Below are 70,496 nucleotides of genomic sequence, written 5' to 3'. Positions count from 1 at the left end.
ATTAAGAAACAGAAAAATTAGCCGGGCGGTGGTGGCGCACGCCTTTAGTCCCAGCACTTGGGAGGCAGAGGCAGGAGGATTTCTGAGTTCGAGGCCAGCCTGGTCTACAGAGTGAGTTCCAGGACAGCCAGGGCTATACAAAGAAACCCTGTCTCAAAAAAACAAAAACAAAACAAAGCAGAAATAGAAAAATTAAAAAGTGGTAAGTCACTGCTCTTCTTTTGAACAAAGACCCCTGTGGGGAAATCCTGTTAATTAAGGTCAGAATTTACCATGACAGGACAGCTTTTCTGGGCTTGGCACAAAATAGAGGACTCCCTTTCCCAGCAGGACTTCCCCTTCTCTGCCCTTGTCTGGGGATTCTGAACCCCCATACCCTCTATGTGGGGAAGGTTGAGTAGGCGACCTTGGTTGAAAGGCCTAAAAGTTGAATTTCCTCTATTCCCTCTCTAATCCCAGCAAGTACCTGGGATTCCTGGAATGCCTCTCCGTGCATTGAGGTATTCACAGAACTTAAACTCTAAACTCTAGCCAGTGATTTTCATTTGCCCTGAAAGCTCCTTCCCACTCTCCAAAGTGTGTGTGTGTGTGTGTGTGTGTGTGTGTGTGTGTGTGTATATATATATATATATATATATATATATATATATATATATATCCCTGGTTCACCCCAATAAAGTGTATGTGTAGAAGCCCAACCCAAATAAAGATATTTGCACAAGGTAAGGTCTTCTCAGATAGTTGATTCATTGAAGATGCCTTTGTCTAAAAGAGATGTAACACTTAAGATCCTTAGAGAAGCCCCCCCCCACATGCCCAAACACGATCACTCCCAGATGACCTGGATCCTTCAGAACCCCACCCATTCTGGACTCTGCTTCATCTTTCCAGCCCAGTGTGCAGCTCATCTGGACACACTGAGAGGAAAGAAGCAGAGGAATCTGAACCTTAGCTGGACCCGCAAAAATACCTAGCACAAACTCCCATTGCTACAGAACTTATTAGATGACCATTCCAGAGAATCCTCAACAACAGGGCCTTCCATAGCATCAACAAGGATCAGCTCTGTCTCCTTAACATTAAAATGATTCTTAATTTTTGTATGTTTTGTGATTGTAGTGTCCCGGTTTGGTTTGGTTTGGTTTGGTTTGGTTTGGTTTGGTTTGGTTTGGTTTAAAGCAAATGAAAAATGATTTACATATTATAGAGCTTTTTCCACTTTGGAACCAAACTCTTAATTTTATAACTTTGTCTAGCCTTTCTTTAAAAAATAAATGTAGTGTCAAAACTGACAATTTAATACATAAACATGTTTTTAAATTTCATTAAAGTATATGCTTAGGTAGAATCATTGGTGAATTCTTCATAGAAGAACTAATACTAACGTTTTTCAAAAAACTCCATAAATAAGGAAAACCAGAATGCTAAAATAGTCTTTTTGCGAACCCTAATTATCTAATCCTAAAACACAATGAAGACATAACAGAAAAGGAAAATTACACACCAAATCTTCCTGATGGATATCGATGCAATTATTCCCAATAAAGCACTCAGAAATCTATAGTATTGTCACATAAAGTAGGAAGGACAAACTCCTGCTGCCGTTCACCCACGAGCATGGGTCTCTCTCACTCTAACTATAGGCTAATAGAAAAGAAATGAATCCTAAGAGTCCCAATCTAAAAGAAGCCTGGAGACATCACGAACAATGGCATCCTCCTCTGCTTGAGCCGCACAGCGACTATGGGAACAAGGGGGAGTAGGGAGTCTTTGCCTTAATCCATCTGGCACTGGGATCTCACAGGGAGAACATTGTTTCTCTGGCCTGCTGACTCAGAACAGCACAGAAAGACTGGAGTGGGTATTATCAACCTAAAGCCACATTTGCTTTCAACATGTGTTGTTATGGGGGTGTAGTTTCCAATGCCTTGCTGTCTCTGGCATATGGTTTTAGACCTGAAGACCACATAGTGCACATGCATATTATTCTGGGTCATGGTTGTCATAAAGGACAAATAGGGAACATAGTCTGGCCAGAGCTGCACATTGAGGGAGGCTTGTAGGACTGGATAACACTGGAAGTCCAGGATAGAGTAAGGTTCCAATGTTTTCTTGAGAAGCCAGTTAATTCTGAGCAGGTTGAGCACATGGTATGTAAGCAGAATGAGCACACAGCTGTACAAGATTCCAAGCGCATTAGTTACTTGATTATTTACTTGATTACACGTTGGGTAAAAGATTGACTTTTACCAGGAAAAAAAAAAAGCATTCCCACACAAACTGAATTCAAGAACATTTCAAAAACGTGCTACATGCTGCACATGATGATGCCTGATTTTCCCAGAACTCAAGAGGAACAAGCAGGTAGATCTCTGTGAGTCTGAGGTCAGCCTGGTCTACATGGTAAGTTCCAGGCCAACCAAAGTTACACAGTGAGATTTTTTATCAACCACCAACCAACCCCAAACAAACAAGAATTAAATCACCCCAAATCATTCTCCATGATCAAATTTGTTTTATTCAAAGCATGCAGGCATAGCTTAATGTATGCATAAATGAGTTAATGTATCTCACATCACATAAACGGACTAAAGAACAAAAGTCACATGTTTATCTGATTTTTTTTGAAAAGCTTGACAAGGTTCAGCATTCCTTCATAGCAAAAACCCTAAAGAAATTCAGAATAAAAGGAACATATTTCAACATAATTATATTAGTTATTTTCCATTGCTGTAATAAAGAACCATAATCAATGCAACTTACAGAAGGAGAGCTTTAATTTGGCTCAGTTTCAGAGAGTTAGAGTTCATGATAGTGTATTGTAGCAGGCTGAGGGCTCACATCTCAAACAGTAAACAAGAGGCAGAGAGAGCTAGCTCAAAATGGTGAGGTTTTGAAACCTCAAAGCCCTTCCCAGGAAGAGACTTCTTCCAGTAAGGCCACACTTCTTAATGGGGGGGCCAACAGCCACCACCTGGGGATCAAGTATTCAAATATCTGAGCCTCTAGGGGCCATTCTCATTCAAAATCACCACAATAATAAGAGCCATCTATCACAAATATACAGCCAAGATTGTGCTAAATGGAGAAAACTCAAAGCATTTCCATTAAAAACAGGAACAATCTCCTCAAAAGACCTCCATGGTCCATGATTCTGCCAGAGGCCATGTTGGTGTTCATGGTCCATGCTGCCACCTGAAAACATGTGGATGTCTGTGGCTTTGACTGATACCTGAGTCTATGCTGATGTCCATGGTTACCACCAGGGGCCATAATGATGTCTGTGGTCTGTGCTGCTGCCTAGGGCCATGTTGGTGTCCATGTGCCATACTGCCACTGGAAAAATGTTGGAATAAGCTAACCAAGGAGCTGAAAAGCCACTACAGTGACACTTTAAGATCGAGTGGCAAGAAGGACGTGTGGCTTTAATTTTTTCAAGCCTTATCTTTAGTGATGGTTCTTAAACATTTTAACCTCCCTTGTAGCCCACCACCCACCAGAGGTAGTGGGAAAGAAAGGATACGGGGAAGTAGACCCATTTAGAAACATTCTTTGGAGCAACTCCCTTCTGTGTTTGAAAATCAGCAGATCAGTTCACAGGTCAGCAGCAGCAGCTCGATCCATTCGCAAACACTTCATGGATACACCAGCAGTCCAGTTCAGTAGAGTCGGGATGGCAAACACAAATCAGCAGTGGTGGCACTACCTAGCAGAGACAGCTAGGCCTCAGCCTCAGCGCAAGTCAGCAAGAGAACCAGGGCCAACAGGGATGGTAGGAGTTCTTGGCTGTGCCTTTCTCAATGAAACAAAGATCAGTGAAGACGAAACCCACAAGAGTTGCACAGCCAACTCTATGTCTTAGTCAGGGTTTACTGCTGTGAACATATGCCATGACCAAGGCAACTCTTATAAGGACAACATTTAATTGGGGATGGCTTACAGGATCAGAGCTTCAGTCCATTATCATCAATGTGGGAGAATGGCAGCATCCAAGCAGACATGATGCAGGAGGAGCTGAGAGTTCTACATCTTCATCTGAAGATTGCTAGCAGAATACTGGCTTCCAAGCAGCTAGAATGAGGGTCTTAAAGCCCACACCCACAGTGACACACCTACTCCAACAAGGCCACACCTACTCCAACAAGGCCATACCTCCCAACAGTGCCACTCCCTGGGCCAAGCATATACAAACCATCATACTCTATAAGCAAGTCAAGCTCAGCCTCTGCCACTGTCCATCGAGTCCTATTTATACTATTTCCAAACATTATCTGTCCTCCATGTGTCTTGCTTTAGCACATGCTTCTGTCTCAGCTGATATCGCTCTGCCAATCAGCCCAAGTCTGTGGAAGTGACAAGAAACTGCAGCACACCACCAGAAGTTTTTTTTGTGTGTGTGCATTTCTTTCTATGGAGTCCTGAAAAACTACTCAACAACCAACCCCAAGCCTCAGTGCAGGAACCAAAGGAGCAAATAATCACAAATATTCTTATTGCCTGTGCTGAGGATAATCCCCCTGGCTTGGCATAGTACAACTGACCTCAGGGGCCATGCCCATCTGAGTACCCCATTACCTTGGTGGCTAGAGAAGGGATCAGGAACCACATCAGACACCTCATGAAGCAAGCCACCTCATGCCATTCAGTCCGGAACACCCTGTTATTAATAGTTCAGAAACATGGAACCCAAGATCACATATCAGAGCAGGGTTTAAGGGAGGTGAAAGAGTGGGAAGAAGATACCAACTTCCACAAATCTGTATTCTCTATTCTCTGCTCAGCACACTACCACCTGAGTGTAAGGCTCATTCTCTGCTGGATCTAAAAGGTGCCATCTTCTCCAATTTCTTGTCAAAACCAAGTCAGCTCATCTTTATGTTTAAAGATGAGCTGGTCTTGAACCAGGACTAATGGGACAACTGAGAAGGATTTCACAACCACAGTGATTCAAGAAATCCCCTACCATTGTCAATGAGGCCCTTAACCAGGACTTAAGCTGTCTCCTCAGTGAGTAAACAAAAGTCACCTTACTCCAATATGCAGATGACTTATTAACTACTAAGAGTAAGGAGAACTGTTTAGAGACTACTCAAAGACTCTTAAGAACTCTGGCTCACTAGGCAGTGGTGGCGCACGCCTTTAATCTCAGCACATGGGAGGCAGAGGCAGGTGGATTTCTGAGTTAGAGGCCAGCCTGGTCTACAGAGTGAGTTCCAGGACAGTCAGAGATACACTGAGAAACCCTGTCTCAAAAAAAAAAAAAAAAAAAAAGCCCACATAAAGGCCAAAATGAGAATCCTTACTCCAACCACAAAGAAGCAGATTAGAGAATTCTTGGGGACCATAGAATTTTGCAGCCTCTGGATACTGCAAAAAAAAAAAAAAAAAAAATGGCCAGAATCCTTTTCTTGGCCATAGCAGGAGGCATCTTGAAATGGGCTGAGGAACACAAAAAGCTTTTTAAAACTTAAAAGAGGCTCTCTTACACAGGCCCTGCCTTAACTCTCCCTGACTACCAAGCCTTTCTGTCTGTATCTCTCATGTTCATGTACAAGGATGTTAACAGAGATGCCTTTTAATATCAGAAGGAAAAGTCTCAAAGCCCCTTGGAGAGAAGAGTACAATCTGGACTGAGACTAACCAAAAGGTGTTTAAGGTTTTGAATTCCATGCTAACCTCAGAATTTCCAGATGTTTCAAAACATTTTCATCTGTTTGTCCATGAAACAGAAGATATAAGGGGTTTTGACCCAAACTTTGTGGCCACGGAAATGCCCTGTGACATATCTATCCAAATGACTGGCCCCTGTAGCCACAGGATGGCCCATCTATCTAAGAGCTATGGTGGCTACTGCTAGTTTAATGAAGGAAAGCAAACAAGTTAACTCTGGGTCATGATCTTAGACTCTTAGCACTCCACAATGCAGTTAAGAATCTCCTCCAGGGCTGGAGAGATGGCTCAGTGGTTAAGAGCACTGACTGCACTGCCAGAGGTCCTGAGTTCAATTCCCAGCAACCACATGGTGGCTCAGAACCATCAGTAATATGATCTGATGCACTCTTCTAGTGTGTATCTGAAGATAGCTGCAGTGTGTACTCATATAAATGAAAAATAAATAAATCTTAAAAAAAAAAAAAAGAATCTCCTCCAAAAAGCACCAGATCATTAACTGTCTAAATGACTGTGTGATCCAGGCCCTGCTCCTGGCACACCCTCCAGTCCAGTTTGAGAAACCCACCGTCATCAATTAGGCTAGTGTCTTGCCTGATGATGCACATGCTCACCCATGACTGTCAGGTTGTTACTTTAATAGAAATGATTTGGGCCCAAGCCAGGTACCTCAGCCTAGAGAGCAGAACTGACTGACCTGACCCAGGCTCTCAGACAGGAAAGTGGAAAGTCCACCACCACATACACAGATCTTCAGCCAGGATGCTTTTACTACCAAGCATGTCTATAGTATGATCTATAGAGAAAGAGGGCTTCCTACCATGTGATTAGTCATCACGTCTCACAAGATCTTCTGGGATGGGAAGATTTGAAGTCTTTACTTCCTTGGTAACCTTGAGAGTTTCATAGAATCCTTGTGTACCAAGTTGCATTTACTTATATTTTCTTCATAATTAGACTGGAGGTGTGTTTAAGAGAGATCACTTAGAAGCAATATCCTCTATCACACAGAATCAAGAGCACAAACTATTAATGAAGTCATCACTCTATGGGAATGCCATTAATTGTCCTCTGAGCATTCATGACACTTCTCCACACACAGCACCCTTCGGAAGGACGTTTTACTTTGCACTGCTCTAGACTGGGAGGAATGGTCGTTCTTTACCTCCTATAAGATGGCAAAATTACTTTACATATTTGGGTTCTTCTGCATTATATCTGTTTCATCTCCTTCATATTTGTACATGTGTCTACAACATGTGTATTTTCAATAAATAATGGAAATCACTAAAGTGGTATGAATAAAAAGTCTTGGTCCTCTACAAGCTATCTGTCTTCCCCTACAAATTGCTGTCCTCTACTGCTGGCCTTCTGACCTGGTTGCCCTACAAACAGCCTAAGACCAGTGGGATATATTGATATTCTGATGATATACCATGACCCAGTAGGGCCTGAGAATCCACAGTAAAGAATAAATGGGCAGCTCAAACCCATAGGTTGATGGAGGATACCAGAAGGAAAATCATTCTCCCAGAAGCAACAGCCAGGATTCTGGTAACTAATCTTTACCAGGCTACTCAGCTGGGTCCACAAAACCTTCTGAGTTGCTCAGACTGGACAGCCTAGTGCAGGATACCTTAGATAGATGTCAGGTTTGTGCTCAAGTGGATACAAAACAGATAGTCCTTACACAGGAAAGGGTCCCCACGAACTCTAGGAAAACTGACTTCACCAAGAAGCAGCCTGCTGGGAAAGGACAAAAGTATTTCCTTTGTTTTTATAAGATACCTTCTCAGAGTAGGTAAAAGTACTCCCTACCCAGACTAAAACTGATCAGATAGATACTTTAAAAGTTCCTCCAAAAAAAGCCAGGCGGTGGTGGCGCACGCCTTTAATCCCAGCACTTGGGAGGCAGAGGCAGGCAGATTTCTGAGTTTGAGGCCAGCCTGGTCTACAGCGTGAGTTCCAGGACAGCCCGGGCTACACAGAGAAACCCTGTCTCAAAAAACCAAAAAAAAAAAAAAAAAAAAAAAGTTCCTCCAGGAACTGGTCCCCTGGTTTGGCCTCCCCTAGCAATAAGGTCTGACAATGGCTTGCCTTTCATAGCCAAAATCTTCCAATTAATAGCTAAAGCTTTGGACATAGATTGAAAACTTCATTTCAGGGCTCTGGGCAGCTAGAAAGAATAAATAGGACATTCAAGAAACCTCTAACAAAACTCTCCCTAGAGAGTTAGGCAGGACGGATAGGCCTCCTTCCCTTGCCTTGCTTTGGCTCACTTCACCCCATATAGGGAGGGATTTACTCCACTGTGAGACAATGTTTGGAAGACCTCCCCCACTGCTTCTTAGGCTCAGAGACCAACAATGGACAGAACTCTCTAACCATTCCTTTCTCAGGCCACTGGGGCCCTCCAGTCCTCCATAAAGACTATCCATTGGACTATCCAAGAGACCCAGCTGACACCTGGGTCCACTACCAATTTCCTCTGTTCCAGACCAGGAACTGTCTATGTCAGGCAGATAATGAAATAGACACTAAAACCAACTTGGAAAGGACTCTATGCAGCGATTTTTCTCACTTCTGTGGCTGTGAAGGTAGCTGCTGGCATTGCACCTTGGATCCTCTTCACCCAGGTCAGGAAAGCAGAAGCCATGGGTGCTGCCAAATGATCTATCTCCAGACTATGAACCTGTTGAAATTAAGGTTTCATTGGGTCCCCAGGCCCTGCCACTCCCTGCCCACTATCTACTCCTGAGTTGTGTTTTGCCCTATGGGTATGAATGTATGTTTTGCCCTGTGGTCATGGTCCAACCCCCATGGCCCTCAGGCCTGGACTAGAAACTGAGGAAAGTAGATACAGGAAGGTGGTATTAGCTGGCATGACTACAGACCAGCAATCCATATTCCATCTTGACCTTTACTTGCTAGTGCCCACTTTAAGTGTCTTGTTGTGCTGGGCAGTGGTGACGCACACCTTTAATCCCAGCACTTGGGAGGCAGAGGCAGGCAGATTTCTGAGTCCAGCCTGGTCTACAGAGTGAGTTCCAGGACAGCCCAGGCTATACATAGAAACCCTGTCTCAAAAAACAAACAACAAAAAAGAAAGAAAGAAAGAAAGAAAGAAAGAAAGAAAGAAAGAAAGAAAGAAAGAAAGAAAGGAAGGAAGGAAGGAAGGAAGGAAGGAAGGAAGGAAGGAAGAAAGAAAGAAGGAAAGATATGGGAGTTTATCATTTGACATAAAATACAGAGTTTACAGTTCTATGCATGCATCTGTGGCCCTTAGTTCCAGAAACAAGGGAGTTTCTTGTATAAAAACTGAGGTTTCCTGGAAAAAAACTTTTAAAAATTCTGGCTTTTGGGAAACAGAAAAAACAAACAAACAAACAAACAACCTGGGGAAACAGACTCTACACCACAGGAAGTGACCCTGGAAATAGAGTTAATTCCCAGGCCAGAAATCAGCCAGGTTATACAACAACCAGCTCCTGTACTACATAGGGATAGCAACTAACCACACTATCAGCCCATTGACTGACAAAACTCACTGTGACTGTGGGCAGCCCAAACCAAACTCAGAGGACTAATAAGGGGGCTTAATCTTGTCTAATATCCAAAAGTTTTAACCTAGGCACTTCCTATTATTCTGACGCCTGCTATTCTGCTTCATGGGTTAACTCATCTGGATAACAGCAGTATTACTGAGCCCCTGAGACTTCTTGGTGGATATGTACCAAGGGTTTGACTAAATGTGCCTTTTCTGATGCTTCCCAAACTAAGTAGACAGGTTGACCATGACCTAGAGGTATTACAAGTTTCCATTTCTGAATTAAAACAACAATTAGACTTCCTTGCAATTTGGAGAGGCTTAGACTTCATATGAGATAAAGGAAACAATGTATGGCTTTGGGGAAAACCTGCTGTTTCTGTGTTAATTGATTAGGAGTAATTAGAGAAAAATCTTGTCATGGTTGGGGAAATAATTGCTACCAGTCTCTGTTCTCGTGGACCCCCTAACTAACTACTCTGCTATCAACACTGCCCAGGCCTCTAACTCTCATTCTGGTTGAAATAACAGTGAGGCCCTGCATCTTAAACTAAATCGGGATGAATCCATGATTTGATTCGTTCACTAAGACCAGCAGGGAATGTAACAGGGCTCCAGACCTTACTCCTTGACTCCAAGTTGGAAGGGCCATTTGGGCTGTAAAATTCAGCATGTAGATAGCACCACCTTGCCAGAAAATAAAAACAAAAACCTACCTAATCCATCAAAGTCTACAGTTCTGGGAAATTCTCTGTATGTGCTACCTTGCTTTATCTTGCTTTTTGTCTTCAGTAGTTCTGCTTCTGGCTAAGTGTTCTTGTTAACTGAAGTATGTCAACCCAAGACATGGGTTTTGTGCTTAAAAGTTCACCCTGAAAAAGTCTCAGGGCTACGCTGGGATCCTGAACACCCACAGTAGTCACTGGCAGGCTATAAAAGACCTTCTATTGGCTTAACCATGTCTGAACAGTCTTCTCTGGTGAATACCCCATAACAAAACCATGTGACCAGTGCACACCACTGCAGTGTTATCCAAAAGCCTCCTAATAATTACATTGTGGAGATGAATACACATTGTTCCCTGCACAGCTGTTCATCATAACTAAGTTATGGGACCAATCTCAGTGAACCAAAAGATGTATAAAGAAAATGTGGTACGTAGTGCTGGGGTCTAGGAATTGCCACACAAATCACTCAAACACCGACCTCAGTCAAATAGAGATGGTTTATTGAATGTCACACCCTAAGACTGATCAATCAGGGACATGATTCAGGCATGGGAGCTGAACCATGACCCCAAGTCAAAGTCGTCAGGGCTTTTTAAGCCTGAGATCTACAAACATCTGTGCCAAGTTATTATACCAATCAGATTTAGGGATAGGGGATTTCCTTAGGAACACATCCTTGTACAATTTTCCAGTTCCCATTGGTTTGGCTATTCATCTGTGGCAGGAGACTTGCCTTGTCTAATCTTCATGTTCTAACTTGTCCACCAGGATGGGACTTGTCTAACCTTCATGTCTTAATTTGCCAACCAAGATGTCAGTTGCCCACGTACATATTTCTTTCTGCCAAGTAGGATGTCAGTTCCCAGGGAGGTCTTGGGAACTTAAACTTTATTTGACCCTTACTCAAAATGAAAATCTTGTTAAATAGATGTCTTGCTGTTAAATAGATGTCTCTCTTATGTTGTGATCCATCCCAGTGGCAGGTTATAAAGGCAAATACCATATAAATTTATACATCAGTGTAGGAAGTGCTGGTGGGTGTGTGGTTTGGGTCCAAGCTTATTGTAGGTAATTATACAAAAGAGTTCTACTGACTTTTATTGTGATTGGTTTCCAAGGGCACAGAACGTAACAGGATAGGTAATCAACCTGGGCGTGAGAAAGTTTCCTAGTAACAGCAGAAACAACGTATGAGAAAGTTTCCTTATAATTAGTAACAAAACGAAAATGGCAGGCTAGCCAGGTAATAGTTACCTAATCTCTAACATGCAGCACAATAGAATCCTTTTCACTATTAAAAAAGTATTACTTCATATCCTGTTAAGAAAAAATGGGTGGAGTTGGGGATATCATATTAGGTCGATTAGCGTAGTCTCAGAGACACAAAATAATACGTGTTTTCTTTCATTGTTTGTAATTTCTTAGAGCTGTCACTGTTGAAGCCTGCTTCCCTGCCCCAATCCCCTGGCATCACTTCCCAGGCATAACTGTTGCCATTTTACTTCAGACTTGTCAGCAATCACATACTGCTGACACATACCAAAAAAGCAGCTTGATTATAGAGACAGAAAAATAGTTTGCTGGGCGGTGGTGGCGCACGCCTTTAATCCCAGCACTTGGGAGGCAGAGGCAGGCGGATCTCTGAGTTCGAGAGTTCGAGGCTAGCCTGGTCTACAGAGTGAGTTCCAGGACAGCCAGGGCTACACAGAGAAACCCTGTCTCGAAAAAACAAACAAACAAACAAATAAACAAACAGACCCTAATGTCTATTGGAAACAGCTCCTTGGTTCTCTTTTTGGGGTTCAGGAATGCTTCCTGACACAACAAGATCAAGTTGAACATATACCCTGTTACGCTCAGAGGTTTGTTATCATGTTTTGAGGACTCTTGGAAATTCCCCAGCCATAGCCTTCACTCAGGGCCAAGCAACACAGGGGTCAGCTTGAACTTTTATGTCTCAACTACTAAAGAAACTTGGAAGAGGGCCAACCACCCTGCAGGCCCCCTTGTATCGGCTTATGAGCTCATTATGGGTTTTTTCCTATACAAACTGACCCTGGACAGTGTTCATGTCTCAGCTTCCAGCTCCCAAGTCTGAGGCTGCATCCCCATCAAGTCTTGGAGTGTGAGTTCAATAAAATCCCTGCCTGAATGAGACCGGTGTTCCTGTAGTTTGTGGGGCAACTCCTGGACTGTAACAATCACATCCAATCATGTGTATGCATAGGAAATGAATGGATTATGCTGTTTTGTTAAGATGTCCTACTGTCAAACTCCTTTCTAACACTCATTTGTCTCCATAGACTTGTGCAGGTTTCACCCTTGGTCTGAAAAACGTCTTGTTGCAGAGGACAGAGGTTAATGCAGAACCAGAGCTATTCAAACTGCTGAGAAAAGAGACTGTGAATGAGCCATCTACATGAATGATCCTCCCCCAAGGCTCAGGGAGCATCAGGGGAGAAAGGGTAGAAGGAAGAGGGAGGAGAGGAGAGGGAGGGAGGGAAGAAGGGAGAGAGAGGGAGGAGATTCATATTACCAAGATACATTGTATACTTGGATAAAATGTTAAAAATTTTTAAGTAATTTAAAATTTTTTACCTGGATTTATCACCAAATAATGTAAGCAAAATTAAGATGAAATTACAGAAAAAAAGAAAAGAAAGAAAGCAGAAGTGAAATTGTTGGGGGCACAGGCACAACAGGAAGCACCTAGGCAACCTCTTGGGCCTCACCCAGTCTTCTGCAGGGCTCCTTAGGAAATGGTGAGTCACACTGTCCATCAATAGACCCAACAACAACCTCAAGGGCCAGTCCTCCCATGTCCTCCTCTTTTGAGAAAACCAAGCACTGTATATGTGGCTGTGACTCCCAGGGCTGCATCGTGGTCCAGGAGGAAGTGCAGGACCTGCAGAGTGGAGACCCCATGGCTGACTGGATATGTCCAGCTGTGTTTGCTGCTCATCATTGTCTGTCTGTTCATCTCTGTAGTTGGTTGTGGTGGTTTAACCATGAGACTGAACAACTGTGTGTTGAATTACAATTCTTCTGTGCTGTATTTAACTTTGGCCAGGGACTTATTTCTTTTGGAATCTTTGAGTTAGACAAACAGTTAACCATCTTAACTTTCAAAAGATGTCCTGGCTGGCATGGCATGTGAAGGCACTGAAACAATGAGCAAACATGTGATAGAGAGATGAGAGAGAAAAAGGAACCATTCGTAGTAGAACTGTGGAGAGAGGTGGGACTGGAGATTCGAGGATGGAGATGGACACCCTGATGTGAGGAGCCTGCACTGCCTGCACCTGAGGCCATGGTGATGCCCTAGACCATGTTGCTGTGAGGGCCATGTCAGGGTCCGTGGCCCTGCAGCAGCAACGGTCTGTGTTGACGTTCGTGGCCTAGAGTACTACCAAAGGCTATGTGGATGGCCATGGTCTAGACTGATACTGGGAGCAAATACAGGTCCAAGGGCTCAGCAGATCAGGCCCCACCCCTCACTTGAACAGCATGGGAGAGAGTGATCGAGAGCAGGAGAACCTGTCCCACCTCTTTACTGCCATCAAGTGGCAAGGTCCCAGGAGAGATGACGTGCCCCTAGCCAGGGCAGCATGGGAGAACTGGCCCCAGAGAGCATGAGACAGGGAATCACCCAACCCACTTTAAGGGGAGAACTTTCTCACCTATTCAGTCTGACCTGGATAGTCCCTATCACATGGCCAGAGACTTGTCTCCTAAGTGATTCAAGATCCTGTCAGTTGATAATACTAACAATTACAATAGTCTAATACAAACTCGTTAATACACGCTGTGATATGTGCTATTATAAAATAATAAAAAGAAACAAAAGACAAGGTTAGCTTTATTTAAATTTACTACAGATAATTAGTTTATGTGATTATTGATGCTAAATAGTTTCTGTATTATCCTAGAACATGAAGACGAGTAGTTTAGCCAGGTGGTGGTGGCGCACGCCTTTAATTACAGGCAGAGGCAGGCGAATTTCTGAGTTTGAGAGTTCGAGGCTAGCCTGATCTACAGAGTGAGTTCCAGGACAGCCAGGGCTACACAGAGAAACCCTGTCTCGAAAAAAAAAAAAAAAAGACAAGTAGTTTAGATCACTGATACACCATGTAAGTATTATGTACAACATGACATTACTTTCTCAAAAATAAAGACATATTTAATATACAATCAGGAGGGGGCTGGCAGAAGGGGAGACAGGCGATTCGAAGGGCTGATGACAGGCTACAAGGAATACATGCCACATCTACCCTCCTCACACTAAATGAACAGACTGAAGAACTACAGCATTTTCTGGTAAATCAATATTTATTTGCCATGGTCTACAGTACAAGTACACAAGTCCATCGCACACTTGAGCAAAATATCCACATAAAGCAAGGGTCAACTGTTCATTTAGCACTTGCATCCTAGATTCCAGTGAGACACAGTTCATAATCCAGAGTAAACACTTCAAACTCTTCTTCTCATCCATGTGCCTGTCACATGTTCACACAGACAGGGTGAATGCTATAGGCTGTGTAGACAGGGAGGTGGAGTGGTCCTTTGTTGTCTCAGTGTGTAACTCTGCTTAGGAGGGTCTGAAGGCCTTGGCTCAGGACTTGTCCGATGAGCTGACAGGATCTGTGGTCTTCTCTCCGCCCTCCAACAAAGGACTCTGAGATTCCTTGCCAACCAGCTCCTGAGGGGAAGACATGGGGGCTGGGACAAGCCAGCCCTCAGCAGGGAAGCCAAAGCCTGCCTGGTTGGCCATGCTGTAGAAGGTGTGCACCATAGCTGTCAGAGACTCTGAGAGCTGTCTGAGCTGAGAGAGCTGCTCCTGGTTGAGCAGGGAACCATACTGCTGGGCCTGCATCTGGACTGTGTCTCCATAAATCTCCTCAGACTTCCCCCGCAGAAAGTTCACCAGGCTCTTCCGAATTGGTGGTGGGTCTGTGCCCTGAGGCTCTGGGCAATGGGCTAATCCATCTTGGTGGCCATTGGCTTTTGGCTCAGCTTTCTTTACTGAAGTCTTGAGTCTCTTTTTCCCAGGGGAGCTGCCCTCATTTCCTATGGAAAACCCTGAGAGTGAGAGAATGACCAGGAAAGTTCCCATCCTCCACACTGCAGAGCCTCCTCTAGAGCCTTCAGAGCCTGGAGGCTGCTGGCCATTCCTTCCCACGCATGTCAGCCTCCACACTGGGCAGGGCTGAATTCCTTCTCAGATCCCACATGCACTGAGACCCTGGCCTCTCTTAAGTGCCCTGAGGTACCTAGCCACCTGCCTGCCTGAGCCTTGTAGAAGGCAGATGGGGGTTGACCCTTGGGGTAAAGAGAATACTTACCGGTTCTGATCGGGCTGCAGCTTGAGTCCTTGGAAGAGTGTCGTCTTTTCCTGGCTGTTTTCACCATCTGAGCTGAAATGTGATTGTGGCTTGATAAGGTGAGGGCAGGTGTCATGGAAAGCTTTCAGCTGCACACCACACAGCTAGTCCATCCTCGACACCCAAGCATGGACCCAAACAATGCTGCCCAGCTTTTTCCCACAGCCAGGAAGTCCAGGGACCCGGATGCCTCCAAAGCAATTAGGGCCGTGCCAAGGGGAACTCCTATCTCACCACTTGGAACCCTCACCCTAGAATAACCAAAACCTACCTGATCCTTCAGTGTGCTTTCTGGAATTGCTGTCTGATTGGCTGGACATCTGCTCATTTTCACTTGGTTCTGATCCTAAAGCCAGAGAGAGTTTAGATGACAGAGTGCCTTGACTATCCTGTAGCCTGTGACTGACTCCCCCTCCCCCGCCCCCCAGGTTCACATACTTCCTTCTGTGAACTCAGAGTTCTCTGCCTGCATTATCCTTATCTCTTTGGGATTCAATTTACTGGAGCCTTTCCTTACTGGTTATTTTCTTACTCTGTCCCTGAGACAGTTTCAGTTCTGCTTTCCTCTTTTTCTGTTTCAAACTTAATTTCATTTTGCTACACTATTTCATGATGTGTCCAAGTAAACATTTTTTCAATTTCTTCTCTTTTCTCTTAAGCTTCATACAGGTATACACAATGTATCTTGTTCATCCCCAGTCCCACTCTCCCTCCATCCATCTTCCCTTCCCCAGACATCTAGCATCCACCTCTGAGCTTCATACCTTTTAAAAAAAAGATTCATTTTTATTTATATGTCTGTGTGCCCTTGCCTGCGTCACTTGTATTGAATGTGTTTACAAGGCCAGTAGAGGGTGCCACTGCACCTTGGGGTAGCATTTCAGGTGGTTTTGAGGTGCCACAAGGCTCTTGGGAACAGAACTCTGATTCTCATAGTGCAGCAAGCCTCTTAGCTGGCTACCATCTCTAGTCTCATGCTAAATTAATTATTTAATTAATTAACTAAGTAATTAATTAGAGACTGGGAATTTCTATGGTGCCTAGGCTGTCTTGGGACTTGCTGTGTAGTCCAGGATGTCCTTGATATCACGTAGTTCTGCTAGCCTCTGCCTCATTGTGCTGCATTAAATGTATGTGCAAGCTGGTCCAGTTCCTTTGCAAGGTTTTTTTCCCCCTGAGACAGAGTTTATCTGTGTTTTGGAAGTCACTCTGTAGACAAAGCTGGCCTCAAACTCACAGAGATTGGCCTGTCTCTGCCTCCCTACTTCTGAGATTAAAGGCATGGCCCACCATTAACCAGCTCCCATGCTGGTATTTTTTTTTAATTTAAGATTTATTTATTCATTTAATGTTTTAATTTAATTCATTTAATGAGTACACTGTTGCTGCCTTCCGACACACCAGAAGAGGGCATCAGATCCCATTATAGATGCTTTCGAGCCACCATGTGGTTGCTGGGAATTGAACTCAGGTCCTCTGAAAGAACAGTCAGTGCTCTTAACCACTGAGCCATCTCTCCAGTCCATGCTGATATTTTTTAATTCTCTTGATTTGTGGAGGTCTTGAGCACATAACCATGGTTGCTGAGAGTTTGTATAGAATAGCCGTGTCCTGTCCGTGTCCTTCTCCAGCATTCTTCTCTGTCCTCTGGCTCTTACAGTCCTTCCACCCTCTCTCCCCTGATGCTCCTTGAGCCTTGTTGGGGAGGGTTGGTGTAGATATTCCGTCCACAGATGATCATTCGTGGTCTCTTTTTTCAGCATTTGGACAGCTTTGACTCCTCATTAACCTTCAGCCTCTGCAACAAGAAACTTCTCTGATCAAGGGTGAGAGCCACACACATCTATGGAGACAAACACACAGAAGAGCTTAGAAAGGAGTTGAACAGCATGGCCTCCCGGGGAAACACTATTCATTCATATTCTATGTGTATGCATGATGTAATGTGATCACAATTGACTTTAGGAAATTACACAGTCAAAGAAAGCTTGATTTTTATCTTTCTGAGACTGGCCTAGGGCTAGAGAGATGGCTCAGCGGTTAAGGGCACTGACTACTCTTCCAGAGGTCTTGAGTTCAATTCCCAGCAACCACATGGTGGCTCACAACCAACCTTCTGTAATGGTATCAGATGCCCTCTTCTGGTGTGTCTGAAGCTACAGTGTATTCATATAAATAAAATAAATATATATTTTTTAAAGAGACTGGCCTAATTTGTTCAATATGAGTATCCCCATCTCCACCCATTTTTCTTACAGGGTATGAGGTCATTCTTCTTTATGGATGGGAAGGACTCTATTGAACTACACACAACATTTTCTTTATCCATTTCCATCTCTTGGGATACCTAGATTGGCCCCATATCTTTAGTTATGGAGGGTAGCTCTACAGGAAACCTTAGCATGTATTCATCTCTAAGGAGCAGGAGGCTTTTGCATCAGTATTCAGGAGTGGTGTAGATGCTTCCTGTGGTTTCATTCTTAATAATCCTTCCATAGAATCCAAAATCATGGATAATTAAAATCACCTCTACAACTCAACGAGGCACCTCTGGTTCTCACTGTAATTACTGCTAAGCCCTAAAAATTCTAGCCGGGCAGTGATGTCACACGCTGGGCAGTGGTGGTGCATGCCTTTAATCCCAGCACTTGGGAGGCAGAGGCAGGTGGATTTCTGAGTTCGAGGCCAGCCTGGTCTACAGAGTGAGCTCCAGGACAGCCAGGGCTATACAGAGAAACCCTGTCTCAAAACCAAACCAAAACAAAAACAAATAAAAATTCTAATTCTATCTGAGTTGAAGAGGGAGATGATTAGCAAGTATGCACTACAGATTCCTTGTAGGAGAAGGGTTTAGGATTGGCAATTATTATTATTATCTGTAAAAAGACAGAGAACTGGCCCATCAGGTATCTGGAGATGAATGGCCAAGTGTTGACATTCAAAATGGGTTTTCAGGAGAAAGGACCAAGGGCTTGGAGAGGATGAAAGCAGTCGTGGGGAAGGGTAAACATGGATGGCAGATCCCAGCACAGGGTGGGGAGAGTGGGCTCCCAGAACACTGTGAAGAGGCTGAGGTGAGGGGAAGTCTTTCTCTTCCCTGACTGACTGGCTAGCTGACTTCCTTACTTTCTCCCTTTCTCTTGAGATTGGTCTGTCTGTGTGTCAGGCTTGTCTCAGCATGTGGTTGTCTGTCTGTATGTCAGGCTTGTCTCAGCATGTGATTGTTTAGCCTCTTCTAGCTTTCTGCTTGAAGTTTGGTGTCTCATCCTCAGTATTTGATAAACACTGGAGTTGACTGACTTAATTCAATCACATTTGATCTAATAAATTTGATTGGTTTTAATTTGGGGAGTGTTTAATTTTGGGTCTGCGTGTGGTGGTTCAGGCCTTTAATCTCTCCTGAGACACAGGAGGCAGAGACCAGAGAAAACTCTGTTTTATGCCAGCCTGGTTTGCAAAGTGAGTTCCAGGACAAATGGGGCTACAGTGAGACCACGTTTCAAAAAAGAGGGGTACATTGACACAGCCCTCTCTGTCTGTTTAGATTATCGTATTCAGAGTCTTTAAGCCAGCATTTGCAGCCTTCTGTTTGTCATTGCTAAGGATACGCATATATTGTCATTATAATGGTAATTTAATTTAGTGTCTGAGAAGGCTTGTCTATGTCTAAGACATTTCTTGGTGAAAAGAGGAGGAAGAACTAGTGGTGGCATGCCCTGCCATGCTGTCCACTGTCCCTTTGTCCCTGGCTTTGATATCTACCTTGGCTCATTATGTAAAGACACCACAAATGCCGCATCATTATCTGAAACTCAAGTCCAAGAAGAAAAGTTTTCTTCCCTAGACAAGGAGGGACTTTTACAGCCAAGGAGAGAGCCTTGCCACCAAAGGGACTTACAAAAGGCATCTGTAGCAGGATAGCATCGACTTGACTACATCAGAAAGTCACTAAAACCCAACCCCGTCTGGGCACACCTGTGAGTGATTTTCACTTAATTAAATCATTTGACGTGGGAGGCCCACTTCCATTCTGGATCTCTGAGCTGGAGATACACCTTTAATCCTGATCTTTGGGCAGACCCACCCTAATCCAGGCCACACCTCCTGCTAGAGGCCTATATAAAGAACAAGCAAGGTGGAAGCTTCTGTCTTTGCCAGCTTGCTCTCCCCTTGCTAGCAAGTATCTTCCTCCATTGGCCTTGTATCAGACTTGCTTGGGATTCCAGCATATACTGTAGACCACCTTAGACAACCAGCCTTGGGAAGTGATCAACTACTGGACTCTTCTGTTCATAAGCAGCCATTATTGGATTAGCCAGACCACAGCCTGTAAGTCTTTCTAATACAGATTTCTTTCCTCTATGCGGAGAGAGACTCATTCTGTAAGTTCTGTTACTCTAGATAACTCCAACAAATATGCTAACCATAATTCCTTCTGTTCGGGGGAGAGAGAAAGCCTTTTAGTTCAACCTGAGTATGGATTCAGAAACGCCTGATCTAGGCCCTTCCTGTCAACCACTGGACCTCTCTACCCAGCCACAAAGCACCTCTGATCAAAGGACCTCAGGTGAGGAGAAGCAGCTGAGAGGAAAGGGGGAGACACTGGCTTCCCATTGCAGTGCAAACAAAGCTCAGGTTTTGAGGTGCATTGGGACAGGGGAGGGGAGAGGGCTAGATTCCAGCCACAGAGCTGTGATGGTTTTGAGGGGCAGGTAGGAATGGCATAAAATGGCTGACAGTGGTCATCTGAAGGAAAATAGGACAAATTCCTTCAAACTGTGAGCTCACAGAAGGAAGTATGTACCTGGGGGGGAGGAGAGGGTGTCAGTCACAGGCTACAGGATAGTCAAGGCACTCTGTCATCTAAACTCTCTCTGGCTTTAGGATCAGAACCAAGTGAAAATGAGCAGATGTCCAGCCAATCAGACAGCAATTCCAGAAAGCACACTGAAGGATCAGGTAGGTTTTGGTTATTCTAGGGTGAGGGTTCCAAGTGGTGAGATAGGAGTTCCCCTTGGCACGGCCCTAATTGCTTTGGAGGCATCCGGGTCCCTGGACTTCCTGGCTGTGGGAAAAAGCTGGGCAGCATTGTTTGGGTCCATGCTTGGGTGTCGAGGATGGACTAGCTGTGTGGTGTGCAGCTGAAAGCTTTCCATGACACCTGCCCTCACCTTATCAAGCCACAATCACATTTCAGCTCAGATGGTGAAAACAGCCAGGAAAAGACGACACTCTTCCAAGGACTCAAGCTGCAGCCCGATCAGAACCGGTAAGTATTCTCTTTACCCCAAGGGTCAACCCCCATCTGCCTTCTACAAGGCTCAGGCAGGCAGGTGGCTAGGTACCTCAGGGCACTTAAGAGAGGCCAGGGTCTCAGTGCATGTGGGATCTGAGAAGGAATTCAGCCCTGCCCAGTGTGGAGGCTGACATGCGTGGGAAGGAATGGCCAGCAGCCTCCAGGCTCTGAAGGCTCTAGAGGAGGCTCTGCAGTGTGGAGGATGGGAACTTTCCTGGTCATTCTCTCACTCTCAGGGTTTTCCATAGGAAATGAGGGCAGCTCCCCTGGGAAAAAGAGACTCAAGACTTCAGTAAAGAAAGCTGAGCCAAAAGCCAATGGCCACCAAGATGGATTAGCCCATTGCCCAGAGCCTCAGGGCACATACCCACCACCAATTCGGAAGAGCCTGGTGAACTTTCTGCGGGGGAAGTCTGAGGAGATTTATGGAGACACAGTCCAGATGCAGGACCAGCAGTATGGTTCCCTGCTCAACCAGGAGCAGCTCTCTCAGCTCAGACAGCTCTCAGAGTCTCTGACAGCTATGGTGCACACCTTCTACAGCATGGCCAACCAGGCAGGCTTTGGCTTCCCTGCTGAGGGCTGGCTTGTCCCAGCCCCCATGTCTTCCCCTCAGGAGCTGGTTGGCAAGGAATCTCAGAGTCCTTTGTTGGAGGGCGGAGAGAAGACCACAGATCCTGTCAGCTCATCGGACAAGTCCTGAGCCAAGGCCTTCAGACCCTCCTAAAGCACTTGGGAGACTGGCCTCTGGCTGCATGAGAGGGATTATCCAAGTTAGTCTAATTAACAAGACAAAGCCTCCTTGCAGATGTGTGTGGCAGATTTTTCCTTTGGAGCCTTGCCTTCCGTAGAGGAGTAAGGGAACTGTCATCTCCCTCTGCTGCCTGACTGCACATGCTCCTGAGCAGCTGGCTGCTCACACTGGTGAGGCCATGCTGTCCCCACCATGACAGACTGTAGGAAGACTTCCCTTGCTCCAGTTGCTCCTGCCGGACTGTCTTATGTCACTCTGCGGAAATGACCAACACCACTATGTCTTAGCTGGGGGTCCTGTTGCTGTGAGAAAACACCTGATAGCAGCTTTTGTGAGGTGGAAGGGGTTCTTTCAGTGCACAGTTCCACATCTCTGTCCGTTCTTGAACCTCTCCTGGCAGGGTGCTGGTGGCAGAGCTGATGCTGAGGCCATGGAAGGGTGTTGCTTATCGACATGCTTCCCTTGACTTGCTCAGCCTGCTTTTTTTTTTTTTAATGGAACCCTGTACTCGATTTCTCAGTAGTGACACCACCCACATAAGATGGCCCCTCCCACGTGTGAATCATTAATGAAGGAAATGCACCGCAGACTTGCCTACAGGCAGATTTTCTGAGAGGAATTTTGTCAATAGACAGTCATTTTCCCAAGCGACTATAGCTTCCATGAGGTTGACATAAAACTGAGCAGGACATGCTAAGGTCACAGACTACACAGAAATCTATTACAGTTGTCACAAAGAGATTCAATATTGTCTTGCAAAAATTTAAGGTACCTGGGAAAAAGGCAATGCCATTCATTGAAACACTATTCCTCTATCAGATTCCAGGAAAAAGGACAGGAAGGGGTACTTAGAATAAGCGTTGCTTGTCATTTCAACGTTTGCTGGGCAACTGTTTCATGCTAAAGTAAATGAGAATGATTAGTTAAAGCACCATAAGTCACGCCTGTGAGATCTCTGCAATTTCCCTGGTGGCAATGTCTCTTTGATGAGGCTTTCTCAGTCACACCTCTGAAAGAGACTTGAGATTCCTGGGGGTTAATGACATCAGGTGCATGGCTTTCACTGGGAGAGGCTTTGGCATCACACTGGCATCAAGTCCTGGAGCATATCAGCATATTCCTCCTGGCCTAGACCCTACAGTAAGAATGACCCTTCTTGTCTTTAATATCTATATTTTTGCATTTGAACAGCCTTGACCCTCTGCATTAACCACTACCTGTAACAGTGCCTTAGATGCCCCACCCCAGGTCCCAGTACAATGGACTTCAAGATGAAAGCACCATTAATGCTGTAAAACTCAGCAAAACTAAAACAAAGACCAAAATCTATCAAAGTCCACAGTTATGGGAAAGTCTCTGAATGTACTAACCTTCCCTTTTGGCTTCTATAGTTCTGTTTCTGGCTAACTGTTCTTGTTAACTGAAGTATATCAATCCAGAACATGGGTTTTGTGCTTAAAACTCACCCTGAGAAAAGCTTGGAGCTACACTGGGCTCCTTAATACCCAGTGTAGCTGCTGGCTACCTGATAAATGCTTTCTATTATCTTGAACCCATGTCTGAGCAGTCTTCGCTGGTGAATACCCCACAACATACACATCAAGAGAAATAACAACACAGGAGTTACTGGCTGAGACTATTGTCCAAAACTCTTGCCATGGATATGAATCTATAAAGCACACATTGTACATTTAATTGATGTTTGCTCTTCCTCAGAAATCTTAATCCAGTAACGGAGTCTGTGTATCCCAACTGTCAGACTGCAGCCTCTGATGCTCCCACTCCATCAGCAGCACAGGGCAGCCCCATTGTTCTGGAGAAGCCCTGGGGCAATATTCACCTCGAGCCCGGCAGTCTCCTAATTGTAAAATTTGTAAGTCAGATCCTGGTGGTTCTTGCCTTTAGTCCCAGCACTCAGGAGACAGTAGCAGGAAGATCTCTGAGTTCAAGGCCAGCCTGGTCTACAGATTGAGTTCCAGGGCAGCCAGGGCTACACAGAGAAACCTTGTTTCAAATAAACAAATAAATAAATAAAGATTTTTGCCCCCTCCCCCTAGAGGCATTGCGGGTGTGGCTGCTGTATCACATGTATGTCAGTAGGTGGCAGAGAGGAGAGAGGCTATGTCTATACTCAGTGTTCTGACCTGTGAACATCTGAATGATGAGTAGCCCAACATTCCCTTTAAAAAAGCGAGCCTGAGATGACCACCACTCCAGGGTCAAGCAGGGCTGGACAGACTCCCAGGAAGGTGGACAGGAAGCAAGCCAGAGACTAGAAGATCCTGGGACCACAGGTCACGGGCTGAAGTGAGTCTAAGACAGATGGCCACTGGGTGGGCAAGTAGAGGAAGCACCCTGAAATGACCACCAGATTGGTGCCATGGGGCACAGGACAGGGAGCTAGCCTGAGATGAACACCAGCCTGACACTCCCACCCCCATGCTCGAGATGACCCCTGCCTGGTGTCATAGTGCAGGAGCACAACATAGCTCCCAAGAGCACTCCTGAGACGACCCGACACTCAGAGACCCTGAGTGCCACAAAGAGGAGCAAGAACATGGTGGAGAAATGGAAGAGAAAGAGAAACAGAAGGATATAGGCACAGTGAAGAGAGGCAGAACTACAAACTCAAGGGCAGTGAGGAACAGCCTGATGTGAGGAGCCGGTGATGCCACCTGGTGGGGTTCTGACCTGTGCTGCCACTGGGGCCATGTCTGCGTCCCAGGCCCCACAGCAGCAGGAGTCTGTTACCACCAAAGGCCAGGCAGATGTCCCTGATCTGGACTGCCACTGGGGACATGCTGCTGTCTGAGGGCTGTGCAGAACAGGCCCCACTCATCACCCAGGCATTGTTGGAGTTCTGGCCCTAGAGGCATGAGAGCAGGAGAGCTGACTCCACCTACAGCCAGCTGCAGTACTCCGGAGAGCCATCTGCGTCTGCACATCAGGGAAGTTGAAGGTTTGCTACCCCCAAGGATAAAAGAGTGTTGACCCTACCACTCATCTCCCTTTGGTGACATAGACAAGGGAGAGACACCCTCCTCCCCTCTTGCCCCTTACCACCTGAGGCAGGTAAGAGACCTAGCCCTGGGGTTGTGAGATCTGGCCTTGACCTTCACCACTGGCAGCTTGGAAGAGCAGGTCCTGCACCTCACCCAGGCAGCACAATGGAGCTCGCCCTAGATGTGTAGGTTGTGGGTGAGACAACCTGGAGGACATGAGTGTGGGCGAGCCAGCCCTGCCTCTAGTCTGCTGTGCCATGGCATTGGCAAGAGAGAGATCCCCTCCCCTTCCTTTTGCCCTGGACACTGGACGTGGGAGAACTGGCCTCTACAGGGTCATGAAAGAAGGAGCGCTGTTTTGCCCTAAACCTGCCGCAGCACTAGGGAGAGCAGCCCCAGCACCTCACCTGGGGAGTTATAACTAACCCTGATGGCAGAGGTGGGGGAATGGGGGAATGTGCAGGTGAGCCAACCCCCAGGGTATGAATGTGAGCCAGCTGGCCTTGTCTCTAGTCTGCCATGTGGTAGTGTCCCCCACCCTCACTTCTTGTGACCTAGGCAGGAGAGCTGGCCCTGAGGTCATGAGTGCAGGAGAGCTAGCCCTGCCTCCTACTTTCTGAAGCTCAGGAGAGCTAGCCCTGAACCTTGCCTGGGCAGCATAGTAGAGCTGGCCCTGGCTGTGAGGGTTGCAGGTGAGCTGTCCCAAGAATCTGAGTACATGAGCGCCAGCTCTGCCTCTTGTCTGCTGAACTGTGGTGCGAACAAGGGGGAGACACCCTCTGCCCCTCCCTTGTGCCTCAACATCTGTGGCAGATGGGAAAGCTGGTCCCAGGATTATGAGAGTGGAGAACTGGCCATGGTCCCCCACTGGCTACAGCACTCAGGAGAACAGGTCCTGCTCCTCACCTGGGAGCCAGGTAAAGCTGGCCCTGGTTACAGGGAGTTTTGGGTAAGCCAGCTCTAAGAGCATGAAAGCCAGTGGGCTGCTTATTTCTGATACCTCTCAGGTCCAGATCCAGGGCTTTGAATTGGCCCACCCCAACATCTACCCCACCTATGAATTAAGTGCTGGAATGCATGAAGGGATCAGTCCTACAGATCCAAAACTGCAGGATCTCCATGACGCAGGGCAACAACAGGATATCTGAGAGGAGTCCCAGTGAGGTTCCAGTATTGATAGAGTAGCAGAAGCCAGAGGCCTCATACCAGACCAACAAGTTATTGCAATGAACATTTGTAAGCAAAGAAGTGTGGACAGAAGGGTGTACTGTGGGATTCATTGTGACACTATAGCTTCCATGAAATTTTTTCCTCTGTTGGGGGGTGGTTTGCAAGGGTGGAGGGCAGGTACAAGTGGGGGAGAATGACTGGGATTGGGGTGCATGATGTGAAGTTCACAACGAATCAATAAAATAGTTTTTAAAACAATCTTTGAAAAAGAGATTTATAGCCGGGCCGTGGTGGCGCACGCCTTTAATCCCAGCACTTGGGAGGCAGAGGCAGGCGGATTTCTGAGTTCGAGGCCAGCCTGGTCTACAGAGTGAGTTCCAGGACAGCCAGGACTACACAGAGAAACCCTGTCTCGAAAAAAACACACACACACACACACACAAAAGTAATCTAAGATGTTTCTTTTCCTATCCTGAAGATGCCCAGCAGAATGTCTCTTTTCCCTGCCCGTTGCTGTATAAATGTCTATCACATATCAAAAGGAGTTGATCAAATGGCATTGTTCTCAGCTCACTGGGGCTGAGGCTGGATAAGAAAAGTCCACAGTTGATCTGGATGAAAACCAACAGCTACAGGGACAGGAGAGGTGACACGAGGTTAAGAGCCTGTACTGTTCTCGAAGAGGACCAGAGTTCTGTCCCCACCATTCACACTGGGTGGCCCACAACCACCTGAAACTCCAGCTCTCCAGGACAATCTCATACCTCTTGGCCTCCACAGGCATCTTCACTCACTCACAAACGAACACATAACTTTTAAAAAATCTTCTTTTAAAATTGGCCACTAAAATATATTAGTTTTATTATTTCTTTTTTTTAGTTTATCTTAAATCTCAGAGTTAAACAGTTGGGAGTTATCTGACATACATACAAATTAAGAAAAGGCATTTGTTTTTACTTAAACTTTTTGTTTTGCAATGCTGAGGTCAACCTCATGGTCCTGCACTGCGTTCGTCTTATGAATAGTTGGTTATCTTTCCATTCAACTTTGTGGAGATTTAAGAATATAATGGATAACTTATGTGAGTGTCATGGCACACTACTTAAACCCAGGACTACAGAGGCAAATGCAGGGGGATCTTTGTGAGTTTGAGGCCAGCTTGGTCTATATAGTGAGTTCAAGGACAGCCAAGGCTATATAGAGAGACCCTGACTTTAAATATTTCTATTTAAAGAAAGAAAGGAAGAAGGAAAGAAAGAGAGAAAGAGAGAGAAAGAATAATAATAATAAATATTTTAAAAGCTGTGTCTTATCATTATTTTGACCCAAAATATTATTTTACATATATATTTTACTATATTTAGTGTTAAGACATATGACTACTCAGAGTATGTGACTCCTCAGGCAGGCACATATATATATATATAAGTATGGGACATTAGACATACATTTTCAAATGAGCACACATATATGTACATATGTACATATATGCACAGAAGAACACACAGAACAGACAAGAACATGTGTGTGAGCACAGGTATATACACACAAAAACAAGTATGTACTTGATATTTGATCATGTTGTGAACCCCGAGATTGGAACTGGGGAAACCTGTTTCTTGTTGTGATAGGACTCAGCCCTAGCACACACTTTTAACTCAAGAGCTTTCTGTTTACTGTAAACAAATAGTTGTGGTGTGGCTTAGCCCTAGAACACACCTTTAATCCAAGAGTTTTCCTTAAACTAGAGCTAAATAAAGTCAAGGATAGGTCAAGAGGTGGAGCAACCAATTGAGTGAGAGTGAATATAAGGAAACTCAGGAAAAGGAAAGAAAGGTCTTTGAGTTGAAGGGCATTTAAAACAGTGTGTAGAAGGAGAAGGATCTTTTTTCCTTCTGGGACATTGGTGGAGTAGGAAGGTCAGCTGGGTGCTTTCTTTGCCTCTCTGAGCTAGCAGGCTTTCACCAAAGTGTCTGGCTCCTGAGTCTTCCTTTGGTGATTGAACGCTTGGGATTTTGTTTTAAAAACAACACAAGTGAATATGTAACTATCAGCACACACATGTACACACACATCAATATGTATCATTATATAAAAAGGAACGGGGCGACCTCTTCCTGCGTTCTCACGGTTGCTTCTGTTCGTGAGACCTGTGGCTCCACCCTGCTGATGGCAAGATGTCTTCAGGAAATGCAAAAATTGGGCATCCTGCTCCCAACTTCAAAGCTACAGCTGTTATGCCAGATGAACTATTCAAAGATATCAGCCTAAGTGACTACAAAGGAAAATATGTTGTGTTCTTCTTTTACCCTCTTGACGTTACTTTTGTGTGTCCCACGGAGATTATTGCTTTCAGTGATAGAGCAGAAGAATTTAAGAAACTTAACTGCCAAGTGATTGGAGCTTCTGTGGATTCTCACTTTTGTCATCAGTCATGGATTAACACACCCAAGAAACAAGGAGGACTGGGACCCATGAACATTCCCTTAATATCAGATCCCAAGCGCGCCATTGCTCAGGAGTACAGAGTCTTAAAGGCTGATGAAGGTATCTCTTTCAGGGGCCTCTTTATTATTGACGATAAAGGTACCCTTCGCCAGATAACAATAAATGATCTTCCTGTTGGCTGCTCTGTGGATGAGGTTCTGAGACTAGTCCAGGCCTTTCAGTTCACTGACAAACATGGTGAAGTGTGCCCAGCTGGCTGGAAACCTGGCAGTGATACCATCAAGCCTGATGTCCAAAAGAGCAAAGAGTATTTCTCTAAGCAGAAGTGAGCACTAGACCATTTATCTGCCAGACAGCATTGAGCAGCCAGAAGAAAATCTCTTGTACTCTACTCATGCTTAAACACGTGTGGTGTGATTCCAGATAACCCTTTTCTACAGGGCTGGGTGTGGCTAGCCTTTCTTACACTATTGGTAATGGTCTGAGCTGTGTTTTGGGCAGACCATCTTATATCAGTCACAGAAACCAACCTGTTAATTCTTTTTTTTTCCTTTTTTAAAAGTATTAAACGTGAATTCTGAGAAAAAAAAGGAACACATGTATATGTGTGCATTTGCACACATATGAAGATCATCTCATATGTTCATACACACTTTCATGAGTACACAGTTGCATAGAGCACATAGTATACGTAGGCACATGTGAAATTTCCCTGTTGGATAAATATCTCATCCAGAACAGGGCTAGCTTTCCCTAGACTGGTCTAAGCTCTTGTCAAGGCTAAAGACACCTACCAACAACCATGACCAGAAGCAACAGATCATGAAGGAGTAGAAAGAGGTGGTACAAGTTCCTGGAAGATCTCCACCTATTCCCAGAAAGGGCTTGATATTCTTCTTTTATTGGTTAGGCTGTCTCTCTATCATTCCAAGACGCTATCTCAGTCTCTCAGTCTCTCTGTGTGATGGCTAATATTATGTTTTAAGTTTAAATTACTGTGCTGAAGACATCTATAAAACAAAAATGCCTCTAACCTATAAGCCCCACTTGCACAAGAACAGATAACTGCATGAAATGCTGTAAGTTAGTTCATGTAAGACAACAAGCTGAGTGTTTTCACTTCTGTAAACAAGCTTGGTTGCTCCAACTGCACAGATTGTGCTTGATCACACGTAGGCAGGAAGTATGCCTCTGATTGGACAAAAGTAGGAAATATGTAGCCTTATGGATTTCATCTTGATAAGCCTTTGACTAATGTAATTTAGTGTCATATTCTGAGCATGGGTGAAGTGGAAATTTAAGGGTTCTTTGGAAAGTTGGTTGGATGGTGTTTTGCTGGTGCAAACATGTGAAGGAACATTTAGCTGAAGTGGACACAGGTAAGAGGCAAAGGCAGACTTGTGAAGGAACGTTTGTCTGAAGCAGAGACAGGTCAAAGTGTGTCATGTGTTGGTTCTAATGCTACTTGTGTTATTTCAGCTCCCAAAATTATACGGGAGCCTGTAGGTCTGCATGTAAAACATTGAGGGTCCCTGCCCCCTGTTGGCTTTGATTGGTAAATAAAGTTGCCGGTGGCCAATGGCTGGGCAGGGAGACAGAGGTGGGACTTTTAGGTTCCTGGGGAAGGAATGCAGGAAAGGAGGGAGAATCACCATTGCTGGGGAGGAAAGAGGTCCAGGTCTGAGAACTGTAGGACACAGAGACAAAGAGACTGCCATAATGTAAGAGTTGGGGATCAGGGCCCAAGAGGGCTGCAAGCCTTGAGTCTGGGGTAGCAAAGATGAAATATAGATTTTAGTAAGTAATAATTCAGAAGTATCAGAGGGGAGGAACTAGCAATATGGAAGTTTGGGCAATTCTCCATTCATTGGCTGAAGTGGAAGTTTCTGGTAGTGTCATGTGATGCAGATCACGTGGTGTTTTGCTGAAGCAAGACCTGTGGGAGGACACATGATGTTTGGAGAGCGAATACATAGGACTGAACCGGCAGTGACAACCTGAATGGCCACTGCATAAAGCATTTCTTTGCCCCTAAAATTTAGCTCTCAGACATTGTTTTTTCTGGGAGATGGTCTTCTGGACCAGAGTCAGATAATGATACTATTAGGGCAGCCCCAGAGTCCTCCTGAAGAATTCTGCAGGTTGTCCTCAAACAAAATCATTCTGTTACCTCTAAAGTTCAAGATGAAAGCAAAGCCACTTGATAATTGTGTCAGAACACAGAGATGTAGAAGGAATAATTATGTCTCATATCCTATCTAGTACCTTCTCTAAACAGGCAAACTTCTAGCATGTAACAAGGTGTGGTGGGACAATAGAGTTTCCTAAATTAGTCCTCATGTCCTATCTAGTTCTTTCATTGATCTGCTAAGATGAGACTCCTTTCTAAGCTCAGAGACTTCTACTAAAGTAAATAAAAATAGGAAATTTCCTTTGTTTCTCAAATTATTTGAGTCATAGAATTATCCTAAATTCCTAACAATTAATTCCAGTCAAAGGTGCTTTTGGGTTTGTTTTGGAGATAGGGTCTCACGTATCCATTACATGTCCTTCTTAGCTGAGGCTGCCCTTCCATTTCTAAGATCTTCCTGCCTCAACCTTCCAAATGCTGGGATTGCAGGTTTATGCCACCTCAACCTGCTTGTACAAAGCCGCTTTTATGAACCTTTCTCCAAACATTTAACACTAACTCAACTCCCCCTTGGCTAAGACACTAACTCACTTCATTAAGTCCACTCTAGTTCAGTTACTGGTGTGCCCTTGATCGTCTTTGGCTAAATGGCAAATGACATTGGTTGTGAGTCACCATCCTCTGCACCTGTGCTATTATGCCTGATCCCCCGTCTCTATGCATTTCCCTGAGAAGACTGCTCAAGGAGAAATCCAAACTTAGGTGGTAGGTTGCCAAGTGTGTCTCCTTGTTCCTGTTTTGATCCTTGTTCCTGTTTTTATTCCTGTTCCTGTTTGTGTTCCTGTTTTGTGGGGAGTATAAAAGGGAGCTATGCAGTTGAAAATACAGCATTTGGTTCTTCACCAGATGACTCCTTGTCTTTCTTTCTCTTGCCCTCAGCCCTCCTCCGATCCAAGGAACTCAGTCAGCTATGCTGGCGTAGCTGACAATTGGTAAAAGCCACTCAGGTTGGTGATGGAATCATTTTTTGAGATGGAAAAAAAATGAGGAATGACCAGTGATGGGATTGACCAATCCTGCTACCTAAGCAGAAGACATTATTATTGTCCAACCTAAGCAGAAGACATTATTAACCATCTTTGGATATGCCAATTGCTCTCCCAATCTCTGAAGGTTTTAGTAATTGTCCATGGGATCCAATACATCAACAGTTTCATTTATAATAAAACACAAAAAGAATTAAAAGATAGCATTGTATGTTCACGCATGTGGAGTAGAATTTTCTAAGCCTTGGCATCCTGTTTTGTTGTTCAGGCTAACCTCAAACAATTCTCTTGCTTCAACCTCCCCATTGCTGGGGTTAACTGGAAGTGTATGCCACAACATTCAGCTGTTCTATATATAAACTTTGTGGAGGTGTTGTACATGGGCCCTACCGCTGAGCCACACACCATCCCCAGATTTTTGTTAATTTTTAGTTTTCTAATTATTATTATTATTGTATGTGTGCATAAGAGTGCATATGTACCCGGAGAGCACCCACCAAGCCCCCCCACCCCTCAAGGAAGTTTGAGAACAACTTTCTAGAGTTGGTGTTCCGTTCACCGTAGGTTCTAGAATAATAACTCCAGTTGTCAGGTCCCACCCCTAGACATTTTTTATTTTCTTTTGTAACAGTGGCTGGTCTGGAAGTTGCTAAGTAGACCAGATTGACCTGGAACTCACAGAGATCTTCTCTCCTCTGACCAGGGAGTGCTGGTATTAAATGTGTGCACCACTATGCCCAGCTCCACCTCTAGATTTTTAATTCATTTACTACTCACTTCAACTCTGAAAACATTTGTTAATATCCTGTTTACTAAGAAACAGAAGAAACAGAAGTATGTAACTTTTTTATTTTGGACTAGGTCTCACGTAGACTAGGCTGGCCTAGACCATGCTACATAGTCTAAGGCTGGCTTTGAACGTGTCTGATCATCCTGCCTCCACCTTATAAGAGCTGGGAAGATCGTCATGAGCCACCATGCCCAGCTCAACGTTCTGTTTAGGGATTGAGTGTCTGTCATTTTAGGGGCCTGTGAGGGAGTCCTGTCCTTCAGCGATTCGCCTAGTGCACCGACAGCCATCTTGCTTGTAGTCCTCGAGGACCACAAGTCCCGGCATGCCTCACGACAGCGGCCCTCTATACACAACAAATCCCGACGTGTCTCTGGGCGGTCCGGAGTGGAGGGTTCTAGAAGGCGTGAGGTTGGGGGATCGAAGAGAGCTCAGAGGCGGTTTCTCGTGGGTAGCGGTGGTGGCGGCTACTGCGGCGTCTGGGAACACGAACGACTGGGGTCGCGGACGCAACCTCATCTGGAAAGCCATGGCAGCCCTCGGCCGGCCCTTTAGCGGCCTCCCTCTGAGCGGCAGCGCGGACTTCCTGCAGCCGCCGCCGGCCTTCGCGGGCCGGGCCTTCCCGCCAGGAGCCGCCGGCCATGACCTGGCCCCGCGGCCGGGTGTCCGCGGCGCACCAAGCAGCCCGGTCGGGAGAACAGCGCGCGGACGGTGAGCAGGCGGAGCAGGCCCGTTAACCCCGAGGGACGTTAACCGTGAGTCCCAGGTCGCAGAGCCGGCGACCTCGAGGGTCCTTCGGCCTGGCCGCTTCCCTCCACACGCGCGGCCGCCGGCCGGGACAACTTGGACTGCCTCTGGGGCACTTGGGTTCCTCATGTTCCAATTAGGGGGTCAGAAATGGGTTTGGGGCAAGTGCTCAACTGTCACTGCCCAGGCAGAAGTGACAACTTCAGATTTCCTTGTCTATGGTTATTTGGAGTCCCCGGCAAAACGTGATCACTTGGGACCTGTGTCGGTCTATCACGGCCAAGGAAGGAATGTTCAATTTGTGGCGGGAGATCCGGATAAGTGAGACGAGAAATACAGGATGCAGAAATCTTAAATTTAAGTTCCCGTCTTGAGTGACTGGTTTGTTTTTGTTTTTTTCCAACAGTGTTTCCATTCACTGTAGAAAGAAACACAAGCGATTGGCGGAGGATGATGAGTAAGTTTCGGGACCAATTTGTCCTCTTTGTGTTAGTTTAACATGTGTATCCTATTTGAAGAGAAAAAGGTGAAGCATATGTATCTCTTTAAACTGGTGACATTGTTTGCCTTTGAGAGGCAGAAACTGAGTAGCGGGCAGGTAGAGGTAAATTCGCCTGCATTTTAAGCTGTCATTACAGACACAGAGTATTTAGTAAAAACGAAAAAAGTCAGCTATATATTGGAAGAGTTTGTGTTCTCCACGGAGGTAACCTTGCAACCTGTTTTCTTTCTCCTTAGGAAGAGAGTCCAAAAACTTAAAAATGTGCTTCCAGTTGTTTAACTTTGTAGCCAAATACCTGGTCATTCTGCAGTGCATTGGAATTTCCGTTTACTGCCTTATAGCTTATTCCGAATGAGTATATACAAAGTCTACCTGTTGTTTTTTGTTTTAAGACAGCCTCACTATGTAGCCCTGCCTAACCAGGGCTGTCCTCAAACTTTGATCTGCTTGCCTCTGCATGTTGAGATTAAAGGCCCACATGCCACCATGCCTCAGTGGCTGCTTTTTTTCTTTTCTTAATCATTATTATTAAATATATACACAAATCCCATGATGGGTATGTGGAAATTAGAGGACAACATTTGGAAATTGGTTCTCTCCCACCGTGTAGGTTCCAGGATCAAATTCAAGTTATTAGTTTAGGGGCAAGCATCCTTACTCATTGAGTCATCTTACTTTCTTGTCTTTCCTGTGCTAACGATCCTGGCACATGCTAGGCAGTTACTCTCCCATTGCCCTTCATTTGTCCCACCCTGCCTAAACAGGCCCTGTCCTGGATAGTTTGTATGATCCTACCTGGACCCCACCCTTGTAGAAACTAAATTCTGAGTATGACGACTTAATCCAGTAATCCCATCTGAGATGGAGAATTTGGGGCCAGCTCTCAAAGCACAAAACAAAACAAGAGCTAGTAAGGAAGGTTGAGGCAGGAGGCTCAGACATTGAAGTTCATTCTCTGAAACCTACTGACTTGTGGCCAGCTTGGGATTCATGAGACCCTGTCTTAGAAAGGGGGAAAAAAGGAACTAAAAAAGGATTTAAATTGACTCGATACTTAGACTCCTTAAAAAGAAAAAAACAAAACAAAACTAGAAGGTGGTGGCCCACACCTTTTAGTCTTAGAACTTGAGGCCAAGATAGGCAGAGCTCAAAGTTAGGGCAATCAAGGCTACTCAGAGAAACCCTGTCTCAGGAAAGAAATAATAGTCTTGAAAATGACCTTATTTTTTGTGAATGAAAGGTAAGGGAGGCATAAGTAACCCATCTTGGATGTCATAGAGATCACCCACCTTACCTTTTGTTTGATTGGCTTTTGGTTTGTTGTTTTGGGGTCTGTTTTGTTTTTCAAGGCTGGCCTTTAACTCAGAGAATGCCTCCCAAGCATACTACCCCTTTTGTTTGTTTGAGGCAAAGGCTCATTATATTGTCCTGGAACTTACCATGTACACCAGGCTAGCTTTGGCCACTTACCTATGCTTCCTAAGTGCTGGGATTAAAGTGCCAACATTCCCAGCCTTGCTTCGTGTTTTGTTTTTGTGTTGTGTGTTATATGCATATACATGTGGAAGCCAAAGGTTGACATGAGGTATCTTCCTCAATCACTCTAAATGTTGTATTTTGAGGCAGAGTATCTCACCCAAACCCAGAACCTGCATTTGGCTTGCTCTGTGAATCCCGTCTCCACTTCCTGAGCCCTATAATTACAAGTGGGCTCCCGTGCCTACCTCGTGTGCCTGTATTCTCTGGTCTTCCTGCTAGCACAGCAAGTATTGTACTTTTATCCATTGAGCCATCTCCATAGCCCCCCACCTGGCTTTTGTATGGTTAGGGAGTCAAACAGAGCCCAGGGATTTTCCTGCCTCTGCTGTCTGGTGCTAGTATTACAAGTCACTATGCTTTGCTTTTTTAATTTTGGTTCTGGGGATTGAACCCAGGTCCTCATACTTAAATGACACGGTCTCTTCCCACTGAGCTATTTGCCCCAGCTCAAAGAGTTGCTTTAGATCAACTTGCACTTAGCTCAAAAACCCCTAGATCAGATGGTTTGTTGCCTTGGGATTGCAATGGATAACTCAAGAACCTTTGTTGTCTTCTATAGTGCTATAGGTTGAATTACTGATTCTAATGTTTGCTTAAGGTCTAGAAACTAAGCTAGATGTGGTTGCAAACGCCTTTAATTCCAGTGCTTAGGAGGCAGAGGCAGGCAGATCTCTTCAAGGACAGCCAGGGTACACAATGAAACTCTGCCTGAGGGTAGGGAGTATAGAAACTTGACTTTGTGCATTCGATCCCAGCACTTGGGAGACAGGCAGGCGGATCTCTGAGTGTGAGCCCAGCCTTGTGTAAAGAGCAAGTTCTAGAACAGCCAGGCCTACACAGAGAAACCCTGTCTCAAAAAATAACAAACAAGGTTTGTTGCCATTAATTTGTGGATGGAAAGATATTAGTCTTGAAAGGAGGTATATTCAGGATATTTGATCACATGGTGAGCCACAAGATTGTGTGAACTAGAAAAACCTTGTGTATGGCTCAGCTCTAGAGCACCCCTAAAGTCAACCCTAGGTCAAGAAAGGAGCAAGCAACCCGCTGACAGGAAGTGAACATAAGTAAATGGGGTGGGGGGTTGTCTTTGAGTTGAAGGTATTTAAGACATCGTGGAGAAAGAAAGCTTCCTTTGGGACAGTCACTAGAGTAGGAAGGTTCCCTGGGTGCCTGCTCTGCCTCTCTGAGCTTGCAGAGTTAGTTAAGCCAACTTCTTAATTGCTTCATTTTACCCCAGCATCTGGCTCTTGAGTCTTGATTGGTAAAATGAACAGATGAGAATTTTGTTTTTAAAACAACAGGGGTGGCCTGCACATTTAGATACGTGCCCAGATGTGTACTGCTTAGCTTGCCACCCTTGATGCTCTGCTCAGTACCTAAAAGCCTTTCTTTAAAATTCTCGTTTGTTTTTCTGTGTGTATGTGTGCGCACGCGCATGCACGCGCTCATTGTGTGAATTCACACATGTATGTTGATGTTCAAAGCCCAGGGGTATTAGAGTCCCTAGAAGCTGGAGTTACAGGTGGTTGTGGGCAGGTCTGATAGTGGGTGCTGGGAACTGAATTTGGTTCCTGCGAGAGTGGTACATGCGCTTAACTGAATTTCTCCAGCTCCTAGAAACCTTTTAATTCACATTTTCTTTAGGGCTTAATCACTGTTGATCTTAAGTTATTAATGAGCAACATAACCCTCTAGACAACAACAACTTAAGGTCAAAGAACAATTTCATACATTTAATTATTAGATGTTCTGGGAAATTGCCCATTTTCTCTCAATTTATTATTCTTAGCTGGTATTTCACAGGCATATACCACCACACCCCGTTTGTTTTTTTTTTTTTTTTTGGACAGGATTTCATGTAAATCAGGTTGTTCTGAAACTTCTGTGTAGCAGACACGGGCCTTAAACTTCTGATCCTCTGGCTTCTTGTCTCCTAGATATTTTTAGTACTAGAATGAGATAAAATTCTAAATCAAATGTATAGTAGATTTTGATTTTTTTTTTTAAAAATTCAAGTTTAAGAGGCACTGTCAGATTTTATATATTCTAGAGACTTTAATATTGATTTCCACAGTGTTGACATGGATTTGTTTCCTTTAACCCCCAGTTTAGTGAATCTGAGTAGGAATAATGAGTGAGCGTTTTGGCTGTAAGCCTGTGGTCTAGTCCTGTTTCTACACATACTGCCATGCAGGAGAATGCCTGTGCTCTAAACACTGTCAAAAAGAAAAGGAAAAACAAGGCAGTCAACTGTCTTACTTGCTTCATGCTGCTATTAGCTTGCAGTGCACATATCACAGTGCCGATAAATAAGAGCTTAAACAGGTAACTGCCTTTTGAAAAGGCACAGCCATGAGAATCGGGATCTCTGGGTCTAATCCTCAGCTTTCACGGGTCCTTTACTATGGCACTTTCTAGGGCCTGGTTTCCAAATACATCCAAAAAGAAGAAGCTGGGTTTGAATCCTAAGGTCTCGGGGTCTCTCGGTCTCCCTCTCTCCCTCTCCCTCTCCCTCTCCCTCTCTCTTTTTTGGTTTCTCTGTGTAGCCCTGGCTGTCCTGGAACTCACTCTGTAGACCAGACTGGCCTCGAACTCAGAAATCCGCCTGCCTCTGCCTCCCAAGTGCTAGGATTAAAGGCGTGCGCCACCACAGGCCTAAGGTCTCTCTTAAGTACTAACATATCTAAGATGCAGGTGGGGTGTATTACACAAAGAAAGGTAGATCCCATTATTAGGGACACATAGCCAAAGGCAAGAAATTTGTGCTAATGGCCTTAATGGCCTGCTTTTATGGTACTTGAAGCATGCTTTAGTAATTAGTGTGTTTGGTGTGAGGAAATACAGTTATTATAGCCAGCCATTGGGGAGTTGGGGAGTGGAGCAATGTAGCTGGTGAGAAATTGCTTCTTTGTCTTTTCTTCTTTAATGTGTGTGGTGTTACTTGTGTTTATGCATGTGTACCAGGTATGTGCCTAGTGTTCCTTAGAGGCCAGGATGGAGTATAGAATTCTCTGGAACTAGAATTACCACAGTTGTGAACCACCATGTGGGTGCTAGGAATCAAACCTCTATCCACTGGAAGAACAGCAGTACTCCTCACTGCTGAACCCTCTCCAGCCCTCCTCTGTCTTCTCTATTGCTTTGTGTCCCGTTTGATCGGTCCTACAGATTATGTTCCTTTTAATCTAAAAGTTCAAAATCTTTGAAGTGCTGCATAAATTGTTAAAAAAAAAAAAGGAATAGAAAATTTTTCAGGAAAGGTATGAGGACGGGAAAAAGGCATGATGTTCTAACTAGGAAAAAATATTAATGTTTATATATGATAATTTGATTAATAATAATAATAAATTGGGACTAAAGAGGTAGCTCGGTTAAGGGCACTTATTCTTGCCTCAGGTTCCATTTCACACACCTACATGGCGCCTCTTAGATCTCCGTCAGTACAGTTCCAGTGCTCTGAGACCTCTCCTGTCCGCCACAGGCACACATACAGTACATGTACATGCAGGCAGAAACTTGAACATAAAATAAATGGATTTTTTTTTTAACTAAATAAATTTTAGTTGGGCCTGGTAACCTATATCCTTAATCCCAGCACTCTTGGCAGAGGCAGGCAGAACTTTGTGAATGAGGCCAGCCAAAGATACAGAGTGAGACTTTTCAGAAATTATCTCTTTTTTTAATTCATTAGAGAAATGACTTACATTTCATCTGTGATAGGATTGCTTTTCTTCCTTCTAGATGTCCAGTAAGAAAGAAACGACTGGTTGAAGCTGAACTTGGTGCAGTTGCTGATGAATGGGTTCTGGGCGCACAGCAGGGTCATGGGGTCAACACGTGTCCCAGTGGCCTTTCTGTGCCCAGCATGCTAGATGCTGTTTGTGAAGAAATGGATCAGACAACTGGAGAACCACAGTTTGAAGTTGCCCGAAGGAGGCTTCAAGAGATTGAGGACAGGTACTGACAGTGTATGTCACCTGGTGCTGCCTGTCCTGTGTCACAGCTCTCCTCTCCTAGGCTGCTCAGGGTCATGTGGTGATGCTGGAGTTGGGGAACGAAAAACAGACACTTACTGGGAGAGCGGATAGAGCTTGATGAAGCATTTTACTCACCATGTCAGGCCCAGTTTTCCAGGACACTTCTTCTAACTTGACTCTTCCAAACTTTTGTCCTCAGTGAAAAAGCCTCGTCTGGACGCTTTCCTATGTGTTGTAGCTTACATGGTCTCTCAATGAAGCACCTGTGGTTTTAATTCTTTTAGTTTCATACTTTGTTCATTTACTACAAGAAATACAATGCCTTGATAATTTTTTTCTTTCTCCACTTCATTATTTAGGATAATTGACGAAGATGAAGAGGTTGAAAGTGACAGAAATGTTAGCCACCTCCCAAGTCTTGTCCTTTCTGACACCATGAAAACGGGTTTGAAGAGGGAATTTGATGAAGTCTTCACAAAGAAGATGATTGAGTCTATGTAAGTGCATAGCATTTCTGCCTAGCTCTCCTGACACCTGGGAAGGAAGGCTTGTGTCAAGCCCGTCCTCTTAAAGTTGGAGGGGGAGGGGGAGGGGGAGGAGGGGGAGGAGGAGGAGGAGCCACATTCTGAAAGCTCCAGTTTATCTGTTCTCTCTAACTACTCAGTCTCGGCATGGAGACTGGGGAACAGAAGGTGATGTGTCAGATAAGTAACAGTTGGAATCGCTGTCACAAACCCCACAAACCGTAGCACAGCCTTCTTAGGTCATTTTAGTGTTTTTAACTTCGGATTTGTTTTGGGGAGGTGGCAATGTTCCCGGGTTCATATCCACAGTTTTCCTCCTTCAGCTTCATTGACTTGATTTAAAACATAGTGTAAGCCAGGCATGCTGGCTTACAAAGGTAACCCCAGCAGCCCTCCAGAGGCAGAAGTTTTAGTTTCCAGCCTGTTTTGGTCTACATAGTGAATTCCAGGCCAGCCAGGGCTGCGTAGTGAGATTTTGTCATTCACCCCATCCCCATCCCCCCAAAAAAGAAAGAGAAAATGATGACAGTGATGTCAAAGCACAGCATATTTTTAAGATGGATGTGATGGTATCCAGCCAGACTAAGCTACATCCTGAGATCAAAGAAAGAAAACAAGAAGCAAGGACTAGAGAAGCGTCTCAGGGTAGAAGACTTGCTGTTCACCAGTGAAGCCCTGGGGTCTGCTCTCAGCACCACAGAAAGAAAAATGAAAAGACGCCCATAGTTTAATGAGCTCACTTAGCTGGTTTGCTATATTTTCAGAGTAGAACTCAAACCCAAGAGCCCACCAAGCTAAGTAGCAGCCTAGAAAGAGCTCAGCCTAGATCCAGTGCGGGCGAGCTCGTCCTCACGTGCAGTAGTACACTTACGTACTGTCTGGGAGATGTAGATGCACTGAGGGTGAGTCCAGCGAGCTGGAAAGTGCTCTTGGGACACAGACCCCAGTAGTGCTGGCTACTGTTGCCTTCAGGCAGAGAGGGAGCCATTCAGCTACTACTTGTGAGAGATGCAGGTTTTCAGTCAGGCCCTAGCTAGCTTAAGTTTATAATTAACTCTTCAGCCCTAAGGGTGTGTCTTTAGTGTAGCCATTATGTATGCAGGTCACATTGCCCTTCTGCTCAAAATAGTGTCTGCTGTTCTCAGTAGTTTTCCAGAACTGAGCCTTTGAGAGTATTCTTCATTGTCTTTTTATTTCTGGGTCCCAGAAGATTTTTCCTATACCAAGGGTAAAGACAATTTTTTCCACTTTGGAAATGCGTGCTCATTTAGCCCAGGCTAGCCTAGAACTTCTCACTAATCTGCCTGCACCTTCCAAGTGCTAGGATTACAGGTACTGCTCCCAGCTATGGTTGAGAAAAATATTTTTATTTCACATATTTAATGTAATTGTTTTGGTATAACTGTGAAACATTCTACTTCAGAACTATATGAAACAAAAAGCATCAGAAATTAATGTTTGCCCAAGACTTCATTTTCCTGGATAATAACATATAACAGATACCCATTGAGGTAGGGAAAGAGTGTGGCACTAGACTAGTTGCTTAGCATGCACTGGACTCAGTACCACAAATCTAAACAAAAGAGTGTAGTCGTGCAGAACTGCTCGTTGAAAGCATGTCTCTGTGTCTCATTATAGGTACTGAGGTGACTCGGTGGCCCTCATCCCCAACATACCCACCTCAGATTGTAGCATTCAGTCAAATCAAAGGCCTGTTCTGTTGTAGTTTTGTTTGTAACAGGTTCTTTCTATGTAGCTCTGGCTATCCTAGAACTCAACTATGTAGACCAAGCTAGCCTTGAACTCACAGAGGCCCACCTGTGTCTACCTGCTGAGTACTGGGATTAAAGCTGTGCACCAATACCCCAGTTCAAAGGCCCTGCTTTCCACATTGAAGATTTATATACTGCTACTCATGGCATCTGTAAGACTGGGTGGTGGATTTGGTTTAAACTACATACAGGGCTTGTGATGTTGCTAAGAAGTGGAGCTCGCACACGTGTGAGTCTTGGTTCAGTCTCCTGCACGTGAATTTTTACATATTTGAGGGGTTGGAAACGGTGCCCACTTGTTTTAGGGTGTGTTGGTTAGGGTTTCCACTGCTCTAGTGAAACACCAGGAGAACCTGCCTCCGCAGGCCCCTACTGCACACATGTTCATATCCCCGTGGACACTCAGACACACATGCACAGAAGTTTGTTTTTTATTTTGCTAAGTCCATTTGAATTCTAAATATCTCTGGCTCTCTTTTAAAATAAAATATTGGTTAACTAAACAGATGCGTGTGGCCGGGCGATGGTGGCGCACACCTTTAATCCCAGCACTTGGGAGGCAGAGGCAGGCAGATTTCTGAGTTCGAGAGTTCGAGGCTAGCCTGGTCTACAGAGTGAGTTCCAGGACAGCCAGGGCTACTCAGAGAAACCCTGTCTCGAAAAACAAACAAACAAACAAACAAAAACCAGGTGTGTGTGTCATCTTTGTACAGAGCTCATGCTAATCAGTGTCATTCAAAGTCTAGTATATCTGCTGCTGGAGTTAGCACTTTGAGTTTCCTTTGGCTTTTCAAGATAGTTTCTCTATGTACATGCCCTGGCTATTCTGGAGCTCGCTCTGTAGACCAGGTTGGCCTTGAACTCACAGAGATCCAATTGCCTCTGCCTCCCGAAGGCATGAAACACCATGACTCAGCCACACTTTTAATTAAAGGATTTAAATTTCTATAATGAGAACTGATAAAAGGCATCAAGATCAAAATAATCGTGAAATTGGCAGTAGGTAGTGGATAGGGATACACCAGTAACAGAGCAGCCCTTTCAGGACACCAGCTCTTAACTGACTGTACGGGCTTATGTAGTGAATGGGAGCTTGTTACAGGTAGCCTTTATTTGCATTGCCTAAAGGTTTCGATGAAAATCTGTATTTTACATCCCAGGAGCCGTCCTTCTATGGAGCTTGTGCTCTGGAAACCTCTCCCTGAACTCCTTTCTGAGAAGCCAAAGCCATCATCTAACCCTAAGAACTACATGGGAGAGAGCCGAACAAAGCACACAGCTACGGGCCCTGCCTTCCCACGGAGAACTGAACTGTTCCTAGAACCTCAGTGCACAGACACGCCGCTTTCCCAGAGTCTGCAGACAGCTGCTAACACAGAGGAAGAGATGGAGCTCTAGGCACCAGTTTCTGCTCCAACTTGACAAGTGGTAGAAGGCTCCTGTGTTCAGTATGAGCCTGCCTGCACACTATAGGGGCCTGAAAGTTTTATGAAACGGGTGTAATATCTCCTCTGCCTGTGACTTGGGTGGGACTGTCATTGTGGGTAGCCATTTATTGAATTCAACTTCTTGCCAAGGAAGCTTATCTCAAGGGAAATGCAGTTTTTTAGTAGGCTTATCCAAGAAATGTTACAGTCTCTTTAAAGACAGCTATAGATGCTGGATGTGTTATGGTGACTTAAGTCATCTGTCACATTGTTGAAGCCATTCATTCTTGAAATGATTATATACAGGAATGCTCCTAATTGCCACTGCACCAATTGCTGAGTCATGTATTGAGCTACTTGTAGTGGTCACTGTACACTTGGGGCTAGGGGCTGGTGGGGGGGGGGGGGATAGCACGGATTGAACAAGCAAAGAAACTTGTGTTGGTGTCAGGTTGGTGTTGCCGGATCACTCAAGCAGTAGCCCTTGGTCTCCTTTCATGACTGATAAGCTCAGTTAGTCAGTAATGTTTACACCTCAATTAACTTCAGTGATTGATTTAAAGAGTGTGAGGTAAATTGCCTGTGAGAGAAGTGTCTTTCGTGAATCCTAAGGACATGCTGTGTCAGCTAAACCTACCATTGATTGCTTCTAGAGTTTAAAAAGGGAAGGTTGTGCCTGTATTAGCAAGTTGAGTGTTTTAATGTTGGTTCTGAAAGCAGTGAATTAGCTGAAAGGAAATGGACAAGTGTCTTGGAGATTTACTGAAATAGCTGATTGTCTGGTGCTTAAGCTGTTGTGCAGTAAGCCTAACCATTAGCAAAAGATGGCCTCCTCCCAGCAGGAAATCTTCACCCTTTAGTACCTGAACCAGGCTCAAGGTGTTCTTTGGGAATAACCAGGGTTAAAGTTTTTAATTTCTCAGGAAGAGCTCTTCAGCATGGCAGGACGTGTACTGAAGGCCTGGCAGGTCCTTCAGCACTGTAGAGCAGGAACATGTCTGGTGAGTGTGGTGGCTCTTTCTACAGCAGAACACCTCGGTTCAGTTTTCAGTTTCTGGGTCTCTTCTCCCTTTATATAGGGGAAAACAAGAGGTTTATGCTGAGTAGAGGTAAATTTTCAGAAACTTAGGTTCCTGGCATTTTGCAACCCATGCTGAAATCCCTCCTGTGGATGGCATAGGAGTCACACGTCTCCTATGTTCATTGGACTGTTTTCTTCTCTTGCCTGTTGTTCCTGCTCTCTCTTTCTGTCTGGATGTCAGGAAAAGGTTTAATGTTTAATATTTAAACAAAATATTTATGTCTACACAATAAAGTTACTCAACCTTCAAACCAGTATTGAAACCAGCTACTTGTTTCTTCATCTCAGACTCAGAGGTGAATGAAAACTGTCTTCTGTTGAAATGTGTTTGACTCGTGTCATTTGACAAACTCCTGGCTAATTCAATGGGACCAACTTGTGAAGTTTATAGCCTTAAAGAAATCTCTGTGCTAGAACAGTTTAGAAATGTGCAGGGACTGCCAAGAGTCTGGAGTTAGCCCAGTGTTAGGGTAGGAAGGAAGTGGCAGCTTTCCAAAGGGCCTGAAACACCAGGACTGCCTCTGTGAAAGGCCTGAAGTGGCTTTGATGCAGTTGGTGACCACTTGAGAGCAGAGATGTCTTAACTCGTCAGGCAGGCGTCCTTACCTGACATGACATGTTTCAGCAGGAACGTGGATGTTCCGTGCTCCTTTTTGGACTTTATCTTCTTGAACATGTTTGTACAAAAATCATCTTCATCCTTGTGGTGCTTACACCCAACCGTCCACAGCCCTGAAGCCTCTGCATTCTGTTTTCTTTCTAGTATAAGACTTTGGCTTTTGCCTTAAGGTTTTCCTAAAGAATTAACAGGTTTTTCATCTTGTATAGTTTTTACAGTGTGAATCAAACATGGACTCAGTGTGCTAATGTGAAGGTCAACCGTTACCTAAAGCAGGTGAGCTCTGAGGAACAAATGCGTGTTTTCAATGAGTTGGGTGTGGGTGTGCGTGGGTTTTTTGGTTCTTGGCTTGGGTTTTTGTTGTTCTTAGTATGAAGAAATATGAGAATCCAGTTCTCATGATAAAAAAATCAGTTAAAAATTGCTCGTTTTTAAAAAGATAAAACTAAGATTTAGAAACAAGACAGGTCTTAGAACTGAGGGGAGACTCTTAGCCAGCAGGTTCGTTCACCGCTCTGGATCTGGAGCCTGGCTTTGTTTATAGACAAGAATGCTGCAGTACTAGCCACGTTCTGGAAGATGTGTCAGATTTGCTTTAAAGATGAGAACCTGGTGTTTGTGTATTATTTTCAATAAAACTCAATGTTTTGAACTTTTAAAGTATCTGTAATCCTGTATAAATGTAAATTAAGCGGTTTTTTCCCTTAGCTTTAAATTTTAATTAAGGCAGCGACCTTATCAGTGAAAAGTTAGTCCTGAAAGTTTGATACTGTGGGGTTAAAAGGTAAGATGTTTCTGGAATTGGCAGGCCGCTTTGCCTTTGTTAATGTACCAATAACATTCTCCTTAGCAGGTCACTCCCATGGGACATCAGGTGCTGACCTTGTGACTGGAGCCTTCAGTGTTGAGATGTAGATAGAATTAGAAGCTCAAGTTGGAGGGGTTTGAAGAGACTAGGCAAAGTCTATGGTGTTGATTCATCCTGTGCTAGAGCCGACAGGTCACTGGGTGGCAGTATTGACTACATATTCAGTCATTCTTCGTTAACCAGATCCTTGACTCCTGAGTCATTGGGTTACAGTTGCAGGAAAAAAACAACAAACTTTTAACCAAATTTTGAAAACCATGGTAAAGGTTATCTAACATAACAGCTCGGAAACTAAGATGAAAATAGATAGTTACAACTCAGTATCTCACTAGCCAATTAGTCCCAGGGTGCTTGCTTTGCACCAACTATTGGCTTTTAGTGCCTGTGATGTTGTCATGGCGACTTCATTGAAACAATGGAGTATGACTCAGAGTGATACCAAATTAGAGGAATTACTAGTGGTACTTGCCTGTCATCCCATCACTCAAGAGAGAGGCAGAATCCCTAGAGTTTGAAAAACCAGACTATTCCACAGTGAGTTCCAGGCTGTATGACCTGTGAGTGGATACTCAAAGGATAGTAGGTTGATGTGTATTGATTTGGTTCTCTTTTAGTCCCCTCGTCCCTCAGACTAGTGGTGACATTTTAGAGATGCACTTTGAACACTGCTGAAATGCAAGACCATGTTGACTTGCTGCCTTGCTTGGGTGGGTATACCAGTCATCCTACTTCATGAATGACAGAAGTGAAGAGGGTTGCTAGAGAGTCATTTTCTTAGCTACTGGTAAGCTGCCCATGCATATACAAGCAACCTTAAATACAATAAGACACACTCATACAAGATGGAAGCGGGGTTAATTGGGAAGAGAGGGTTCAGTAGGAGGGGAAATGAAGATATTGGAGCAAATATGATTAAAACACAAATAGGTTGTCAGAAAGAAATGTAAGTCACAGGGTAAAGTTGTGGGGTAATATAGTCCTATAGTCCCAGCATTTGAGAGGAGGCCAGAGGAAGATCCCAAATTGAGAGTTATTGTCTGTCCCATTGTGAACCCAGCATGGACTGCAAGAGACCCTGTCTCAAAGGTCTAGCGGGGTGGGTCAGGCAATAAAGTGCTTGCTTTGTAAGCAATCTGAGTTCAGATCCCTAACACTCATTTTTAAAGGGGGTTGGGGGTTGTGTACATTTGTTATCTCAGTACTTGGGAAGACAGGTAGGAGAGTCCTGGAGCTTACTGGCCAGCTAGTCTACCTGAATTTGTGAGCTCCAGGTTCAGTGAGGGATGTCTCAGAAAATAAAGTTGACTTCTGGCCTAACACATGTACCCATGGGAATTCATACCTATATATACATGGAACATATACACACAAAATACAAAAAATATAGATATCTCAATAAGATCACAAAAGTAACAGTTGAGTTTCTAGGAAACAAGAATTGAGTTACTCCTGGAGGAGGCATGTGTCTGCTGTCCAGCTCCAGAAGCTCATCTGACAGAAAAGCAATGAGGCAGCTGCCTAGCTGTTGTGAGGCCCAGGAATTTGGTCTGCAGCCATTGCTTGTACCTTTAGTCTGAATTCTGGAATAACACAGTATTACTAGAGTATTTGGTTCTATAGAGTAAAATGGTTGACTTTCTGATCTAGCCAGGCAGCCTGGTGTTTCGGTATGAAAATGTTCTTGAAAATCAGGTGTTTTGTCAAAGATGATGAGTGTTATCTTTTGTGGCCATCTGTTCAGGAAATGAAACCCTGAAATCTACACTGTCCCATCCTGTTAGTGCAGCGGCCACTCCAGTGTGACGCCATTAAATGTAAATGACTTGAGTTTTAGAAATAACTTACGCTCTGTGGATGGCGGCAAATGCATCTGCCTGTGTAATCCCTACATAGATTGTTGGTCCTCAAGTATTAGTGATAGCTTTCAGTCACAACACTGGAACCTGGCCTAAGTGATTGAGCTGTGGACTTAGCAGCCAAGTCCTTGCCCTGAGGTGGGCACATGGAAGCCCTTCTTAGCACAGCAGTCCACACGTGAGCTTGTATTGTTTGCAGCTGTGTAGCCTGCTTGGCCCTACGGACTCACAACTCTATCTGTAATTTCACTTTGATCACCCCCAAAGTAATATTGATAGGAAACATATATTTAAATGCTAAATAGTTAATCTGCCTATATCAGTGAAAAGTGGAGTTCTTTGCCAGGGTAGAATGTGCAGTGAGGATGATGTCATTGTCTCTGAAGTTTCATAGTTGATTTCTTCCTGAATAAATTTGCTTGTTTCCATTCTAGAGATGGAACCAAGGCTTCATGCATGCTAGACAAGATACCCCCAGCCTATACGAAAATTCAGTGAAGGATTAAAACCTTTCCAAAGTGGATCAGGACTGAAAACTGAACTTCCCAGTGCATAGAAGAGACTTGGCAGGTGTTCAGCTGCTAGAGACACTCTAGAGCCCTTCTAAATTATAATTGGTTGTCTGTTCCCTCAGCTACTCAGCTCCAATGTGTCAGTTAAAATCGGGGAGTCTGATAACATCCTGATCATGGCAAAAAAAAAGCTGCAGCTCAGTGGTTTAGCTTGTGTATACTTACCCAGTATGCACATCTTAGGTTTAATTCCCACCCCCACCCCCACCCCCCAAAAAAAACAAAGGTGGTTAGGCTCTATCTCTGCCACTTAGTAACTGTGATATTGGTAACTGATCTGAAGAAAAACTTTCAGTGACTTTAAAAAAAATGGTATGTTCACTTTAGTTGGATAAATTACTCCCCTAGCAAACAATAAAGAGAAAATACAACAGCCCTAGAAATCACAGAACACGATGCTGTGTGGCTTTTTTTTTTTTTTAATTGCATGGGTAGTTTTAAATAAATGGAGAAAGCACCTTCTAGAAGCTACACTAGCAAGAAGATTCCATCAGGCATTTACATAGTAAATTTCTACAATTTTACAAAGATTCTTGATCTTCATTTAAAATATACATAAGGGAAAACAAGCCCCCTCAGGTTGGTGTTTCTCTGCCTGTAGAAGTAAACGAAAAGAAACCTGGGAAGCGGAGGGTGGAGAAAGAAATGATACAGGGCTGTTCATGAATCCCATGTCCACTTCGGGACATGTCAAGAGGCAGGTGTGGAGGTGCACACCTGGTAAAGCCCAGCACTTGGGAGGTGGGGTCAAGAAGGTCAGAAGTTTCATCCTAGCCTCAACTACATAGTTTGAAGTTAGGCTGAGAAATAACTGTCAAATGACCCTGGAAATTAGAGCATACTACTACCTTTAAGATAAACTAGAATCTCAAAAGCTGTAGTATTGGAATACCTTTGAATACCTTAGACAGCTGAGTGTCAAAAGACAATACTTAGAAGTCATCTATGAGGTTTGAAATACTTTAGAGGAATTCTTATAAGGCCAGACAGCCTCTACTTTGGCTTTTAATGAAACAGACAGGCCTATGCTATCCTCTAGGCAGTGTGATGGTCAGGGAAAGGGGCCCAGTGTTGCTGGCTCTTTAGACACTAATCAGCTGGGGAAAAAGTTCATTGGCAAAAGTATCCTCCCAGGAGTGGTCTGTACCAAGTGGAGAAGACATGTCACTGAAGGGAGAAGGGGAGCCCTCATATCCACAGTCACTGTGAGCATCCAGCAGGCAGGAAGGTGGTTGCAGAGAATGGCTGGATGAAAGCAGGTTTGAGATGCCCAGCTCTGGAATGAAGTCATCTTCCAAAGGTTCTTTCTTCACTGAGACAATGAATTCGGGGTGATCCTCTTCTGAAGAGCTTAGAGGTGCTTCCTCAATTTTCACTACCACATTAGTTTGGCTCTCTGTCTCCGAGGGGATCTCTAAGACTAGAGGCTTGGTGTATACATGGTCAAAACGAATGAGTTCATTAATGGCTTCCAGCTTGGCTGATGAGGTCCCCACTGACAGAGAAAGGGAGGCTGGTAAGGAACTAGGTCCTTCTGGGTAGACCTCTGGGAGTTCCTCCAGATTAGCAGACTCTGGGGAAGGACATTTGAAAAACATGACAGGGTCCAACTTGTCCAGAATGCCCAAAAGGATATCAGACTACAAAAGGCAAAACACAAAAGAGTTCACTATTAGAATGGATGTGACAGTCTACCAGGGACACTCTTAGTACCGGGTTCCACAACGTTACTTAGGACTTATGCTCTCAGATCACAGGACCCACCCACCCACCATACTTATGCTCTCAGATCACAGGACCCACCCACCCACCATACTTAGGCTCTCAGATCACAGGACCCACCCACCAGAACAGCTTCCCCCTACTCCATGACTTAATCCACTGAAGACTAGGAAAGTGACTGCTTAACCCCACCAACACTAACTTCTCCATTTGCCCGGTTAGGTGTGTCACACACCACTTAGGTGCTACAGAATGAGCCAGTCACATAGCACTTTAGTAAAGCAGAATGAGCTCTACCTCAGAATCTGAAGAGGCAACAGTGTCAGAATCCATAGGAAGATGTTCTGGGGAGGTGACAACTGGGCCTGCACCTGCTGCAGAGGTGCACATAGTCTGAGTGCTGCGGACTCAGCAGACCCGGCCACCAGCCTTACTCCATTCCCCTGGAAGGAAAGACCACAGTGAGTAAACAGCCAAAAGTCTCCAAGGATATACACATCAGGCAGCTTTGAGTCTCTGCTCTTCAAAAGGCTAGAAAGGAGCTGGGGAGGTGGCTCTGAACGTAATATGCTTGCTGTGCAATCCTGAAGACCCAAGTTCAAATCCCCAGCACCAAGAGAGGCATGGACAAGAGGCTCACCAGGGCTTGCTGGCCACTAGCCTAGCTCCAGATTCAGTGAGACACTGCTTCAGAGGATTAGGGTGGACAGTGACAGGGTAAGACATCCAACATCTTCCTTAGACCTCTGTACGTAAACATAGATGTGTACAAACCCACACCTGTGTGCACATACACACCTACATACCCACACGAAGTAGCATCTGCCTGTAATGGTCACGCTTGGAAGGTGGAGACAGGGTTATCAGCTACATAGCAAGCTTGAGACCAGTCTGGGCTACGTGAGACCCTATCCCCCCCCCAAAAAAGGCCAAGAAACAAGCCATTTATTCATGTCTATAATCCCAGCACTTGGAAAGCTAAGGCAAGAGGATCATGAGTTCAATCCAAGGAAATGGGGAAAATTTCAGATCGATCAGCTGGCACGGGGGCACGTGCCTGTAGGTCCACTACTTCAGAAGCAAAAGAACTGACACAAGTTCAAGATCAGCCAAAATGAGGCATTAGGACCTTGTCTCAAAAAGGAAAAGAGAAAAGATTGGATCGGAGGTCCAGAACACAAATCTGGTAATGCCACAACCAGTTCTCACAAGTTTTACCTTGGACTCTGCCTCTGGAACCTCTTCAGTAGCCAGCGTATCCATTCCCAAGCGTGTTCTTAACTCCTGGTTCTCTATCACAAGGCCATGAGTTTTCTCTCGTAAAAGCTGATTTTCTAGCTGGAGTTTTTGGTTCTATAAGAAAGCACAGAAGAAGCTATTAAAACGTGTGGTTCCTTCAATATAGAATCCACTGGAAGTTTTGCTACAGTCGATTTCCTTTTTGACCTGGTAAATTCTATGCTTGTACAGCTCCCAGTCATTGTGTCACTGGTGGCTAACGGTATGGATGAGTTGGTAGAAGGCTTACCCTCCCAGGCTTGAAGCCCTGGGTTCCACCTTCAGCTCTGCATAAACTAGCATGGGTGGCTCATGTCTGTAATCCCAGCACTTGGGACATATCAGCAAGAGAAACATTTTGGGGTTATCTTTGGCTACACAGCAAGTTAAGAGCCCAGCCTGGGATATATCAAGCTGTCTCCTAAAAGAGTGCCATTGAGCACTCGAGCAGGCTGAGGCAGGAAGAACAGTTTACTCAAGGCCAATCTCTGAAAGGACAGAGCCAAAGTGTTTTCAATGGTGTCAGAAATGACATAATGCCTACAAGCACTACTCCCAGATTTCAGCCAAAAAAAGGTCACTTGCAGCTTTAATTTACATATGTGTTAATACTCTCCCTTGTAAATAAAGTATGGCAAGGTAGTTCATTGCCTGTAATATCAGCATGCTGAGACAGGTGTCCTGTCAGTTACAGGCCAACCCAAAACTCTATCTGAAAATAATCTTTAGATAATTCACCATCCTGTCTTGAATGGGCAAGAGTAAACGCAAGTGGTAATGGTCCAATAGCAAAGAAGGAAGCAGCCTGGACGCCCATCAACATGACCAGTGGACTTTCATAAAGTGTGGTGCACACACAGTGAGCTACTACTCATCTGGAAAGGGAAAGGAAACTGGCAGGGAAAATGTATAAATTTGTAAAATATATTAAGTGAGGTGACCCAAACTCAAACCTGAGCGCATGTGTGCACATACATGTATATAAATGTGGCAATGCCTAAAAAAGCTAGAAATAGCTAAAGTTAACTAAACTTAACTTAAAAACTAAACTAACTCCCCAAACGGTAAACAGATGCTGGGGTGGAGGGGGCAAAAAAGGGCACTGACAGCAGAAAGGCTATGGGGGTGGGAGTATGGAAGGAAGATGGGGCGAGGGACAGGACAGGAAAGAACAATCAACTAAACAAGCTGTCTGAAATGCCCCAAGGATCTCTGCTGAGTAGGCAGTGCAGTAGGGTGGTGGACTATACCTGACAACAAACAGTTGTTTTTTAAAAACCGCTATTGATATAGCCTACATTTTAAGAACCAGCTGATGATTAAAACTGTCAAACGAACAATAGTTCTTGTTAAGATTGTTTAGCAGGTGGACCCTAGAAGGAAGGGCAGCTTTAGTGAGCCTTTGGAAAAGCCAGGAGGCACTACAGCCGAAGCAGTCAATGACCTATCCAACCTGACTAATCTCCGAGCAGGCTAAGGCCCAGGGTGAGTCACATCTGCTTTCACTGCCTATCTGCTAGGCTAGTTAAACTTTAAATGGCACTTTGATTTGTATTCTAAAGGGCTGAAGCAGCTTAGGATGGGCCCTGATACGGAAGGGATGAAAGCATGGCCTGAACTCCCTTTACCTCTTCTTCCAAATCCACCACTTGCTGCTCCAGCTCGCTCATCCGGGCTTTCTTTCTATCTCGAGCAGTCTGCGCTGCGACTCTGTTTTTCAGTTTCCTTGAGGAGAGACAAGGAACATAACTGAGTCATCTCCGGCTTCCTGTGTCTTCATTTGTAAACGTGGCCAGTTGGTCCTTTCGTTGACTTTACAGAATAAGGCTTAGCAGTAGTAAACACATTTGAGGCTCCTATCAAAACACACAGACACACACACACACACACACACACACACACACACCCTTCTGTCCACAGGCCTTGAAGACTTGCTTGATTCTCTCCCCTGTGGCTGTCCACCCGGATCTCATTTTACCACCCGGCTGACACATTCCCATTGCGTCATAAGCTTCTTCCCTCCTCCCCCGCTACTTTCTGGTTCCAATGCCGTCCTACAGGATCCTTGCTAAAGCAACATCGGTGAAAGCGGCGGGGGTGCTACCAACTGTCCCTTCCCAAGCCGGAGGCTGTTGACTCGGTTCCCTGGGTTGAGTTCCCAAGTGGCTGCAATGACAGCCGGAGCGACTCCTGCCCTACGACCGCAAAGAGCAAGCATTTGCAGAGGACTGGGCGTCAGGCACCCAGTACCTGTGCGGGTGCTCTTGCACTCACCTCCGACACAGACCTTCGAAGGGGCTCCGCTCCCCAGAAATAGGTACTAGAAGCGAATCTAACCCACCGTATGGAGCCCGCCCGCCGGGCACCCGCGAGAGGGTCCTGATCCCAGCCCCGGCCCTGCCGCCCCGCGCCCCAGCCCCGCCCGCCGGGCCCACCTCCGCAGCGCTTTCTCCTCCGGGCTCAGGTGCGTGAGGCGCTGCCGCTTGCGAGCTTGCGGTGTCCCGCTCGCCTCCGACCCTGCTGCCCGCGGGCCGGGCACCATGAGCGGCAGCGCCCGGCCGCCGGAGGCGGGCTGGCCAGATAGGAGTAGCACTTTGGGGGCCGCCGTGGCCGCGCTCGGCGCCGCTGCCACCACCACCATGGCCAGGAAACGTCTACGCCAGCGCCGCCACCGCCCCGTGGCAGCCTGCCGCGCCCAGCCTTTCTAGGGTCGTGGCCATCTGCGATTGGCCCGTGCTGAGTGACGCGCGGCTGTATTCATCGTTTATTGGTCCTGAAGGCATGGGGGCGGGCTCAACACGGGCGGGGTGAGTGTCCAGCGTGGCTGCACAGCTGTTCGCCGGGCGAACTGGGCCTTAGGGTAGGTGGACGGTGGCGACCACTGGTTGCTGGAAGTTAGGGTCCTCGGCAGACGCGTACCCACCCAGCGGAGGCTGTTTACCCGGAATGCCAGGCTTTCCTCTCAGACCAGATTTCCAGACCGAGTCTCTAAGATTGTTACCCTAGGCCGACCACATTTTAATGTCCGGTGCCACGTCGGTCACTAGTACAGCCAAAAATCGAACCGGTGGCGTATCCGGCTTAAGGCTAGCGGACATACACACACCTGGGGAAATTTCACAAAATGAGTCTTTAGTAAATGAGATGATTGCAAAGCTAAATGTAGTAGGGTGATGCTCGCCTGTAATCTCAGCACGTTATTGCCAGTTTGAGGCCAGACTGGGCTACTAGGACGGTCTAGGCCAGCTGGGGCTGTAGATCAAACCCTATTTCATAAATTAATTGATTAATTATTAACTTTAAAAGAAAACACCAGAACCCTGGTTAGCATGTAATAAGGGATTAATAAAGTCTGCGTTGTGAGAATACTTGTGGTTTTGGTTTTCTTCACATTTCTAGACTCTTGTGGTGTGAGTTTTTATCACCCGTTGTTGTTGTCTTTGTTTTGCTGTGCTGGAGCCTGACCCCATAACCTAGTGTTCTACCATTCCACTATTCCCTCAGCCCACTTTATCTGTGGAACTAGAGATACCACTGAGCTATGTATGCCTCCAGCCTTTAGTATTTCTTTCATTGGAGGTGGTGATGGAGTTGGGGGGGTAGGTTTCAGGGGATGAGGGTGTCCTCCTCTGTTGCTCTCAGCCTTATTCTCTTGAGACAGTGCACTTGACGCTTGCCCCTGGGGCTATGCTGGAAATCCATTAAACCTCCATTGGTCTGCCTGGTTTTGCACTCCATCACTGGGGTTACAAGCAGGCTCGGCTTTGCAAACCTTTCACCTGGGTGCTGGGCATTGCTCACCCACATAGCCATCTGTCCAGCCTTACATTAGTATTTTTTTCTTTTCCTTCTTCCAATAATTAATTTTTTAATTCATTTTACATCCTGATCACAGCCCCATTGCCCCCTCCCTTGTCCCTGAGGTACCACCCCACCCTGGGACATCTAGTCTGGCCAGGACTAATCACATCCTCTCTCACTGAGGCCCAACCAGGCAGTCCAGGTAGGGGGAGGGGATCCAATGGCAGGGAAGAGAAACCAAGACAACCCCACTCTACTTGTTAGGGTACCCACATGAAGACCAAGCTTCACATTTGCTACAAATGTGTAGGGGATCCAGGTTCAGCTCCTGCAGCTTCCCTGCTTGGTGCCCAGCCTCCGTGAGCCCCCATGACCCCAGGTTAGCTGACTCTGTATGTCTTCTTGTGGTGTCCTTGATCCCTCCCAGCTTGCTCACTTCTATCCCGGACTCTTCCACCAGACTCCCCGGCTCCGCCTGATGTTGGGCTGTGGGTCTCTGCGTCTGCCTCCATCTGCTGCTGGATGAAGCCGGTCAGGATTAGTTATGCTATGCTCCTGTCTGTATCGTTAATAGCATCAAGGGTTGGCTCTTTCCCGTGGGGTGGGTCTCACATCGTGGGGTGGGTCTCATGTCGTGGGGTGGGTCTCACGTCGGGCCGGACGTTGGTTCCCTGCACATCGTGTACGCAAGACAAATTTTGGATTGAAGGTTTTCTGGGTAGATTGATGTCCCTGTCCCTCCTCTGGAAGTCCTGCCTGACTACTGGAGGCCACTTCAGTTTCTGTATCCTCATCTGGTAGGGTCACCCCCATAGACTCACTCCCACCCGGTCCCATCCAAGGCCTCCAGCTAGTCACCAGAGAAGCCCCCCACCTCACTGATTTCCATTCTCACTCCCAGTGCTCTCCTACCTACCCCCATGCATTAGGATTTTTTGGTTTGAGGGGGTTGTTTGTTTTAAATTTATGTATTTATTTTATGTGAGTACACTGCCACTACCTTCAAACAAACCAGAAGAGGGCATCTGATCCCATTACAGATGGTTGTGAGCCACCCTGTGGTTGCTGGGAATTGAACTCAGGACCTCTGGAAGAGCAGTCAGTGCTCTTAACCATTGAGCCATCTCTCCAGCCCCCACGTTAGTATTTTTTTTTAATGAGGAGAAAGTAAAATGTTCCTTGTAACAGACCTGGGCCTTACCCTGGATCCCTTGGCCTGCGGCAAAGTCACTCAGGAGGATAGAATTGTTTGGTTGGTTGAGGTTTTTGTTTTGTTTTGTTTTGTTTGTTTGTTCGCTTTTAGACCAGCAAAGTTTGGTTTTAACCTACCTAGATCTGTGGTCTATCTAGTCTCTGGTTCTTGGTCACCCAGGTCATCCAAGGAGGAGAGCCAGGCTCTTTTGGAGGAGGAGTCACCAGACAGCAGTAAGAGAGCAATTTAAATCAAGATGTTAAACCCAGAGAAATCTGAGACGACTCACAGATGCACGTTTGTTCTTGGAAGCAACTACAGGTGTTAAGTTCCCTAGATTACAGAACAGAACCTTTGCAAGTAGATACTGCTTCCTGCCCAGGGCTTGGCACATTCAGGCTCTCAGTGTTCAAAGATGAGTAAAATTGCTAGTTGGCAAATGGAAATTATGCCGCACTTCAAAGAGTCCTAAGTGATGGTTCAGATTAGCTCTTTGAAATTATAAATATGCTTCACCAGGGAGGAAAACTAACAGCAAGGCCTCTTTTCATCCACCCTTTAAAGCAGTGCTTCTCACCCTTCCAATAATGCTGTGGCCCTTTAATACAGTGCCCCATGTTATGATGACCTCCCCCCGCCATAAAATTATTTTCTTTGCTACTTCAAAACTGTAATTTTTGCTACTGTTATGAATCATAATGCAAATATCTGATGCACAGGACATTTGATATGGGACACCTGTAAAAGGGTTGCTTGACACCCCCAAAGGAGTCACTACTCACATGTGCTTTACATAAGCACATTTTTGTTATTTCCTAACTGGGCTGTGAGCCTTCTGGCATCTATTTTCTCTGTCCATATGATGAGGGGAAACCAGTGACCATTCCTATAAAACAGGCAGGTCCAGCCAAGCATCTGAAGCACACACTGTCTCTGTGAACCTGTACAGGCAAGGAATCAAAGTTGCTGGAAGACAAGAAACCGGCATCCCTTGGGCTGTGAGCTGCTGGGTCCTAGAGAGCCTTCTGCTGCCTCTGGGCTCTTCCCAGAGAATTCTTTGGAAGTGTCTCCAGGTAGAGATCCATGGGAAAGGACCTTACAAATCTGTGAGAGGCGCTGGGGAAGTCACTTAACTGGAAGTCATATACTTTCAATGTCTGTGGATTTATTAATGCCAAGAGAATGTCTGGCTGTGCTAGAAATCCCAGAGAAACACTGAAATTCAAAGCCTTGAGGAGCTGAGGAGATGACTCGGCCTGTCCAGGCTCTGGCTCCTGAAAGCTGAAGATCCGAGCTGATCCCTGGAAGCCACGGAAAGGTAGAAGGAGAAAAGCAACACCAGAGAGTTGCCTCTGACCTCCAACGCACAGGCCGTGTGCATGTCTGGTCACATCTCTCATCCACATGCGTGTGCACACAGTAATAATGATTATAATAAACCATTAGGCATAAAAAGAAAAGGCAGAACTGGAGGTGTGGTTCAGCAGTAAAGCATTTGCTTAGCAATCACGGGACCCTACCACTGCTGGGGGAAAAAAATAACAAAGAAGAGAAGGAGAGGGAAGGAGAAAGAAACAAGAAAGAAATAAAAAGAGTGTGGACAATTCCTGCAGGGCAATGTGACTGACTCGGTGAGTGGACAGAGCCCAGGAGGTGGGCCAGGGGAGAAGCATTTAGTGGCTTCTATTTTGGTCTTGGTTAGGGGGGTAGAAGTGGAATGTTGACTTTTCACTCCTTCATATTTTTCAAGGCTTTTTATCTTTCTGACAAACCTTTCAAATCATGAAATCTTCAACAGTCAAGTGCAGACACTTGAGTGGTTTCATATCCTCTGTCCAAGATTAAGTAGATGGGTCTTGCATCAGATACCATTACTGTTTTAAAACATCCACAAGATGCAATTGATAGGGAACAGACAAACTACAAAGTCTCCAGCTTCTGCGACAAGCAAGAAGCAGTGATGAGCAAAACATGGAGTCAAGAGACAAGTCAAAGAAAAGGAGGTGATGGCCTGAACCCACAGAGGGGACGCTGTCTCTTAGGAGATCTTGGATGAGCCACAAAGCACCTGAGATGTGGCTGCTCTAAGGACACTCGCCTGCACACTGCAAAGTAGCTTATGCCACCAAACTGCAGGCTTGGAGACGTTGAAAATGCTAAATTGTCTATATATATATATATATTACTGGAATTAAAAAACCAAATCAAGAGCTGGGCGGTGGTGGCGCTCGCCTTTAATCCCAGCACTCAGGAGATAGAGGCAGGTTAATCTCAGACACTATTTACATAAATAAATGTGTTGTTTGTAATTATATATATGTATACACACACACACATATATATTTCACTGCTTTAGAACAAGATTTCAGACAGGTGGCATGGCAACTATGGGAACTGAGGCTGGAGGATAACTTGCTCCGAGAACTCCAGGCCTGCACCACATAGGGAGAGCCTGTTTCTAAAATAAAACTAAAGCAAAGGTGCAGGAACCTTCTACACAGAGCAGGTATGGGGCACCTGCAGAAACTCTTCCCATGAGCCATCTGCCTGAAAGAACGGTACCTTGGAAGCGGTACCTTCCACTCTCTCAAAAAGCTAGTTCAAGAACCCTTCTAGGGAAGACCTCACCTCGCCCGAGCTTCTCTCAGAGGAGCTGCAGCCTCAGGCAGAAGATCCTCCAGTCAGAGAGCTCGTGACTGATAGTGATGGAATTGGGACAGGAGCTGACCTCACTAGGGAGTCCGTTTCTTCCAGGTCGTGTGCACATCCGTCATCTTAGAGAGGCTAATGGAAGACAATGCTGAATTGTAGACTTTGCAGATGGATCACTACGTGACTCTTAACTAACAAGGCATTGGAAGAGCACTACCATGTCACAGGTCTTCAAAGCCTGACAGGGCTTGATCTCCCAAGTGCTGGAAGACATTAGGTGTTCATCATCATCTTCTTCATCATCATCATCATCTTCATCATCATCATCATCATCATCATCATCATTTATTTTCATTAAATTTTAAATTTGCAAATATCTTTTTACTTATTTTGTAAATTTTATGTATTTGACACAAGTTCTCACTATGTACCTGAAGCTGGCCTGAAAGTGGCTTTGTAGACCTACCTGGCCTCACAGAAATCCCCCTGCCTCAGGACTCTCAGTTGTTACTCTTATTTTATGTGTATGTGTGTTCTTCCTGCTTGTGTGTGTGTGTGTGTGCACCACATGCATGCAGTTCAGAAGGGGGCATCAGATCCCGAGCTAGAGTTGCAGGCGGTTGTGAGCAGCCACTTATGTGCTGAGAACTGAACTCAAATCCCCTGGCAGACTCGGAAGTGTGCTTAACCACTGAACCATCCTTCCACACCTAACTTAAAGCATTCCTTATGACCTGTAACTCTCTCCCCTTGTGCTCTTAACACACTCAGCAACTGTTCTACTACTGAGTCACAACGCCTGCTCTCTCCCTCAGTTTTTGACCATTTTGAGATATATATATATATAATTTTGTTTTTTTTTTTGTTTTTTTGTTTTTTTGAGACAGGGTTCTGGAACTCACTCTGTAGTCCAGACTGGCCTCAAACTCAGAAATCCACCTGCCTCTGCCTCCCAAGTGCTGGGATTAAAGGCGTGCACCACCACCGCCTGGCATATTTGATTTTTTTTTTCAGTAAATCTCTTTTAATTTTTTTATTATTTATGTATATGAGTGCTTTGTCTGCATGTATGCCTATGCACAATATGTGTTCCTGCTGCCTTCTAAAGCCAGAAGTATGCAACAGATCTCCTGGAACAAGAGTCTCAGACAGTTGTGCTTGCCATGTGGGTGCTGGGAACTGGACAGGGTCCTGTGCAAGAGCAGCCAGGCTCTTCCCCTCTGAGCCACCTCCCCTCTGTTCTTAGTCCAGATCTAGTCTTATAATCAGCCATTGTACAAGCTCTGGGGATGGAACACGTAGCTTTGCATGTCCCAGGGCATTGCTCTACTGAGCTACACCTGACTCAAATGATCTCCCCTTTCTTTCTCCTTTCCTTCCATTTTAATTTTTTTGTTTTACTTTATTTTTAATGCTTATGGGTGTTTTTCCTGTATGTATGTCTGTACAGCATATGTATGTCTGGTGATCCCCGGGAACTTGAGTCACAGATGGTCGTGAGCTGCTGTTGGGTGCTGGGAAGTAAACTACAGCAGGAAGTTCTTCTCCTAACCACTGGGCCATCACTCCAGGCCCCTTTATTGTCTTTTTGAGACAAGATTTTGCTATGTAAGCAGGCTGGCCTGGAGCTCAATATGTAGCCCCGGCTGGCCCCAAACCTATACTGATTGTCTTGCCTCAGCTGCTCCCTGGGATCACAGGAATGTGCCACTATGCTCTGCTTTGACTTGTGTTTTTCTGTCGTCTTTGGCAGTGGTGGGATTAAACCTCACACCTTTAACAGAGTGTGACCTCATACTCCAATGCCTTAGGCATGTGATAAAATGTTTATGTACTTTCTCTCGTTCAAGAAAAAATGGAGGCTAGCCTGGTCTACAGAGTGAGTTCCAGGACAGCCAGGGCTACACAGAGAAACCCTGTCTCAAACAAACAAAACAAAACAAAACAAAACAAAACAAAACAAAAGGAGAATGTTAGTGACCAAGATCTGGCACTAAACTTGTTTGTTGTTGCTGGAATTTATTGCTTCTTTTTATTGTTTATTTTACATATTCATTTACTTAACAGGGCTGATGAGGTGTCACTGTTTCTACCTTTTCTTAGTATCTAGAATCAAGAACTATCAGCGCATGTGGTATCTGCATACCAATAGCTATAGCAAGATGTAGATAACTATATTTACTTCCCTGCTGATCAGCATTATATATTAAAATGCTGAGTTCACTCTAATAACTCCAATTCTAACTCAACACCAAAATGTATATATGTATATTGAGACAGGGTCTCACTATGTGGCTCTGGTGGCCCTGGCCTCAAACTCACAGCAATTCCCCTGCCCCTGCCCCTCAAGTACCTGTGCCACTGTGTCAGCTCAAAAGGCATATTCTTACCCTCTCCCTCCAGATCTTTTTTTTTTTTTAAAGGTTTTTCTAATTTTTCAGTTGTATGTGTGTTTGGGTATATGCACACATGTGTTGGTGCCCTAGAGACCAGAGGCTTAGGAGCCCCTGGAGCTGGAGTTATAGGCAGCTGTGAGCTGCCTGACCTGGATGCTGGGGACCAAACTCTGCAGACCCAGTGTGTGCTCTTCACTGCTGAGCTGCCTCTCCAGCTCCCCCACTCTTTCCTGTCCCTTACTCTGTTCTCTAACAGTGAGAGTTCGGCCTTCACGCTGGGTGTGTCAGCTTGACCCAGTTATTGGGAGGCCAAGGCAGGAAAATGAGGGCAAAGACAGCCTGGGTCCTGAGTGGGGCGGGGGCATCCTGTCAGGGAGAGAGGGAGAGAGAGAAAGAGGGAGGGAGGCATACAAGTGAGAGGGAGAGAGAAAGACAAGTGAAAGGGAGAGAGGGAGGGAGGGAGAGAGGGAAGGAGAGAGATAAGGAGGGAGGGAAGGACAAGCTCTCCTTAACCTTAAAGAGCTTACTTGCTAAATAAATATTCATGTTTGTACATGTCTGTAATCTTAAATATTCATGTTTGTACATGTCTGTAGTCTATTGATTATCATCAAGCGAGAGTTCAATCTTCAGCCTCAGAGAGTGTTCGGGTGACAGTGTGAGCAGCCATTCATCTGTGGGGGTCGTGCACATGCCCATTAGTGTAGGGCTGGGGGGTGCACATGCCCGTTGGTGTGTGTGTACAGAGGCCAGAGGCTGATGTCAGCTGTCTTCCTCTGTCACTTTCCACCCTATTTTTTTGAGTCAGGGTCCCTCGCTGAACCTGCAGCTCACCTTTTCCTCTAGGCTGGCTGGCCAATGGGCTACAGAGCTCCGTCTGTCTCTGCCCCGCCCCCACTCCCACTCCCAGTGTTTGGATTCCAGGTACCACTGCAACCAAACCCAGCAAGCCCTCAACCCCCTGCGCCTCGGTCCATCATCACACCATCTGTGGTGATGAGGGCTTATTTACCGTCTACCCAGCAAGCCCTCAACCCCCTGCGCCTCGGTCCATCATCATACCATCTGTGGTGATGAGGGCTGATTTACCGTCTATGCTCCCTACACTCATTCGTTGAGCAGGTTTAAAAGAGTCATAAAAGGAATTTTATTTGTTTTTAATTTTTTATTACAAATTTTAGTCATTTAAATTGGAATGGATGCTGAGTGGTGGTGGTGCAAGGTTTTAGACTCACCCAGTACATGAAATACGGAGGCAGGCGGATCTCTGTGAGTTCAAGACCAGCCTGGATAGGATTTCGTGGCCTCTAGAAATGGATGGAGTCTCTTTGGTTTACTAGGGTTACAGGCTCTCACATTTTTGTTTCATTTTCTTAGTACATTTTTGCCATTGGTAGCAGGCAGACACAGCTCAACACAGTCTCTCCCAGCCTGGGGAGCCTCTATCTCCCTCCAGCTTCGGGTCCAGCCCTCAGGGAAACCCTTGGTGATGCTGTGGGAAAGAATTTCAGGGTGAGCTGGAGTAAGGCGGAAGTCAGGAAGTTTATTAGGAAAGACCTGGGTGTGACTGCTCCGGAGAGTTTTTACAATGGCTACATATATGACCCCGCGTGGCTTTCTCAGCGGAATTTCTCAAAGGATGCGCTTCACTACGGAGGTGAAAGATTAAGGAAAGTTTACAAAGATTAAGGAAAGTTTACAATTAAGATAAGTGAGATCGCCGGGCGGTGGTGGCTCACGCCTTTAATCCCAGCACTTGGGAGGCAGAGGCAGGCGGATTTCTGAGTTCGAGAGTTCGAGGATAGCCTGGTCTACAGAGTGAGTTCCAGGACAGCCAGGGCTACACAGAGAAACCCTGTCTCAAAAAACCAAAAAAAAAAAAAAAAAAAAAAAGACTATGACTCAAAACAAAAGAAAGGGAAAATGAAAACGAGGCAGAGGGCAGAGGCTAAGATGAGGAGGAAAAGACTTACTATGTTGGACCTGAGACTATAACTCTGTGGTAAAAGTATGCACTCAGCATGTTCAAGCTGTGGCTTGGACCCCAGCACTGCCGATTTATTTTTAATTAAAAAAAAAAAGAAAAGAAACAACATCCTTGGAAACATTTACGTTTATGACAAGACATTTTAGTTATCAGATTAAAAATCTATAGGGGTGTTGAAGAAAACACCTCCTGTGCTCTTTGTTAAAGACACCCTGTTAGATTTTACTTTCTGTAGATGGAGGGTCAAACAATGGATCCTGAAGCTGGGGGACAGATTGGGTTCAACTCCAGACACTGCTCGACCAAGCCGCACTTTTCAGTTCAGGAGCAGGAGAGAAGCTGGTGGATGGAAAATTACTAAGTGGAAGCTTCAAAGGTGAAGGAGATCCTGGCTAAACCGACCTAACAGGCTGTGTGACTGCAGGCAGGTCAGGTGGCCAGCCACAAGTTAGAGGTGAGCAGATATCCAAGTCCCGAGTTCCCATAAAGTGACACACTGTTTGTAATGCAGCATTCGGTAAGAAAGTGCACACCCAGGCCTAGAGGAGGAGTTTGGCGGGGATTACAAGCAAAGGAGCATTGTTGGGGATCTATAACCTTGTTACATTATTTTAGTTTGTTGGGATATATAACCTTGCTACATTATTTTAGTGACAGTGAGAACTGAAACATTTGGGAGCACTGTACTAGAAAAGCAGAACCAGACACTGTGAGGAAGAAAGTTAACAGAAATGAGAGACTGAGGCACTGAAAGGCAGAGAACAATAAAAACTGTTCCGCAAAATAGACGCAAAAGGTCAGGAGAGAGCGTACTTAACACAAAGCCCCATCCAGTACCAAATGCACACACCTGTGCACACACACACACAATTTTTAGAAATTTAAAAGAAAAACACAAGAAATGAATAATTAGAAGACATGAGATAAACTAGTAAGCATATCCAAATATATAAATATTTAAAAATAAATATAACAGCTGAAGGTATGGGTCAGTGCTTAAGAGCACTAGATGATCTTCTAGAGGACCTGGGTTCGATTCCCAGCACCCACATGGCAGCTCACAACTGTCTATAACTCCACTTCTGGGAGATCTGATGCCATCTTCTGTCTTCCACAGGTACCAGGCATGCCAGTGGTGCACAGACATACATGAGGGCAAAACACTCATACAACATGAAATGAAATAACAAAGAAAGAAAGAAATGTGAATAATCTGGGTGTGGTGGCACAGGCCTACAGTCCTAGCAATCAGGAGGTAGAGGCAGGAAGATTAGGAGTTCAAGGCCATCCTTGCCTACATTATGATTTCAAAGCCATTCTGGGTTGTACGCTACATTTAAACAAAACAAGACAAAAGAGACCCAGTGAGATGGCTCAGTAGAAAAAAAATGATAAAAGTGAGTGAATTATAGTTTCTTCTTTGAAGACAGTTTCTGTTTTTTACAGTACCGACGATTTTGTTGTCCTAGTCATCTTTGTCCTCCTCCTCCTCATCATCATCACCATCATCATCATCACCATCATCATCGTCATCGAGATACATGCTAAGCATGTATTCATGCTAAGCGTGAAGAAGAGCTCCGCACATGGGGGTTCCCTTTTGGACTCCGGATTAGACACCCAGACATCTGTTTTCCTCTATTAAGCAGTGAAGAAAAGTTCAAGTGGCTGCTTTCTGACTCAAGCAGAAAAACAGCAGCAAAGGACCTTGTAGGGGCCGTTTTTAAGAGAAAGGGGAGGTCTGAGTTAGAACGGGCTGGGAGGCGGAGGTGTATTTTGATTGAGTATGTTAATTAGGTGAATCTAAGGGGGCTTTTGATTGCTGGACTTCAATACTTTGAAAGTTAGATGTGGGGTGGTCAGCCTCAGGAGGAGGAAGTGGTCAAATAAAGGAATAGACCTTGGTGGCCAGCTTCAGGAATGTAATCTAACGGTTTTTTAGCAGACAAAAGGAGCCAGGCAGTGGTGGCACATGCCTTTGATCCCAGCACTTGGGAAGCAGAGGCAGGCGGATTTCTGAGTTTGAGGCCAGCCTGCTCTACAGAGTGAGTTCCAGGACAGCCAGGGCTACACAGAGAAACCCTGTCTCGGAAAAACAAAACAAACAAACAAACAAACAAAGCAAGACAAAGGGAATGGAAAAGGGCGAGGCCTCCCAGAGCCAAGCTCACCATGCTCAGGCTGGCCAGAGTCCCTTCAAAGCACACACTCAACTGCCAAGTTCCACTCAGGCCCTTTGGTCAACAATTGAGTTACCAGATTTCCTAAAAGAGTTTTCTTTCCTTCCTTCCTTCCTTCCTTCCTTCCTTCCTTCCTTCCTTCCTTCCTTCTTTCCTCTTTCCTTTCTGCCATTCATTCATTTCTTTGAGGAGCATGGCTTACTGATCTCAAATCCACAATCCTTTTGGCTCTTCCTCACAAAGCTGGGGTTTCAGGCATGTTTTACCACACCTAGCCTGCGATATACTTTAAATGGCAGAACATTGGTCCGGTCGCCCTGGAAGACTTGTGTCTTCCACCATTCTCATGAAGACAGAACTCAGGCTCAGTCTGTCTCATCATGAACATGAATGTACGGGAACAGCTCACCCAGCAGCCTGGGGCATATCTTTCTACTCTGTTTTCCTGTCTGTATTGTTCAAGGAGCCTACTTGAAAACGCACAGCTTCCAGATTCTCGTGAAACTGAAGATAGCTCTGTGGTACAATTTGAACCAAAGAGTCAGTGAAAGTTTTGAAGATTCCGGGAAGTTTATTCAGGGGCGAGGCCTTCACTGGAAGCCTTTCACCTCTTGCCCATTGACTTTACTTCCTTTCCTTCCATCCTGCCTGGAATGTTGACCTAGTTCTAAAAATCGAGAGGGTCTCAGCAGCTATTTTGAAAGTATGAGGAAAGAAAGCTCATGCATGCTAAAGATGTGAGAGCCTGATAGCTCATGGCTTCCTAGAGTGGCCATCTACCCAGGACTGAGCATGCCCACTTGCACAGCTATGTAAGAACCGTAAATACCAGGGCAGCCAGGTTCCTGTGACATGTCATAAAACATGGTCCTTGCTTTTCCCGCTGACTGTGATGGCCTCTCTGAAGACAGTCTTTGTGGCTCTCATGGATGGGTTGCCAGCCCTGTGAGCAACTACATCTGAGCAGGACATCTGAAAGCAGGTGGTCCTGAGACAGTAGCCTGTTTTCTGATACCAGGAAATGAGATGAGTCACTTAGCAGGAGTCACACTTGTGGGTGGGAAGAAAGAGAAAAGATAATCAGCTCTGGACCATTGATGACTTCTCTTGTTTATCCCTGTCTCGTTCCAAGATCATTCCCGTGTGTGGGATGGGGTGTGTGTGTGTGTGTGTGTGTGGTTTCACCTGAGTGTGCACTCAAGCGTACATACAAATATGTTGGAAGGCCAGAAACTGGCTTCTGGTCTCTTCTGTCACTCTTTACCCTATTTTTGGGCTCAGGGTCTCACTGAGTCACTGGCCAGACTGGCTAACCAGCAAACCAAGGGATCCTCCTGCCTCCTCCTCTGGTATATGAAGGTATGTGTCAATGTGCCTCTCCTTGTCATATGAGCGCTGGAGATATGAACAGGGGTCTGTCCTTGTGCTTCTGTGGTGAACATTTTGGAAGCTTGAGCCGTCTTTCCAGCCCCTCCTTCCCTTTTATTGTGCTCACAAATCCCATTTCCTCTTTCTGTTTAAGTCAGTTTTTCTACCTCAGAACTATTGACACTTGGAGCTAGACAACTCTTTGTGGTGATGTGGGGGAGGCTATCCTGTGTTTTGTGCCTCACGAGGTGTTGAGAAGCATGTCTGCCTGACAATCAGCTAACCAGGTGTAGAAATTGTTCTGAAGAGCAGGCATAGAATTCAGCATGCTGGGTACCACAATTTTCATGTGTACTTTGCTTGTGGTGATGCCACAATTCCAGCAACAAGCAAACAAATAAATAAACAAAACAAGCAAACAAAAAAACCCACCACACTGAGGACTAACCCAAGCACACCAATTAAGATGAAAAAGACTGGATTTAGTAGTGCATACCACTGAGCCCAGTACTTAGGAAGATGAGGGTTGAGTTCAAGGCCAGTCTAGGCTTCAAAATAAGAACCTGCCCAAAACCAGAGGAATGTTGAGAGGAAGTTGAATGTTTGGGATGACATTTCATAGACTCACAAAGAAAACATGGAACTTTTAAACACTTAGAGTCTTTTTTTTGTTTTGTTTCGTTTTTTGTTTTTTGAGACAGGGTTTCTATGTATAGCCTGGGCTGTCCTGGAACTCACTCTGTAGACCAGGCTGGCCTCGAACTCAGAAATCCGCCTGCCTCTGCCTCCCAAGTGCTGGGATTAAAGGCGTGCGCCACCACCGCCTGGTGAGTCATTTCTTTTGTGTGTGCGGAGTGTGCCTGAGCACACAGGTGTGCACATGGCTATTCCTTTGCACTCCTGTGGAGGTCAGAGGAGAACTTGTGGTCGTCAGCTCTTCCATTCTAGATAAAGTCCCAAGGATCAAACCCAGATGAGGCATCAGGCAAGTGCCTTTACCCTGAGTCATCTCACAGGCCTCCAAATTGAAGCTCTTAAATAAAAGATGGGTAGATGTAATCCTAGCACTTAGGAGTCTGAAGCAGAAGGATTTCCCCAAGTTTGAGACTAACCTAAATTACATAGCCAAGACCCTTTGGGGGAGGGAGGAAGAAAGGAGAAAAATACCCAAGCTTTCTTAAATGATCCAGAAAAAGATGAAGAACAAAATCTTATATAAAATTCATTTCTCTTATGAAGTAAAATTTGAATGTTAATCTTGCAAAAAGTGTCAGCTAGATATAGGGGAGAAACAGGCTTAGTGGTGTTTATAGTGGCTACGTATACAACCCTGTAGTTTTCTAAGCTATATTTTTCAAACGGTGTAATTTACAAGGTTGAAAAAGTAAGAAAAGCTTGAAATTAAGTAAGGTTTAAAAGATAAGTAAAGCTGGGCAGTGGTGGCGCACGCCTTTAATCCAGCTCTCAGGAGGCAGAGGCAGGCGGAGCTCTGAGTTCAAAGCCAGCCTGGTCTACAGAGTGAGTTCTAGAACAGCTAGGGCCATATAGTGACAGCCTGTCTCAGAAAATAAAAAAATTAGTAAAATGTATTAACTTGGGGTTTGTCTTGTCTTCAAGAATATTCTTCTTCTAAAACTGCGTCACATCTACTTGTTTAGTTAGTTGGGGGGGGGGGGGAGACTGGAGAGCATCTGTTTGTACATATGCCCAGTATGAGTATGGAGGTCAAAGGACAACCTGAGGATCACTTCTCTCCCACCATGTAGGTCCAGGAAACTGGACTCAGGCTTGGTGACATACACTTTTAGTCACTGGGCCATCTTGATAGCCCATGGTTTTTTGTTTTTCCTCATTTGTTTGTTTTGTTTTAACCAAATAACAAAGAAACGGGTTTTATGAGGTGAAGCTGTTTAGCTCTGGGGGTAAGAGAGGAACGCTAACAGGTAAGAGACCTTCTGGTCTCAGGTAAGCACATTTGCACGTTTGCTGTTTACAGCATCCTATAGGAAAACATGCAGTATCTCTGCAGGTAATCTTGGTTTGACCAGTTGCATTGAAGTCTTATGACTCTCAGTCATGGGAGGGGTGGGGGGGGCGGGGGCGGGAGCGGGGGTTGGGAGAGGGGGTTGGGGGTGGGGGAACGACAACAGAACCAGACTCCAGGGAAAGCTGTTTCTTCTTCATATACTCTTCTTTATTTTTTTTCTTTTCTTTTTAAAGCCTGCTTTATTTTCATTTCGTTTGTTAATTTTTTTCTTTGCAGAGCTGGAGATAGAAGCTAGGGCCTCTCACGAGGTAAGCAAGCACTCTACCACTGAGCCACACTCCCAGTCTGTCAGCCGGATGTCAGTTCCTGAGCCGTTTGAACTTTGAGATGAGTGTGTGGGCAGGAAGTCCCGGGGTCATAGTGGTATTTCCTTCGATTCTGTGACCATTGACCTCTTTCTGGAAAAAGAGTTGCATGCGTTACTTCCTGAAGTTCACTGGTATTTTTTTTAAGCGTTCCAGGAAGTTCAGCCCTCCACTGGGAGGTTGGTTTTGCAGAGTGCTACAGTCGGTTTGCCCAATTACACAAGGCCTGGAAGGGTATAATCAGAGGACAAGATTCATTTGGCTGGACAAAGGTGTCCACTCACGGCCACCCGTGGCAGAGAATAATTCCAGTTTGTTTGTTTTTGATGTGTTTTTTGTTTTGTTTTTGTTGTTTTTTAAGACAGGATTTTTCTGTGTAGCCCTGGCTGTCCTGGAACTTGACCTGTAGACCAGGCTGGCCTCAGAGATAGATCCCCTTGCCTCTTCCTCCAGAGTGCACCACTGTCACCCGACTTCAGATTTTATTTTAGCTATCCACTGTCCCTAAGCCTTTTGGACTCTGATGTTCAAAAGCATCAAGGGTAACCAGTTTTATCTTGCTTGAAAGAAGTTTAACCATCATGAACCTCTTTATCACTGAGAAGAAATAAAAGCATTCTACTGGCGTTAAAATTTCTTAAATCTTTTATTTTGATGTTATTTAAATTTTACCCAAGAAGCTCTAGAGAGGCAGCACAGTATTTGTGAGCACTTGTTGCTCTTGCAGAGAACCCAAGTTGGACTCCCACACCCAATGGTGGTTCACAACCATCCCACCTGTAACTTCAGAATCAGGGATCTTACATCATCTTCTGATCTTTGAGGGGGCAAAGCACATCACATAAATACCTGTAGAAAAGATACAGATGGAATCAATAAATGTGATTTAATTTTTAATTATTTTATTTGACCAACCCCACACACACACACACATGTTCTAGCTATGGCAGCAGGAATGGAGAGAAGCTGGTCAACAGCAGACGAGTGAGCAGGGAGGGGACTCCATGAGCAGGAAATCTGCTGAGCCTTGTGGTTTCAGTTCCATAACCAAGATCCACACAGATAGGGGAAGACAGACCCAACCTCAGCAAGTTAGCTATCCTGTGAATTCTACACGGTGTGTGTATACATAGACAAACACATACAAATACATATATACACACAAACACACACACATAGACACACACATACATATACACATGCACTCACAGACACATACACGAACACATATATACACACAAACACACATACATATACAAATATTCACAGAAACACACGTACATACACAATACACACACAGACACACATATACACACACATACATATATATACACACACTCACAGACACACATACACACACATATACACACAAACACACATATACACAAATACACATACACACAGACATATACACACACATATACATAAACATACATATATACACATACACACATGTATACACAGAGACACATACACACATACAAACACATACACACAGAGACAATACACACACACACACACAACAAACACATACAAAAATGTAAGTCCAGGCATGGCAGTACTTGGGAGCACCTTTAATCCCAGCACTTGGGAGGCAGAGGTAGATGAATCTCTGAGATCAAGGTCAACTGGCCTATAGAGAGTTCCAGAGAAATCAGTCTCCGGAGAAATCAGGTTGGTACGGACCTTGAAGTTTCATTCATCCTGGCTAGTTTTCACAACACTGGAAGGGACTGTGCATGCTACTGGAGAAGACAGCACAAATCGCATGCAGCTGGAAACCCTACACACTGCAATAACAACCCGACTGGCACCTATGCCCACTGATGAGACGTTATGAGCGTCCCCAACCACTTTCTGATTGAATGTAAGATCTACTCCACAAAAAGGAAGCCATGCCTGATGCTGATATTGGGACAAAGAGTCTGTGGCTAGAGAGGTCATAGGCCCCAGGGAGAACCTACCTCCATTATTCTGCTAAGTGGATGTCATACTAACTTGATTCCCAAAGACTAATCCTTACACCTATGGATTCGTTCATAGCTCAACCCTCCACAGAGTTGCTGCTTTTTGTAATACATGTGGATTAACACAAAGACCCACAACTGGTTCATG

General features: G+C 45.1%; 4 protein-coding genes, 1 non-coding gene and 1 pseudogene across 5 annotated transcripts; 4 read left to right on the top strand and 2 right to left on the bottom strand.

Annotated features, from left to right (window-relative positions):
- Window positions 1-14,560: 14,560 nt before the first annotated feature.
- Window positions 14,561-15,922, bottom strand: LOC114613087 (protein FRG2-like). Its single transcript, XM_028758302.1, has 4 exons — window positions 15,862-15,922; window positions 15,601-15,675; window positions 15,309-15,362; window positions 14,561-15,027 (listed from the first exon to the last, which is right to left on the bottom strand). The coding sequence occupies exons 1-4, from the start codon at window positions 15,920-15,922 to the stop codon at window positions 14,561-14,563; spliced, it is 657 nt and encodes a 218-aa protein (XP_028614135.1).
- A 3,883-nt stretch (window positions 15,923-19,805) lies between these two features.
- Window positions 19,806-21,328, top strand: LOC114612938 (protein FRG2-like). The gene is made up of 4 exons (XM_028758035.1): window positions 19,806-19,896; window positions 20,214-20,288; window positions 20,527-20,580; window positions 20,862-21,328. The coding sequence occupies exons 1-4, from the start codon at window positions 19,806-19,808 to the stop codon at window positions 21,326-21,328; spliced, it is 687 nt and encodes a 228-aa protein (XP_028613868.1).
- Window positions 21,329-23,425: 2,097 nt separating this feature from the next.
- LOC114613109 lies at window positions 23,426-23,557 on the top strand. Its single transcript, XR_003710128.1, has one exon. It is a non-coding gene; the product is annotated as a small nucleolar RNA SNORA17 (small nucleolar RNA).
- A 4,171-nt stretch (window positions 23,558-27,728) lies between these two features.
- LOC114613063 lies at window positions 27,729-28,418 on the top strand (annotated as a pseudogene).
- Window positions 28,419-32,342: 3,924 nt separating this feature from the next.
- Window positions 32,343-44,820, top strand: Ccdc117 (coiled-coil domain containing 117). The gene is made up of 5 exons (XM_028758112.1): window positions 32,343-32,677; window positions 33,120-33,170; window positions 38,499-38,714; window positions 39,094-39,231; window positions 42,191-44,820. The coding sequence occupies exons 1-5, from the start codon at window positions 32,496-32,498 to the stop codon at window positions 42,426-42,428; spliced, it is 825 nt and encodes a 274-aa protein (XP_028613945.1). The 5' UTR covers window positions 32,343-32,495; the 3' UTR covers window positions 42,429-44,820.
- A 3,034-nt stretch (window positions 44,821-47,854) lies between these two features.
- Window positions 47,855-53,094, bottom strand: Xbp1 (X-box binding protein 1). Its single transcript, XM_028758124.1, is given in 6 exon segments — window positions 47,855-49,093; window positions 49,473-49,580; window positions 49,583-49,618; window positions 50,394-50,528; window positions 52,082-52,178; window positions 52,889-53,094. Coding segments are annotated over 6 exon segments (1,140 nt in total). The 3' UTR covers window positions 47,855-48,535.
- Between the last annotated feature and the right edge of the window lie 17,402 nt (window positions 53,095-70,496).

Source organism: Grammomys surdaster, unplaced genomic scaffold (assembly GCF_004785775.1).
Source record: "Grammomys surdaster isolate TR1022 unplaced genomic scaffold, NIH_TR_1.0 126187, whole genome shotgun sequence".
In the NCBI taxonomy this organism is placed as follows: Eukaryota; Metazoa; Chordata; class Mammalia; order Rodentia; family Muridae; genus Grammomys; species Grammomys surdaster.
The sequence above is the reverse complement of the archived record's forward strand: the minus strand, read 5'-3'. Positions and strand labels throughout refer to the sequence as shown.

Bases quoted from the DNA above. Each gene is read 5' to 3' on its own strand.
- LOC114613087 (XM_028758302.1), bottom strand. From the start codon at position 15,922: ATGAAATTAAGTTTGAAACAGAAAAAGAGGAAAGCAGAACTGAAACTG. The intron at 15,676-15,861 runs GTAAGAAAATAA...CTCTGGCTTTAG, and splicing joins GAAACTGTCTCAGGGACAGA to GATCAGAACCAAGTGAAAAT. The intron at 15,363-15,600 runs GTAGGTTTTGGT...ATCACATTTCAG, and splicing joins AAAGCACACTGAAGGATCAG to CTCAGATGGTGAAAACAGCC.
- LOC114612938 (XM_028758035.1), top strand. From the start codon at position 19,806: ATGGATTCAGAAACGCCTGATCTAGGCCCTTCCTGTCAACCACTGGAC. The intron at 19,897-20,213 runs GTGAGGAGAAGC...CTCTGGCTTTAG, and splicing joins CTCTGATCAAAGGACCTCAG to GATCAGAACCAAGTGAAAAT. The intron at 20,581-20,861 runs GCAGCCCGATCA...TCTCACTCTCAG, and splicing joins CTCTTCCAAGGACTCAAGCT to GGTTTTCCATAGGAAATGAG.
- Ccdc117 (XM_028758112.1), top strand. From the start codon at position 32,496: ATGGCAGCCCTCGGCCGGCCCTTTAGCGGCCTCCCTCTGAGCGGCAGC. The intron at 32,678-33,119 runs GTGAGCAGGCGG...TTTTTCCAACAG, and splicing joins GGGAGAACAGCGCGCGGACG to TGTTTCCATTCACTGTAGAA. The intron at 38,715-39,093 runs GTACTGACAGTG...TTCATTATTTAG, and splicing joins CTTCAAGAGATTGAGGACAG to GATAATTGACGAAGATGAAG.